The sequence below is a fragment of the Nicotiana tabacum genome, chromosome 21, assembly GCF_000715075.1.
Source record: "Nicotiana tabacum cultivar K326 chromosome 21, ASM71507v2, whole genome shotgun sequence".
NCBI classification, from domain to species: domain Eukaryota; kingdom Viridiplantae; phylum Streptophyta; class Magnoliopsida; order Solanales; family Solanaceae; genus Nicotiana; species Nicotiana tabacum.
In genome coordinates this window covers 45,689,544-45,761,632 of record NC_134100.1, presented here as the reverse complement: position 1 = coordinate 45,761,632, position 72,089 = coordinate 45,689,544, and positions in this window count along the sequence as shown.

The following is a 72,089-nucleotide window of genomic DNA, read 5'->3' as shown; positions in this document are numbered from 1 at the left end:
TATCGAGATGGTTCTGATGAGTTCCAGTTCATATGTGGCATTTAAGGACTCCTGAATCTGTGAATGAATAGGGCTTGATATCAGTAGTGAATGGTGACCGGATCTGCGGTATTTTTATGTCAAGAATGATTCTACCTGGCAATATTAGAGAGATGCAAGAAACAACTTCAGATTCACAAAAGGTTCCTTCAGAGCGAGCATTTCAAATCGAGTTACTTTCGGGTTGGTAGTTTGAGTGACTCGGTTGAGTTAGAGAAGATCAGTTCGGATGACTTGATTATGTGTTAATGAGTTCCGAAGAATTCACCATGGCCATGGGGCAGAGTTGATGTTTTCTACAGGTGTAGAAGATATATTGCATGTGGTGATGTTCTCCTGGATTGAGTTAAATGAAAGGTTCTCAGTTAATGAGGTGTTTAATTTGCTTGTGGTTCAAAGTTGATTATACGATTTTTGTATTTTCACAAGTTAGCATGTTAGTGACGGTGCGCCATATGGGGTTGAAAGTTGCGAGTTCAAGGCTACGGTTTAGTTTTGAAGGGAAGGATATGAGTTCTTGATGACACAGACGATTTAGGATGTTTAAGAGAATGCTGGCACTATTTGATGTCGCCAGAGGAGAGTGCGCCTGTTGGCAGGTTCATTGTGTTTTGACTTATGGGTATTTTTTTGTAAGATGATGGAGTATGAGTGATGTATCAACCATTTGAGTAGCGGTGTTGAGATCAGATATAGAGATTCTGGTATTCATGAGGTTCAGAGACTGGATGCTCTCGCAGGCAGACTATTCCTTGATTGCGAATTGTGAAGAAATGCCGAGGATTTGATAATTGATGGTATGTGCCATGGAAAGTTTGCTATGAACTTTTGGAAGATTATTTACCTGTTTGGAAATGATCGAAATTTGGGTTGGGGATTATTTGTGAGCCTAATGAGAATGTGTATTATGTATCAGATCGAATTTGCTAGCTCTTGTGCAACTGTTACCACTTGTGTATCATTGGGCGTAATGGATGTTATTCACGCCTTGGTCTATGTTATGTGTTTCTCTCTTATGCTATGACGGGTTTTGAGGGATACATGATTATTCGATGGAAATATTGTATTTCCGTTTATGCCTTATGGCGTTATGGGCGAGATGGCCCTCGTGATGTTGATTTGCTTATAGCACCATAGTTGTGCTTGTCTTTCTTAGTATTGTTTATGACTAATCATCTTCCCACAGTTATATTTGTGCACTCTATTGTCACGCCCCGACCTCAGGGAGCACGATCAGTGCTCAACCGAGATGACCCAGCCGAGCAAGCCTGCTAGATTTTCTTCTACCCAACTCACCCATAAATAAAGAGAAGGTAAACTTCATTAATTAACACCAAGAGGGTTCATGAACAACACTAATTCCATCACCATTAGTTTTATAAAGTCTCAAAATACATACACTTTCTTAGTTGAAGTGGGATATGTAATACACATACGACATTACTATCTTGACCTTCCCAATACCAATACACAACCCACACCATGACTACGGAGACGCTAATAGAAAAAAAAAAAAAGAAGAGTACAATGATAGTGCCGGCAACACGGCTCTGACTATACCTCAAAACATAATACACATACAACAAAATATGCACGACCCCGAAATGAAGTGGGGCTCACCAAGCCAAATGGGAAGAGAGTGTATCGCTATCACTGGTCAATGCCCTCCACTGTGGAACCACATGCATCCATTAAAGATGCAACGCCCCCGAAAACAGGGACGTTAGTACATATCGAATAGTACTGGTATGAAACCCAAACACCTATGCAAGGACTTGGAAATACAACATGAATATGATGAATCATGGTAACAATAAAAGGATTAGTTAGCCGTTAAAGCCCTAGCAAATGTATTAAGAGATTTCAATAACATTTATAAATTATTAAATCGGGGAACCTCTACAACTACCCTTACACAAAGTGACCCTGCCGTCTCACCCCAATGTATGCGGGTGGAGGTGCATTCACAATACCAGAACTCTACACAAAGCGGCCCTCCCTCCTCACCCCAATGTATGCGGGTGGATGTGTATTCACAATGCCACAAACTTTACACAAAGCGGCCCTGCCGCCTCACCCCGATGTATACTGGTGGAGGTGTATTCACAATACCACAACTCCTCACAAAGCGGCCCCGCCACCTCACCCCAATGTATACAAGTTGAGGTGTATTCACAATGCCACATTTCGGATTCCCAAAACAATAATAGTTTGTACAAAAGAGTTCCTTTTCAAATCAACCATTTGGCACCTTTGGCCTTAGCAAGTGTAGGTTCATAAGGTTTCATCATATGAGAAATAAGTGTTTAGTGACATTGATTTCATACAAGATATCCTTCCCAAAAGGGGTATAACATAATAAGTCAAAAATAGAGAATCATTAACACACCAGGGTTCTAACACGTTATGCCAATCAGAAATCAAATTAACTAGTTTGAATACCTCACATCAATAGTGTTCTATATTCAAACATCACACGATGGAGTTTTGTAAGAACATAGGAATTCCAATACCAAAAAAACGAGTTTAGCCTTCATACATTGCTTTGAGCTTTCCTTAATTCACTACACAATTTCAAAAATCCTAGCAACTTCGATCTATTTAGAGACATAGCAAAATTGAACACAAATTAGGAGGGAGTTCATGGTTCCAGTTCATTTGAGTATTTTATCAAACACTAGGTGGGTATTATGAGTTCAAAGTCCTCCTATGGTGGATTCCTCCATTTCACTACCCAAAGTCTACCCAATTGAGCTCACCAATCTTCCCACAACCCTAGATAATACATGCATGCATAATAAACAACTCCCACACCCAAGAATTGCTTGTCTTATTACCTATTTTCAGAAAGATCACAAAATTGAAGGTTAGGGCTAGAATCTTACATTTTTAGTTGAAGACCTTGTGAGTTACCCATGTAAAATTTTCAAGGCTTGAGCAAAGATTGATGAACAATCACTTAGATATTCCTTTTCTCACTCTATACCACCTTCATCTCTCTAAAATATAAGTTTGAACCTCCTTAAAATGATCCCTAAGATTGTTTTATAAGAATGGGGTCGGGTTTATAAAACCAGAAAAATAAAGCCCCGATGCAGATTTGCGGTTGCATATGCGACCGCATAATGCTTCTGTGTTCCGCATAATGGCCCTCCAGAACTGGGCATTTTTGCCTCACTCTGCGACCGGTCTGTAGTCGCATAATGCGCTGCAAAACTTCCCTCCGAAAATTTTCATGTTGGGTCTGCGATGGTTTGTGTGGCCCGCGAAATGATTATGCCGCCGCATAATGGACCGCATAATGGTCCAAAAATTTACCCAGATTTTTGCCTCAGTCTGCGGTAGATCTGCGGTTCGCAGATTAGTTCTGCGACCGCATAATGGACCGCAGAAATGCCATGCACTTCCAAAAATTTTCTTTAACTCCCCAAAGCACTGTTCAACCCAAAAAAGTCCGAACCGCGACAAGCAAGCTCGCCGCGAAGAATCTCTACAATCATCAACGCATAAGTCTACCTCTGCATCACGAAACCCCGGATTTTAGGTAAACTTTTACGGGGCCTTACATCTATCGTGCTTGATGTTGACGCACATGTGATCAGTGAGCCTGAGCATTATGGCTCGATGGATACCCCTACGTGGATTGGTATGATTGGATCGGGTTGTGTGCCGCAATGGTACGGTGATGAGATGTAACTTCTTATGCTTTATTCGTGTGTTTTGCTTTTACTTTATTCAAAATAATTCATAGAAAGATGTTAATATTACCACACCTGCTTAACTTGCTTAGTAGCCTTCTTATTTAATCCTCTTACTATTATCTGTCATGTATATTACTGGTTTGGTGTACATAACCGTGTTGTGTGGGGCTCCATATGGCTTTTGGTGTGACATGTCGATTGGGCTGCTTGTATTGGAGGAGATGAGTTTTCTAGACCTGAGATTTGCACTATCGTATTGTGATGAGGAATCTTTGGGAGAATGATACCATATTTCTGCTCAAAATTTGGGCAATGGTCCTTGTCGGACGAGTAAGCTTCTTGACTTGTTGATCTGATGGGTGGTTATGAAATTCTGCGTGTTTCTTTCATCATCAGCAGTGTACGAAGGTTTTGAACAAGGTTTTATTTGATATGAGGTTTACTTCCGGTACCAGATTTGTCTTTTGGGCAGCTACTGCGATCGAAAATTATTGCTACGAGTATGCGAGTTATGTGGTATATCATGTAATTACATCTTGGGTTATGATTATGGCTTGATACATGTCATGCCCCGAACTCGAGGAGCGCGACCGGTGCTCAACCGAGTGAACCCAGTCGAGCAAGCCTATGTTATATCAACCTCTCATCATAACTCATGCTTGATTTATCAAAACATAATTAAATCATGACTTTCATATTTGAATGCATTTGGCTCAATGGCCCGAATTTTTTTTTTCTTTTTTTTTCTTTTCTTTTCTTTTTCTCTCGTGATGGGTACATAACTTTATAAATATTTGTGAACATAATTACATGACGAAACTCAAAAACTTAAGTACATGACCCACAGTGTACATGGAGCTTCTATGACAATAGATACCTAAGTACATAAAACCAACTAGACTCAAATGCCCACTGGAATTGTAGCGGGCTCACCATAATCTGTTGCGCAGAAGATTCTTATCAAAGATCCATATCATCCTGTAGAAGTATACTTGCATCCATTAAAAGATGCAGCGCCCCCGGCAAAAGGGACGTTAGTACTGTCGAATAGCACTAGTATGTATAGCTAAAAAAATCCTCTTTCAAAATAGAATGCCAATATGATCTATACGTGGAACACATACTATAAATTAATTGAAACAACATGCACGAACAAGGCCAATGAAAATGGCACGTAATGTCTGCGTTAACAATGCGTCTCACTAGACCGTCCATATCCCTCTCTTATCTTACACCTATACATTTCATAGACCTTTCATAGGATTTCATAGACAATACACCTATGCGTCTCATGGACCGTTCATAGGATTCACATATATCATACAATACACCTATGCATTTCATAGACCGTTCACAGTGTTTACTTACATAATACACCTGTGCGTTTCATAGACCGTTCACAATATCATCTATACAGTACACATGTGCGTTTCATAGACCGTTCACAGTGTTTACTTACACAATACAAATACACTTGTGCGTTTCATATACCATTCACAGTGTTTACTTACACAATACACCTGTGCGTTTCATAGACCATTCACAGGATTACATATACAATACAAATATACCTGTGCATTTCATAAACCGTTCACAGTGTTTACTTATACAATATACCTATGCGTTTCATAGACCATTCATAGGATTTCATATACAATGCAATTACACTTGTACGTTTCATAGACCGTTCACAGTGATTTCATAACATGATATACCTATGCCTTTCATAGACCATCCACAAGATTTCATAACACAATATACCTATGCGTTTCATAGACCGTCCATAAGATTTCATAACATAATATACCTATGCGTTTCATAGACCGTCCATGGGATTTCATAACAAGATATACCTATGCGTTTCATAGACCGTCTATAGGATTTCATAACACAATATACCTATGCGTTTCATAGACCGTCCATAGGGTTCATATATTTTACACCTATGCGTTTCATAGCCCGTCTATAGGATCAAATATACAATACACCTATGCGTTTCATAGCCCGTCCATAGGGTTCATAACACATTATTATGCACATAACCATATATAAAGTCAAAGCGACATGATTAACACTACTTTTAAGATCGTAAGTTCCCAGATCATTGAGACACTTCATGTTCATGCTCATTATGGAGAAACATCGCTCATTACATTAGCACATGTATGGTGAATCAATAAGCCAATTTCAGTGGCACATGGCCCAAATTCGTTTTCATAAGATTTATCATCATTTAGCATATGACATCTCTCTTCCACCTCATATATACCCTCTTATCAACTTATGGTCATTAGCTATGCTCATGATTCTTGGGGACTTAATATCGAAGTCATTTACATTAATTATTTTACTAGCATACATACTATGATGGAAACCATAGAGACATACAACACCTCATAATTCTCATTTTGGCAAACGACAACATTTCATGTTCATACCATCACTTACTTGTACTTGCCATAGGTGATCATAGGACATCAAGAACATTTAAAATATTTAGGAACACTATAGCCTCTCCTCATGAGGGTGTAAGAGCTTATAACACATTGGAAACATAAGTAAAAATACATTCGTCTCATAACCTTTCCCACCATATATCACTTCACAATTACTTTCAACTACTTACAACATCATTATTTCATTGGCTCCCTTGGCCATACATATTCTTATTCATTCATGGCACTGTGGCTGTATATCATATTCTACACTTTCATTTCCTCCCTTTTATATATCATCATCATAATTATCAACAAGTAGAATATTTCAGAATTCACAACTTTAAGTTCATTAGTAATGAAGGCTTTAAACACAATAGATTTCTTTCCAATAAATGGAGTAAAATGATTGGCAATCGAAGTACAAGTTGAAATCGTACACAATTTCCACTCTCGAATGTGTAAGAACACAAAACACATTGAAAAATACTTACAAAGCATAGCATTAGCTAAAACGGCCACATTTGGACATCACTTGAGTTCATAAGCTTTTAGCCAATTATATTATCGAAGTTAATTTTGGAATAGTTGAGTCAAAGCTCGTTTCATAATCTTTCTAACATTAATTCATTTCATTGGCACCATTAACCACAATTATAAAATCACTCTTGGCATGTTGGCCGTGTTTAATATTTCATGCTCACCTTTTTACTTTCAAACATCAACATCATCATCACCAATAACAACAATTCAAATCAAGGTGTGTAGTACACATGTGAGCAATTAAAATTCTAAGGCACATAGAGATATTTCACAAAATTTGGCATAATAGCCTTCGTTTGAACTCGATACATTATTAAAGCACAGCCCATACTTGAACACATCCTCAATTGGAAACATAACATGAATAAAGCATTTAGGATACTTATTGAATATATATCTTTCAACACAAACTTACTCGAAACATATATCTTTCAACACAAACTTACTCGGGACATATATCTTTCAACACAAGCCAATCGGGTCTTACATAATTTACATGAACATCATGGGATTCAATTCTAATAGGGAAAGTTTAGCCAACATACCTTGCTTTGAGCTTTCCTTAAATTACTACAACGTTCCGGAAATTCTAGCAATCCCAATCTATTTTGAGACATAACAAAAATTGAACCATTATTAGGAAGATAATCATGATCTCAGCTCATTTGATCATTTTATCAAACACTAGCTGTGCAAATCTAACTACAAGGTTCTTCTACAAGATTTCCTTCACTCCACAACCCAATATTTACTATTTGAGCTCAACAATCTTCCCACAAACCTTATTAGTACAAGCATATATAAATAATGCTCTTATACCCAAGAATCATACTCCAAATTAACCATCTTTTACCAAAATTTGAAATTGAAGATTAGGGGTTTGAATCTTACCTCTTAGATGAAGAACTTGTGAGATTTCCTTGTTAATCTTCCAAGGTTTGAGCAAGACTTGATAAATAATTTGCCTAGACTTTCCTCTCTCTCTAAAACACTCTCCCTTCTCTCTAAAAATATCAGATTTTTGGCCAAAATGACTTAACCCCCCTCTATTCCTGGCCTTGGGTTATTTAATAAGTTCCCACGTGCGCGGCTGCCGATTTGGCTGCGGATTTGAGGCAGAAACTCTCAAATATGCGCGACCGCGGATTTGGTCGCGCATATGACACATGTCCAGTAAGATGACCATAACTTTCTATTTGCATATCCAAATGATGAACGATTTGATGAGTTGGAAACTAGATTCAAAGAGCTTTAATTTGATAGGTTATAAACCATATAATCATTATATTGAGGGAGTTATATTCATTTGAAGTTGGGTCTTGTGCCAATTGAATTATCCTTTCCACTTAATGTGTCCAACTTTTTCCACACAAGTTCTTGCCATTCCCAAAACTCCTTAGTATGTTCCAACACACCTTAAACATACATTATCAATTCAACATGATGTGGCTCTATTCCACAGGTCTCCTTTAATACTCAAATACGTTATTCCCAAATACTGTTGGCGCACTTTAAAAATTTAAATCATTAGGAAATGTTTACGGGGCATTACAATATAGCTTGTTAAGACTTATACAGTGTGTAGATGCAAGATTCGGGTCTCATAATGAATTCCAAATATTGGAAATTAGGTTCTAAGTTTTACGGACTAAGGTTGAAGTAAGGATCGTTAATTATTTTGTGTTGACAGGCTTATATGGATTGGGGTGACATGGGATCACCCCCAGGTATATGTATGGTAAGGTTACACCATGATTTTATGGCCTTAGAATGACTCTTGGCACGTTCGAGGACGAACATATATTTAAGTGGAGGAGGATGTAACGACCCGATCGATCATTTCGAACAATTGCATTCAGTTTGGCAAATTAAGGTCATGAGTAGCTTCATATGGTTTATTATGACTCGTGTGTATTGTCGGTTTTGGTTTTCACGTGCCTCGGGATTGATTTGGAATGATGATTCTCAACTTGGAAGCTTTAAGTTGAAAGAGTTGACCAAGTTTGACTTTTATGTATTTTAGCCCGGATCAGAGTTTTGACAATTCCATTAGGTCCGGATGGTGATTTAGAAATTGGACGTATGCCCGAATTTGCATTTGGATATTTCTAGAAGGTTACGGCACTATTTGGCAAAAGTTGGAAAGTTGAAGGTTTGAAATATTCATAAGTTTGACCGAGAGTTGACTTTGATGATATCTTGTTTAAAATGTTATTCTAGGAGTTGGAATAGGTTCGTTATGTCATTTGGAACTTATGTGCAAAATTTGAGGTCATTCCGAGTTGATTTGATATGGTTCGACACGAGTTTTAGAAGTTCAAAAGTTCATTAAGTTGGATTTAAGGTGCGATTCGTGATTTGATGTTGTAATGTATGATTTGAGGCCTCGATTAGGTCTGTTTTATGTTTTGGGACTTGTTGGTACGTTCGGATGGGATCCCAAGGGGCTTAGGTGAGTTTCAGACGTGGTTCAGATAATTTCAGATGGTTTTTGCATTGCTGGTTGCTGGTGTGTCTACAGAGCATCATGATTGAGAATCAGAGAACGCGATCGTGTAGAGGGATTCTGGAGCTGGGTATCTTCTTCTCCGTGTTTGCGAATATTTGACCGCGTCCGCGTAGGTTGCTGGAGCTTGAGCATCACGTTCGCAGTGTAGAGCTAGCTAGGCTAAGCATGTCTTCATGATTTCTTCATCGTGTTCGCGCTGGAGCGTCCGCGTTGGTCTATGCAGATGTTCATAGCGATCGCGAGCCTAGGGCCACATTCGCGTAGAGATTCTTCGAGGCTGAGCATTTTTTTGTTTCGCGATCACGAAGCTGGTCCTGCGATCGCGAAGAGTATACCTGGGCAGTGTTTATAAGGTACTCTATTTCGAAGGTTTTGGTCATTTTATAATATTTTGAGCTATGGAGCTTGGATTTGGGCGATTTTGGAGGCGATTTTCACCACATGGATTGGGGTAAGTATTTTCTACTCGGTTTTGATTATATTTCATGAATCTATCTTCAATTTTGCCATTTGAACTATGAATATTAAAGAGAAATTGGGGAGGTTTTGTCTTAACTTTCCTAAAGTGAAATTTTGAGTTTTGAACATTGATTCGGCGTCGGACTTGAGTGAAATTAGTATGGTTGGACTCATAATTGAATGGGTTATCGGATTTTATGAGTTTTGTCAGGTTCCTAGGTGCGGGCTCGAGTTTGATTTTTTGGTTGACTTTGAGTAAATGTGTAAAGATTCGACCTTTATCGTTTGGGTTTGATTCCTATTGCATTATTTGATCATTTTGAGTTGCTTTTGGCTAGTTTCGAGCTGTTTGGAGGTCGATTTGAGCGGGATGGCGCTTCTAGTGTATCGATTTAACTTGTTTGAGGTAAGTGTCTATCCTATCTTTGTTGGGGGAATTTTTCCTATTAATTGATATTGTTTGCTACATGCGGGGGTGATGCATATATGAGGTGACGAGCGTATATGCATGTTCCATGGTTAGTTATGCTTGGGGTAGATTATATGATTATTTGTGCCTTGTAAGATTATGTGACCTTCTTGCTTCATGTTATACTTGATTTCTAGATTGAAATGAATATGAAGTTAAATGCTAGAAACTATGATTTAGCTTATTATAACTTGATTAAAATTTGACGGACTTTTTGTGAAACTATTAATGTGCTAAATTCGGTCATCACTATACTTAATCATAAATACATCGCTACGACCATTATTCTTGAGATATTGGATTCTATACTTGAGTTGAAGATCATTTTTGAGATTTGTTGAGATACTTGAACCATAAGGTTCTTGAGGTTTGTTGAATTTTTATTGGCTTGAAAACTGTGATTGATGTTCATTTGGAATATTCGCTTAATCACTTTCCTTGATGTTATTCATGATTCCTACATTGCTTGTTATTGATATACATGTGCTTGGTGAGGAAGAGTGTAAATAACAAAGGGTGATGCCATGCCATTGCATATACATTACCATGTGAGGAAGAGTGTAAAACACGAAGGGTGATGCCGTGCCATTTTATTTACATTATCATGAGAGGATGAGAGTAAAAGCACGAAGGGTAATGTTGTGCCATTGCTTTTATATTATCATGTGTTCATGGCACGAAGGGTGTTTCCGTGTAGGCGAGGACGAGAGATATGTATTATATTGTGATATCTTTTCCTTTTGTCTACAGTCATGCCTTTATCTTGAGTTGTTACTGTTGCACCTATATTTTCTATGTGGCCTGCCGTTGTTGTTATGTCTTTGTACTCTACCTCAATTGTTGATGTATTATCCATGCCTTATATCTTTTTAACATGTAAATATCATGCTTTCCTTCTTGTTTGTCACATATATATCTATACCGTTTCTCAATTGTTGCACTTCCGGATAAGCCTTCTACCATGTTAGTTATCCATGCCTTCTATTTATTTAGCTTATAAAGATCATGCTTTCCCTCTTGTTTGTTATATCTACATCTAAGCCTTCTACCATGTTAGTTAGCGAAATTTATGTTCTTCTATCGTAGTTGTAACGACCCGATCGATCATTTTGAGCTCTAGTGCATCGTTCGGCGGTTTGAGATCGTGAGTAGCTTCACTTCATATTTTATGACTTATATGTGTGGTTGGAATTGAATTTTTGGAAGTTCAGAGTTGTTTCGGAATAGAAATTCTAAATTCGGAAGCTTTAAGTTGGAAGAGTTGATTAAGGTTTGACTTTTGAGTAAACGACCTCGGAATTTGGATTTGAAGGTTCCAATAAGTTCGTATGATGATTTCGGACTTGGGCATATGTTTGGGTTGAGTATCGGGTGGTCCGGAGCATTTGACGCTTAATATGGAAAGTTGGCCTTTTGAAGGTTTTAGAATTTCCTAAGTTTGGTTTGAAGTGGACTTTGGTGTTATCAATGTCTGTTTGGGATTCCGAGCCTTGGAATAGGTTCACATTGTGATTTATGACTTGCACGTAAAGTTTGGCATCATTTCGGGATGTTTAAGTATAAGTCGGACGTGTTCGGCGAAGTTTAAAGTTTGAAAGTTCAAAGAAAGGGTTTCGATCGCCGATGCATAATTTTGATATTGTTTGGCATGATTTGAGGCTTCGACTAAGTTCGTATCATGTTTTAGGATGCATTGGTATGGTTGGATGGGGGTCCCAGGGGCCTCTGGTGCGAATCAAATTGGAATTGGGTTGCGTTTTAGACTTAAGGAATTGCTGAAGCTTAAGGCTTCTGGTGTGATCGCACCTGCGAGGTTTATGGCCGCAGGTGCGAGACCACAAAAGCGGCCAACGGGTCGTAGAAGTGGTTTTGGGTGAGCTGGGTAGTGGTCACAGGTGCGAGGAGGATTTATGCATCTACGAGCCCGCAGATACGACGAGGCTCCGCAAATGAGGTGTTGGAGAGGCGTAGCTGGCTTCGCAGAAGCGGATGGGATCACGCAGGCACGGAAGCACAGAAGCGAGGGGAGGGCCGCAGAAGCGCCCTCGCAGGTGCGAGCCTTTGGCCGCAGGTGCGGCTGGTCGGGGCCTAAGTGACTTCCGAGGAGCAGACATTATTTCCGCAAAAGCAGAGCTGCAGGTGCGGCTGGGCTGTCCGCAGGTGCGAAGATGCCTGGGCAGAATATATGTTGCTCAATTGGGATTTTTGCTCAATTCACTCATTCCTCTCTTGCTTGGGTGATTTGGAGGAGCCATTTTCATCATCAATCTTGAGGTAAGAGATTTCTATACATTGTGAGTTAAATACATGATTTATATACGGATTTAAGCATGAAAATAAGTAGAAATTGTGGGATTGTGGTAGAAAATCTAGAAATCGTATTTTTGGATTTTGACCACGAAATTGGACATGAAATTTGGAATAAATAATATATTTGAGTTCGTGGTATCATGGGTAATGTTTATCTTCGACAATTCTCGGGATCCGAGCATGTGGGCCCAAGGGTTGACTTTTCGAGCGAAGTTAGAAATTGTTATAAATTGGTTAATTATGAGTATTAGAGTGTATTTTTATTGGTTTGAACATTATTTGACTAGTTTCAGGTCGAGGGTTTTGATTGAAGAGTTAGAGTTGCATGGGATCCGGTTATGGAACTTCGGAGCGAGGTAAGTCTCCTGTCTAATCTTGTGAGGGGGAAACTACCCCCTAGGTGATATAATTGTTATGTGCTACTAGTTATGGGTGGTACGTACGCACGAGGTGACGAGTGTCTGTACGTAGCTAAAGCATGTTTATGTTCGGGTAGACTTAGGACTTTATCATGTAATATTTTAATTATTTGAACTCATTCAGCTGGCTTAATTAATTGAATTTATAAATGAAATTGATCTAGAAGTACATATATATATATATATATATATATATATATTAGGCCGAGCCTTATCACCTTGAGTTATTGGCAAGTTATTTGAGAAACGGTAAAGGTTATATTCACTTTACGCTCGCGAACTATATTGTAAGAACGTGTATCCTAATTCGACAAGTTCCTTCCTTTCTTGTGGAGCGGGCCGAATGCCTCGGCAGTATAATAGATGCATCTATGGTTCGTGCCGCTCGACCCTCGACAGTGTACACATTATTCCGGATCGGGCCGTACGACCTCGGCATAATCGTGCATTACATCGCTAGCAGTCCGAATATTCACGAGATTATCCTTCCACCGATGCCTGGCATTTCATATGGTATTCTTTATTCATTTGATATTGGTACTTGATATTTTTCGAGTTGTTGAGATAGAATACGAGATTGAGAAATTTATATCTTTAAAAGAAATTTTGAAAGATTATGTTGGTTACCGTTTTATCCCACTATTACTGTTGTGCTTCATATTTGTCTAGGATTTAGTATACTATTTTATTGGACCTGTAGTAAGTGTCAATATCGACCCCACGCCACTACTTCTCCGGAGTTAGGCTAGATACTTACTGGCTACGCATTGATTTACGTACTCATTCTACACTTTTGTACTAAATGTGCAGGATCTGACAGGTTCATTTGGTGGACATCTGGGCGCATAGGCGCATCTGCTGAGGAGACTTTATAATGAGCTGCATTCCAGGCTACGTATCGTAGCCCACAGAGTCTTCGTCGTACTATTTACTTTATCCTGTCTTATTTACATTCCAGACATATGTTATATTATTGTTGTACTCCTTAGTAAATGCTCATGCACTTGTGGCACCGAGTTTTGGGGATATTCTAGTTGATGCTTACGGGTTTGCACATTATTATCACCTTTTATTTTACGCAATACTAATTATGTATGTACCCGTAAATTTTACAGGTGTAAATTTTCTTACTTAATAAAAGTTTATGATTTCGAAAGTAATAAAATGAACAATTTACATGATAGTTCACCGTTGGCTTGCCTAACGGAGACGTTGGGCGCCATCATGGCCTATAGTGGATTTTGGGTCGTGACAGTAGTTGCTATCATTACTTCTATTCTTCCTATCTAGTCTATTACCGTTGTCTGTATGCACCGCCTTGTTTGTTATTACTATCTATGTATCTCCCACTTTGTCGTTACTCTTATTGGCATTTCTTTCACCTGGTTGGTACTGTTATACGTATGCTCGGTATGGATGAGATAATTGCACGAATGGTGTTGCCGTGCCATTTGATTTGATATCTTGAGTTCATTTCTCACACTATGAAATCTCTAGATTTACTACCGTGGTTTGATGGTCATCGTTTTAAGGAAAGAATTGGTTGTGATATTGATAAATATTAACCTTAATTTTTTCTAGTAATCATATACTGCTTTGCATATTCGTTATTGTACTCTTCTCTATTATGTTTTGGTATTGTTCCTATTGCTATTCTACTACACAGGTTATATGAGTGAGTATCTTTTAACTAAAAAGCCTCGTCACTACTTCACCGAGGTTAGTCAAGATACTTACTGGGTACATGGGGTATGTTGTACTCATACTGCACTTTTGCACCTTGCGTGCAAATATTGGATTTGATGCTGTTGTGCATGGCGTGAGCTTGCATTGAAGATGTACCCGTCGTCCGAACATGACTACCATTTGTTCTTGGTAGTTTTATATTTGAGTTCTATTTATGTATATTTCAAACAAATATTGTATTCATCCTATCGTTTTTGTAAATCAAAATCGTAGTTGTTCGTGACTTGTACTACCAGTCCTTGGAAAGTTGCATAAATTTTAGTTATTTCACTTATTGGCTTCATATTAATTCTAGTAGAATTTTGTTCACTGTATTTGGCTTACCTAGCGGGTCGGGTTAGGTTCCATCACGACTAGGCGGATTTTGGGTCGTGACATCATGCTATGCTTATTCACATTTTTGTGCAGATCTAGGTTCCTCAGAGCGAGCTCGGCGTTAGAGAGCTGATTATCAGAGTTGCTATGGAGACTTCCAGGTATACCTGCATGCCCGTTCGCAGGCCTCGGAGTCATCCCTTTGGAGCTTTACTTTACTACTGTTTACTTTCATTCCAAACAGTGATGTAATTGATATTCCTAGTTACTCGCAGTAGAGCTGATGACTCTGTACTGCCGGTTTTGGGATTGTATTGTTGTTGGTCATTTTGACTATGCTATATCACTTATCCGTATTCGTTTTATAGTTGATTGGAATTAATATGTTAATCTCAGCATGTGATAGGCTTACCTAGTCTTAGAGACTAGGTGCCATCACGATCCTAAAGTTGAGATTTTGGGGTCGTGACAAACTCCCCCTGATAAGACAATCAATTCACATCTTTGAGCCTTCACATTGAAGTATTGTGCACCATCTTCAAAATAACGGTAGTAAAGATTGATAAACAAATCACCCATATTAACCTGAATGAATATGCTGCACCTTGAAATCATCATTCTTGATAAATATGTAATGTCTTCATATAATATCGTGGAATGGCCTTTTCAATATCTCCATAGTGGTAAAAATTCTCAATATCATATTATCATGTTTATAGTTATAGCAAGATACATACAGGGGCAGATTTAGGTTATGCCAAGCGGTGTTACGTGACACCGCTTTGCGGAAAATTTTACAGAATATGCGTAGGAGCAATATGAAAAAACAAAACTTCACCTAGATTTTCTTTAAAGTGACACCACATAACGTTAAGTACTTAGTGGCTCACTGGCCAAGCACTGCATTTTTGTTGTGAATGTCAAGGGATCAAACCTAGACATGTATATGTTTATGTATAAGTTTCTAAATAAAACCTTACTTTTTAATACTCTCAAGAAATCAATTGGTACTAAATATTTTGACGCTTCCAATCTTATTGAGTATATAGATAAAGGTAAAATTATATTATTGAAAAACTGTTGGTCATCTCTCTCATCATCTACGCAAACTTTTGTGGGTCATCGACCGTTATAAGTTGTCTTGTTATTTTTTCGTTTATATTTTTTGTTGATTTTTTTCATATATTCGTTGTTTTCTTTATGAGTTGAATTATATAATTTTATGAAAAGACCTTTTAATGTGATGTCATTTTGGTAATTTGATCTTCTATTTAGCTTATTAATAGTGACACCGCTTACGAAAAATTCTGCGTACGCCACTAAATACATATGTGCACAAATTGCACTTAGGATGTGATACTTCAGGACCAAGAATTGTATATATTTTAAGAGATTTAAATCTTTCAGGGATTTTAATATAAGTTAAGTCATATAAGCCATATAAATAGACGTTAGATGCATATCAAGTTTTTATGTCATGCTAGATATATAAGATACATAAAAGTGATTGCACACACTATTGACTTTATACTTTCATGTATTTGAACTGCAGGTCTAAAACTACATACCTTTCTTATGAGACCAATTCTACGTGAATTATTTCTCCAGACATAAGATCCTCATATATATTTAACGTCATCATAGATGTAGTCAACGAATATTTTATATCGGTGTAATGACCCGGCCGGTTGTTTTGAGTATTACAGCCCCGTTTCCCTATCTACTACTCTATTTGTGCTTTATGGTTCTATTAAGACTTACCAGGTTAGTTGGTTTGGGTTCGAAAGGATTTCGGAGTGAAATGAGACACTTAGTTTTATAATGGAAAGCTTAAGTTGGAAAAGTCGATCGGATATTGATTTATGTGTAAATGACCTCAGATTTAAATTCTGATATTTCTGGTAGCTCCGTATGGTGATTTTGGACTTAGGAGCATGTCCGAAAAATTATTTGGAAGTCCGTAGTGAAATTAGGCTTGAAATGGCGAAAGTCGAATTTTTGGGATGTTTGACTGGGGGGTTGACTTTTTGATATCGAGGTCGGAATCGAATTCTAGAAATTGGAATAGCTTTGTTATGCCATTTATGACTTGTGTGCAAAATTTGAAATTATTCCGGATTGATTTGATGTGTTTCGGCATAATATATAAAATTTGAAAGTTCAAAGTTCATTGATTTTGAATTGAGGTGTGATTCATCGTTTTAATGTTGCTAGTTGTGATGTGAGCCTCGAGTAGGTCCGTATTATGTTGTGGGACTTGTTCATGTTCCGACGGGATCCTGAGGGGCTCGAGCCTGTTTCAGATTAATTTCGGATAATTTTTTCTTCATGTTATTATTGCTGGTTGCTGCTGGTTCTGGTGTGACCGCACCTGTGGTTGAATTTGCACAGGTGCGATGGTTGCAGAAGTGACAGAGAAGTAGCAGGAGCGAAGGCCGTAGAAGCGGAAGCCAAGACGCATATGTGCGTGCGCAGAAGCGGCCAATGTGCACAGAAGCACGACACTCCAGTTTCCATCATTTCTGATCAGGGGGCACAATCTACAGCTAATTTTTGGAAGAAATTTCAGCAAGGTTTGGGTACTCTGGTGAATCTTAGTACAACCTTTTACCCACAGACTGACAGGCATGCAGAACGGACTATTCAAACGCTTGAGGATATGTTGCGTGCTTGTGTTCTTGACTTCAAGGGTAGCTTGGATGATCAATTGCCACTCATAGAATTTGCCTATAACAACAGTTATCATTCTAATATTCAGATGGCACCGTTCGAGGCTTTATATGGTAGGAGATGTCGATCTCCCGTTGGATGGTTCGAGATTAGGGAAGTAGAGTTGATAGGACCAGACCTCGTGCATCAGGTTATGGAGAAGGTTAAGATCATTAAGGAGCAGTTGAAAACTGTTTAGAGTCAATGATGACGAACCAACTATAGATCCCGCTGGCTAAACTATGCTTGTACCACATCTCATTGGACAATCTCTCATCACGTGGCCTGGATAACCACAAGTATAACAAACACCTAACCCCATACGGCACTGCCGAACATGCTGCTAAGCCACACTCAACACATCATGGCAAGGGCGGCCTCCGGATTACCTCTTTGAATGTTGCTGTGCTAATGGGGCACGTGTCTTCAGCTCGTTTGGGCGGTGCAATTTTTAGATTTGAGCAAAGTGGGTGACACTCGAGAAGGTTCTAATGGATTCAAAAATGTATAAGTGGCAATTGGAAAATTTTTCGGATTCGTATATCGCTAGAATCAGTTATTTACATTGAATGATGTCGAGACTTTCAGAATTTCTGTATGACTATGGATTCTACATTCTAGTATAAGAAAGGGAAGATGAACGTTTTTAAATTTCACATAAGGTCTTTCAGAGTGGACGTCTCGGTTGTGGTATTTATGGGGTGCTTAAGAAGAATACAATGGCTTATGGGCCTTAGGTCGGTGTGGTTTTATGTTAGGGCATCTTTTGGTGAGTTGTGGTTAAAGATCGTGGTGTTTTAGCAAGGAGAAGTATCAATCTGAAGACAAATTCGGAAGGGACTCGGAGAAATAGGACAACTTGGTAGTAGGTTGGATCAGTATGGTAATGGATATGATCGGTTCTTTGGGTGCTTATGATGTGGGGGTTTTCTACAAGTGCTTTGTGGCAATACTCTTGGGTTGGGCGACCTGCGTGGCTTGGTTGAGTTAGAGAGATTTAGTTCTGAAGGCTTGATTATGTGTAAATGGGTTCCAAGGCATTCTCGAGGATTTCTACCACGGTTTGAGATGGATATTTCCTACCGGCCCGAGGAGCATGTTGAGTATTGTGATTTTCTACCGGATGTGATCAAATGGAAGGCTTCTGGCTGATCGGATATGTATTCTACTTGTGACTTAGAATGATTATGAGGTTCTCGTATTTTTCATATAATAGCATGATAGATGCGGTGTGTTGTGTGGGATTAAGGTTTGCGTGTGCAAGGTCATGATTTAGTTTTGAAAGGGAGATCATAAATTCTTAGAGGGAATGGACGGTTTTCGATGTTTAGATGAATGCTATAACTATTTGGTATTGCGTGGGTAGAATGTACATTCCAGAAGGCGCACTATGTTTTGAATTATGGATATGTCATAGGTATTGAGACACTCTCCTGGTTGATCGACTGATGATTTTAAAAGGTTGCTATGTGGCACGAAAGAATGGGAGAAGTATTCCTCGTGGGATGATCATGTATGAGAGATGTGTTAGACCTTCGGGCGGTGGAGATGGGATCAGAAATGGTGATTTGTGTGTTCTATGGATTTGGCGACTGGGAGTTTTCAGGAGCAGATTGTTTAATGGATTGCAAATTGTGAAGTCGTGGCCGAAGCTAGCTAGATGATGGTATGTATTATGATTCAGTCGTTGTGGATTTTCGGAGGGTTATGTATCTATTTGTGGGTGACCATAGTTGATTTGGGGGTCCATTGGTAGGCCCAATTAGGATGTGTATTCTATACCGAGTCGGATTGGTTGGCTCCATACTGCTTCAGATGATGTTGAACTTATACATGGTCTGAAATGATCTGTGAGTTACTCTTCTATGGTACGAGGAGTTGTAATTCATTGGTTATATGCACACATGGTGCGGTTCTATTGGGGGCCTCATGGCAGAATTCGAGCGAGATGAGTATTTGGGTATTGCATGATCGATTGCGTATCAGTTATGTTCTTTCAGGTTTTGTATGGCATTGTGTCATTTGCCTCTCCGTGGTTATTGATTTTGAGCAGGGTCGTTCGAGGTATAAAATATGGACCAGTGTTTGGATCGGGTCACGCATTGCAGCGGAGTTATGTTAAGGTTTGAACCTAGTATTAGAATCGGGTGATGGTTCTACGGTGTGTGATTGATTTTCAGCATTTCGTTGTGGAGGTACTTGTTAATCTTGCGGAGCAGTTCTCTCATTTGAGTCATTTTCCATGACTGAGTATATTTGAATTGTTGCGTATTGGCGCACGGATGGCACAATTTGTGGTTCTGAGTTATATTGGCGTGGCATGTCTGTGGGATAGTTGTGTTTAATAATTTGAGGTCATTGGACCTAGAGTGAGTACTATCAGGTTTGATTACAGTATATTTGGGAGCTGACATTGAAAGTCGGCTAAGAAAGTGATTATGGTTCTGGTTGGGGCGAGAGAGCTCCATGACTTGTTGATCTGATAAGGGGTTACGAGATTCTGCATGTTTCTTTTATTATCAACAGTGTACGAAGGTTTTGGAATGAGTTTTGGCTTGATATGGGGTTTAATACTAGTACCCGTTTAGTTTGGAGTAGTTACTGTGATCCGGAATGGTGCTACGAGCATGCGAGTTGTGTAATATGTTAGGTAATTATATTCGTGGTTATAATTGTAGCTCGATGCAGCTTGTTCAGACTTATACAGTGTGTAACTGTGAGATTTGGGTCTTGTAAGAAATTCTGAATGTTGGGAATTGAATTCCAAGGTTTTGGGCTAAGGTTAAATTAATAATTTTCAGTTGTATTGTGTTGTCAAGCCTATATAGAATATGGTGACGTGGGATCACCCCCGGGTACGTGCGTGGTAAGATGGAATAGTGATTTGATGGCTTGGAAACAACTCTTGGCACGTTCGAGGATGAACGTATGTTTAAGTGGGGGAGAATATAACGACCAGACCGGTCGTTTTGAGTATTACAGCCCCATTCCCCCATCTATTGCTCTATTTGCGCTTTGTAGCTGTATTAAGACTTACCGGAATAGTTGGTTCGGGTCCGGAAGGATTTCGGAGTGAAATGAGATACTTAGTCTCATAATGGAAAGCTTAAGTTGGAAAAGTCGACCAGATGTTGATTTATGTGTAAACGACCTCAGATTTGAATTCTGATGTTTCCAGTAGCTCTGTATGGTGATTTTGGAGAGTGTGTCCGGAAAATAATTTGGAAGTCCGTAGTGGAATTAGGCTTGAAATGACGAAAGTCAAATTTTTGGGAAGTTTGACCGGGGGTTTGACTTTTTGATATCGGGGTCGGAATCCGATTCTGGAAATTGGAATAGCTTCGTTATGCCATTTATGACTTGTGTGCAAAATTTGATGTCATTCCGGATTGATTTGATGTGTTTCGGCACAAGATATAGAATTTGAAAGTTCAAAGTTCATTGATTTTGAATTGAGGTATGATTCGTCGTTTTAATGTTGTTAGGTGTTATGTGAGGCCTCGAGTAGGTCTGTATGATGTTGTGGGACTTGTTGGTATGTTCGGACGGGATCCCGAGGGGCTCGAGCGTGTTTCAGATTGATTTTGCATCATTTTTTCTTCATGTTGTTATTGCTGGTTGTTGCTAATTCTAGTGTGACCGCACCTGCGGTTGAATTTGCGCAGGTGCGATGGTTGCAGAAGCGACAGAGAAGTCGCAGGAGCGCATGCCGCATAAGCAGAAGCCAGGGCGCATATGCACGTGCGCAGAAGCAGCCAATGCGTGCAGAAGCGCGACCGCAAATGCGGTTTGCATGCCACAGAAGCGACCACACTCGCAGGTGCGAGCTTCATCCGCAGAAGCGGATGTCGCAGATGCGACTATTCGACCGCGGATGCGGATGTCGCTGGGCTGAAGCTTTAAATCATGGGTTTTGGTCTCCTTCTTCATTTTCGGATTTTGGAGCTCGGTTTAGGCGATTTTGGAGAGGAATTTGTCCACACAACTTGGGGTAAGTGTTCTTGACTCCCTTGTGATTATATTACATGAATAAATCTTCATTTTCGGTGTTAGATTATTCATTTTTCAAGAGAAATCGGAAGAATTTTCTACAATTTCATAAAATGAATTTCCAAGATTTGAACATCGATTCGGAGTCAGATTTGGGTGAAATTAGTATGGTTGAACTTGTAATTGGATGGGTTGTCGGATTTTGTGAGTTTCGTCGGATTCCGATACGTGGGCCCCACGGGCAATTTTTGGAGTGTAATTTCGGATTTTGTGGGAAAATATTTGTATTTTGATATGGAATTAATTCCTATAAATTGTGTGGACTGAATCAAATTAATTGTGACTAGATTCAAGCCGTTCAGAAGTTGTTACACACATAATGGATTTTCTGGAGCATTGTTTAACTTGCTCGACATTGGATTCGTCTTGTTCGAGGTAAGTAACTCTTCTAATCTTGGAGCTGAGGGTATGTGTCACGCTCCAAAGCTGAGGAGCACGACCGGCGCTCAACCGAGTGAACCCGACTGAGCAAGCTTGTTAGATTTCATTCTACCCAAATTCATCCGTGAATAAAGAGGAGATGTACTCCGTTAATCAAATACTGAAGAGATTTCATTAACCGCTTCCATTTCATTCCCATTAACAGCATCATTCAATATTTCCAAAATAGTATGACTTTATAGATTTAATGAAAAACATGTTGCCAAATACCAACAGTTCTAATCTAATTCCCAACATCAAATACCACCCACAACCTGTCTACGGAGCCTCTAAGTACAACTGAAGAGTAATATGGAAATACCGGCAACAAGGCCCCGGCTATACCTCAATCACAAAGTACATGAGAAACAAAAGAGACATGACCCCGAAATGAAGTGGGGTTCACAAAATCAGCTGAAAAGAGTGTACTGCTATCACTGATCAATGCCACCTACTGTAGAACCACCTGCATCAATTAAAGATGCAGTTCCCCCGGCAAAAGGGACATTAGTACTGTCGAATAGCACTAGTATGTATAGCTAGAAATCCTCTTTCAAAATAGAATGCCCATATGATCTATACATGGAACACATAATATAATGTAATTGAAACAACCTATACAAACAATGACAACAAAAGTGGCACCTATTGTCTGCATTAATAATATGTCTCATTAGACCGTCCTTAGTGTTCATATATCATATTATACACTTATGCGTTTCATAGACCGTCCATAGTGTTTATTCATACCATACACCTATAATTCTCACACACCATGTACCTATTAGGCCTTTCATAAACCATCCACAAGATTTCATAACATAATATTCATAGACCATCCATAGGATTTCATAACACAATATACCTATGTGTTTCATAGACCGTCCATAGGATTTCATAACATAATATACCTATGCGTTTCATAGACCGTCCACAGGATTTAATAACACAATATACCTATGTGTTTCATAGACCGTCCACAGGATTTCATAACACAATATACATATGCATTTCATAGACCGTCCACAGGATTTCATAACACAATATACCTATGCGTTTCATAGACCGTTCACAGGATTTCATAACACAATATACCTATGCGTTTCATAGACCGTCCACAGGATTTCATAACACAATATACCTATGCGTTTCATAGACCGTCCATAGGATTTCATACTACAATATACCTATGTGTTTCATAGACCGTCCATAGGATTTCATAACACAATATACCTATATGTTTCATAGACCGTTCACAGGATTTCATAGCACAATATACCTATGCGTTTCATAGACCGTTCACAGGATTTCATAACACAATATACTTATGCGTTTCATAGATCGTTCACAGGATTTCATAACACAATATACCTATGCGTTTCATAGACCGTCCACAGGATTTCATAACACAATATACCTATGCGTTTCATTACACATTGGAAACAGAAGTACAAATACGTACATCTCATAACCTTTCATACCACATATTACCTAATCCGTACTTTCAACCACTTACAACATTATTATTTTATTGGCTCTCTTGGCCATACATATGGCCGTATTTCATATTCCACACTTTCATTTCTTCCCTTTCATAGATCATCATCATAATTATCAACAAGTAAAATATTCCGGAAATCACAACTTCAAGTTCATTAGTAATGAAGGGTTTATACACAATCGATTTCTTTCCAATAAATGGAGTAAAATGATTGGCAATCGAAGCACAAATTAAAATCATACACATTTTTTACTCACGAATATGTAAGAACGCAAAATACATTGAAGATTACTTACAAAGTATAGAATTAGCTAAAACAGCCACATATGGGCATCACTTGAGTTCATAAACTTTTAGCCGATTATATTGTCGAAGTCAATTTTGGAATAGTTGAGTCAAAGCTCATTTCATAATCTTTCTCACATTATTTCATTTCATTGGCACCATTGGTCAGAAGTATAACTTTCGCTATTGGCACGTTGGCCACACTTTATATCCCCAATTCACTGATTTCACTTCCAACCATCTTTATAGGTTATCAACAATAAGACATTCCCAATCAAGACTTTAGGCACACATATGAGCAATTAAGAGTCTTAAGAATATTGAGATTTTCTCACACAATTTGGCATACTAGCTTTCAGTTGAAATACGATTCAAAGCCACAACATTTTAATACGTAACCCATACTTTGAAACTCACGGGAAAATTATGGAATTCAATTCCAAGAGAGAAGGTTTATCCAACATACCTCAATTGAGCTTTCCTTAAATTACTACAACGTTCCAGAAATTCTAGCAATCCCAATCTATTTTGAGACATAACAAAATTTAACAACAATTAGGAAGATATTCATGGTCTCAGCTCCTTTGAGCATTTTATCAAACACTAGGTGTGCAAATTTAACCACAAGGTTCTTCTACAAGATTTCCTTCACTAAACAACCCAATCCATACTTATTTAAGCTCAACAATCTTCCCACAAATCTTTTTGGTACATGCATGTATATATAATACTCTCATACCCAAGAATCATACTCCTAATCAGCCATCTTCTACCCAAATTCGAAATTAAAAACTAGGGTATGGAACCTTACCTCTTAGATGAAGAACTTGTGGGTTTTCCTTGTTAATCTTCTAATATTTGAGAAAGACTTGATGAATAGTTAGCCTAGGGTTTTCTCTCTCTCTAAAACACTCTCCCTTCTCTCTAAAACATCAGAATATTTGCTAAAAAATGACCCTTTGCGTGTATTTAACGAAGTAGGGTCGGGTTTTAAAATCCAAAAAATGGAGCTCCGAAACGGTTTTGCGGTCGCATATGTGACCGCATATCGGTCGAATAATTGCTGACAAAAATGATCAAAAATCTGTCTGTGTATGCGGTGGTCACTATGCGGTCCGCATAACTGTTATGTGGTGGCATAATGCACCGTATAATAGTTATGCGGTCGCATAGTCGACCGCATAGCTGGTTCCAGAATGGCCCTCTCCTACTCACTTCTGTGGCCATTATGCGGTTCACAAAGTGATTTTGCGGTCGCATAATGGACCGCATAAATGCATTTTTCCGCAAAAAAATTTCCTTTACTTTCCAGTGCATTGTTCAACCCAAAAAGTCCGAGCCGCGGCGAGCTTCTACAATCCTCAAACACGTAAGCCTAGTCCGGTACCATGAAACATTATTTTCTTTGCAAATTTTACCGGGAAGTACTTTGAAATTTTTCGAGGTGTTACAATATGAACCCTGAATATATGTGTTATGTGTTTGGTGTTAAGGTGACGCATATGCTAGGTGACGGGCGTGTGGGCGTGCACCGTGTGAGCTGTGACTCCGTCATTTCTGTGGTACTGTGTAGTTACCTGAACTTGTCTGAAATCATGAAATCTCTACGTACTAGAGTTATCAAAATGTTATTCATGATATAAACTATGTTTAGGCTACATTCTTATCCTGTTGGGACCCACAGAGGTCATTTCTACTGTTGAGTTATTATGCTTTGCAATGCATTACTGTCACGACCCAAAACAATGGGCCGCGATGGGCACCCGGTACCTTACTAAACCGAGTACTAACATAACATATCTTTTCGTATCATGCTATCATAGGTAAATAAAACGGAAAGGCTGTCGTGGGATAACTAGAATAAAACATGTAATACCAACTTATACATAAGACATACGGGCCTATAAGACCAAAATGACCACTCGTACATTGAACATAGGCTGACAAGGCCATACAATATTTTACGTACATGACATATGTCTACAACCCTCTATGAGTAGATAAATACCATAAAGGTTGGGATAGGGCCCCACCATACTAAACAATACACGTCCAAATCATACTGACCAAATAAGCAACTCTGGAGCAAATGGAGCGCACCAACATCTTCCGCTGAGCTAATAGCCTACTTGGAGGACTCTCGACCAGTTTATCGGGACCTGCGGGCATAAAACACAACGTCCCCAGGAAAAAGGGATGTCAGTACAAATAATGTACCGAGTATGTAAGGAATGAAAATCAGTAAATAATAGACATGCGAGAAACATGGAGTAAAAGACTCAACATGTATGTCTAAATAGCTCTGTGAATCATTTAATATTATAATGTCATGTATATGTGTAAAAATGTCATACCATGCGCGGTTGATATTATTGTGGAAAGGATTTTGGGAAAAATTACGATTTTCAAACTTACTCATATTTTTGGCAACTTCGGTAAACGATTTGGGTTTTTTACTGATATACTTGAAAGGCAGAACAATTTTTAAAAATCATGATTTAAGTTGAGTATTTTTATCTCTGAGTTATTTCTGTATTACTTGCTTTATGTTGTTATTAACTGTTGTTGGTTGTTGGAGTTGGACTCTGACCTTGGTACAAGCTCGTCACTACTTTCAACCTAAAGTTAGGTTTGTTACTTATTGAGTACATGGGGTCGGTTGTACTCATATTACACTTCTGCACCTTGCATGCAGATGTTGGCTACTGATGTTGCTGTGTTCGTTGGGAGCTAGATCTGAAGATGTACCTACGTTCTGGTTGTAGCTGCTTCTTGTTCATGGTAGCCTTAGATTTATAAAACTCTATTTGTATAATTTTCAAACAGATGATGTATTTACTTCATACCAGCTTTGTAAACTCTATTCTTAGAAGCTCATGATTTGTACTACCAGACCTTGGAGAATGTATCAGATTGAGATATTTCTTTACTTAATTGCTTTATTAATTGTTATTGGAATTGGTTAGTGGTTAGTTGGCTTACCTAGCGGGTTGGGTTAGGTTCCATCATGACTAGTCAGATTTTTGGGTCGTGACAATCGGTTCCAACCTCCTTTTTTATAAGACATAACATAGAGATCTATCTCTTCATTCATATTTTCAGGTACTTGAATATCTCCTGAGATTTTATGAAGTGTTATGTCATGTGATCTTCTAGATCACTTACCTCCTTATTATGATCATTTTCTTATCTTCTTTATAAAGAATTTTATTTGAAACCGATTTATCTATCTGCTTTAGGTGTACCATAGACTTTATCCTTCTAGTACTTAATTTTAATAGGAGCATTTGCAGTGAGAATATAGTTACTTTCTTTGGGTTAGAGAATGTGTCTGTAACGACCCAGTTGGTCATTTTGAGTGTTTTAGCCATGATCCTCTATTTAGTGCCCCCCCATGCTATATTGTGATTATGTGACTTGCCGGGGTGTTTGTTTTTGGCTTCGGGTGAGTTCCGAAGTGAAATGGGACACATAGTCCATAAGTTGGAGCTTTAAGTTGAAAGAGTTGGCCATAGTTTGACTTTTGTGTATACAACTCCGGAATGGAGTTTTGACAGTTCCAATAGCTTAGTGTGGTGATTTTGGACTTAGGAGCATGTCCGGATGTTGATTTGGAGATCCATGGGTTGTTTCGACGAGAATTGGCAAAAGTTGAAAAGTTTGACCGGGAGTTGACTTTATTGATATCGGGGTTGGGTTTTGATTCCGGAAGTTGGCATAAGTGCGTCATGTTATTTATGACTTGTGTGCAAAATTTGAGATCAATCAAAATTGTTTTGGTATGAATCGGCATTAGTTTTGAAATTCGGAAGTTCATGAGTTCATTAGGTTTGAATCGATGTGCGATTCATGGTTCTAGTGTTGTTTGATGTGATTTGGTACTTAGAGCGTGTTCGTATGATATTTTATGACTTGTTGGTATGTTTGGTTGAGGTCCGGGGGCCTCGGGTGTGATTCAGATCAAGTTCGGTTCCATTTTTTGGCCTTGTGAGATTGCTGGTTTCCTTGAGTCTGGTTTCTTCTTATGTGATCGCAAAAGAGGGGCCGCGATCGCGAAACTTTAAGGCTGGCAGGCGCGAACTTGTTCTATGCGATTGCGAGATGGGTTACACGATCGCGAAGCTTGGAAGGGTAGTGAATCGCGAACGCGTGAGTGGTGCCGCATTAGCGATGAAGGAAGAAGAGGCCTTGGGAGGTTGACACGTTGCTCTACGCGATCGCGAATGTGTGAACGCGATCGCGAAGTTTTGGAATTTTATTCACCGCATTCTCAACCAGTTCTCTGCATTCGCGTAGAAGGTTTTTGGACTGATGAAGATTTTGTTCTTCGCGATCGCGATGTGTAAATCACTGGCCAGCAGAACTTAAATTTCAAAACGAGGGTTCTATCTCATATTTCATAATTTGGACCTAGAGGGCTCGGTGTGAGGCGATTTTTCAAGGGTTCTTCGAGGAAATTGTTGGGGTAAGTGATTCTAACCCGGATTGGACTATATTTCATGAAACTATCACTATTTTCATCATCTAATTAGGGATTTGTGTTAGAAATTTTGGGGGGAAATGGTAGAAACTTCCAAGACTAAATTTTTGAGTTTTGAAAGGTGATTTGAGATTGAGTTTGAGTGGGAGAATTACCCCTTAGGATTTGTGTTGGTTGTGATAATTGTGATATGTGAAAGCCGTGTATGCAAGGTGACGAGCATGTACACGAGCTAAATATGGAAATTACCGATTTTAGCTATGTAGATTCCTTTCATGCCGTAATTGAGTTACCTTAACATGTTGTAGTCATCATTTCTAGTCTATTTTCACATGTCTACTTGTCTTATTCTCTTACATGCTAATTGCCCTACATGTTTAATTGAAGTTCTTGTTTCCTTTATTCCATATTCATTATTTGGTCGTTGAACTCTTTACTTGAAGTTGTTAAATCGTGGAATATCCTGTTGTTAAAATTAGTATTGAGATATAAAGACCATGATTCACATTGAGCCAAAGTATTAAGTTGTGAAATACCATTTTGTTGAGTTTTTCATTCCGGTTGTTATTGTTGAGATCTTGTGTACATTGTCGTTGAGCCATGGCCTCTTTAATGTGAAAATACTGTTATTGTTTGGTTTCTCTGGCAAGTTGTGATATTGGGCACTTGAGGTGTGATTTGTGATACGTTGTGATACTAATACGCATGCGGTGATATAAGTTTTTAGGGTTGAAACACATGCAGTGAGATAAGGTGGGCTTGATATGATGTGGCTAGTAGGAGAACTACTAGAAGCCATGCGGTGTGATAAGGTGGGCTAAAATGCAGGATGCTATTTCGGGAAAATAATTTTCAAAACTAATTATAAAGGATCCCGCGGTGATATAAGGAAAAATTGTGATTTATTCTTGTGATTTGAGACTACGAGGCGGTTCTTCGGTAGTGACTCTTGTTGGCATTTCTCCATTTTTTGCACTTGTCTTTGATTGTTGTTTCCTTAGCATATTATTAATTGTTTTCTCCATGTTGAACTAATTGCTTTAGTTCCATGTAGCTAACCTTGATATGCTATTTTGTTGTTTCAATTTCATTACTGTCATTTTTATACTGCCTTACATTTGTTAAGTCTTTTATTTATTTCAGCAGGGCCTTGACCTGACCTCATCACTACTCTACCGAGGTTAGGCTTGGCACGAAATGGGTACCATTGTGGTGTACTCATGCTACGCTTATGTACATCTTTTTGTGCAGATCCAGGTACTTCCTACCAGTCCGGGCATCAGTGAGTTGAGTCCGTGCGTGGAGACTTCAAGGTACACCTGCCAACGTCCGTAGGTCTCGGAGTCACCCTCTATCTGCTTTTATATTTTCCTTCTTCTACTAGTTATAGTTATATAGGGTTGACTATGATACCGTTGCAGAGCTTATGACTCGATATCACCAGGTTTTGGGGGAAACTCTATATGTTGAGCATCGAAGTTTATTCTATATATATGTTGAGCATTTGAGAGTTTAATTGCTATTTCAGTTAATTCTGCATGTTTGTTAGGCTTATCTAGTCTTAGAGACTAGGTGCCATCACGACATCCTATGGAGGAAAACTAGGGTTGTGACAAGTTGGTATCAGGGCTCTAGGTTCATAGGTGTTATGAGTCACTTATCCAGATCGGTATGGAGACGTTTGTGCTTATCTTCCAGAGGCTACGCAACCGTTAGAAAAAGTTTCACTTCTTTGATTACTTATTGTGCGAATTTGCTGACTTTAAATTCTAAATCTCTGTCTTTCTATTCTTTCACAGATGGTAAGGAAATGCATAGTTGGATCTGATGATCAGACACCCGCACTCCCTGCTATTGCCGCGAGATGTCAGGGCCGAGGCAGAGGCTGAGGCAGAGGACGGGCACGTGGTATAGCCAGGGCACCAGCCCGAGCTTGTCACGACCCAAACCGAAGGGCCACATCGGGCACCCGGTGCCTTACTCAACCGAGTACCAACATAATGTATCTTTCATATTACATCATCATGGGTTAGTGGGCCAGAAGGGGCATCATGAGATAACCAGAGTAAACATGAGGGAATACCCAACGTAGAACGACACAACCTGATATAGAAACTCATACCTGTGACATACTGGCCTATATGGCCAACGTGATCCTTTATGTACTTAAAACATAGGCCAACAAGGCCATACAAGTATTTTTATATATGACATCTATCTACAAGCCTCTAAAAGTACATACTTATCAAAAAGGTCGGGACAGGGCCCCGCCATACCAAACAATACACGTCCAAATCATACTGACCAAACAGGAACTCCGCAGCAAATGGAGCGCACCAGCATCTTCCGCTGAGCTGATAGCCTACTTAGAGGACTCTAGACCTGTCTATCGGGACCTGCAGGCATGAAATGCAGCATCCCCAGGAAATAGGGACGTCAGTACAAATAAAGTACCGAGTATGTAAGAAATGAACATCAGTAAATAAAAGTCATGAAAGAAACATGGAGTAAAGGACTCGACATGTAATTCTGAATAGCTCTGTGAATTATTTAATATTCACAATGCCATGCATATGCATATAAATGTCATTCCATGTATAGGTATATGCGTTCATAACATCATCAAGCCTCTGAGGGCATCCCATCATATCATCTCGGCCACTGTGGGCAAACTATCAACGTATACCAGCTGATCAGGTGGTGGTGCATATATAACGCCATAACCTTTTCCCATATCCTATGTACATATAATATACGCATATATAATGTCATCTGGTCATGGGTCAATGTACATGTATAAATGAATGCAATGCATGAGAAGTACGTCAATAAAACCTCTCAGAACGTCATAAGACCATTATGCCTTTGATTAATGTCATGAAATAAACTTTATCAACTTATGTATTTTCTGAGACCCGTGAATAGATGATAGAATAATAAGACACATGGGGAATCAAGAATATAGACACCCCTAGTATTTATATGAATAGAGTCATTTATGAAAGTTGCATATTTTTCTTGTTTCATTTGTATCATTTGGATCATGCCAAAAGGAAAGAAGGGATAGCCTTAACATACCTGAGCCGATTCTCTTGACAATCCATCTAACACATGTTTTTTGCAAAAACACGTAACAGCGGATCAAAGTAGGGAAAAATCCGTATGATGTTCTTGAGAAAGATTATACCGGGCTCCCTTAGAATTGCAAATCCCATTGCTATTGCGTAGTATAACTTCGTATGAATTACTTTGCTTAAGATCGTTACTTGTGAATTTGATATAAGGTGAATTCTTCCTTTGCAAATCCAAGAACTCGCATTGCTTTCTTTGTGAATTAATCCTAATCTTATATTACTTTTATTGAATTTGAGAAGTCTTTTATGGACTTTGCTAAAGAACTCACGTTGCTAAGATACAATCTCGTATGAATCATTGAAGCTTCCCTTCATTTCATTGTAGCGATGCAAGAATCTCTCTTAAGTGATTTTAGAGAGGCTTTTAATCTTGGTTGGTGTGGGCCCCATTTATGATGATGACTTGGCCACAAATCTCCTTAATTGTGCCACCTTGCTAATGGTGTAAGAGTCAGTTATTTGAGCTAAATCTTGCTGCCACGTTGGGGGGAATTTCCCATCCAATAATTATCCATAATTCCTTAATTACATTGTTAATCTTCCACCAAAAATTCACAATTAACCAAATAACCATATAATTAAGAATTATCTCAAATTACTTAAAATACTACTCACTTTTAACACACTTTATACACCTTACTAACATGGTCATGTGTTACCTTGTATGGCACAAGTCCATAAATACGAGGTATTATAGCTCGGACCGTATTTTACATCAAAATGTCAAACTTCGATGAAACTCATTTTCTTCGATTCGCTTACCCTCTCACCTTCGGCAATTTACTTGATACTTGTTTGAAATAGCATAATACTTATAATCTCAAAAATAATCTCATTCCCGAGCTTACGTCGATTAACTTATGACGAAACTTTAACGTACGAAAATGCGGGATGTAACATCTCATTTCCGAGCTTATATCAATTTACTTATGGCGTACTTTCACGTACGAAAACATGGGGCGTAACATCATTGCTATAGAAGGGCCACCATTAGCTCCATTTTGAGAGCAGGTACCTGAGACACTGGTTACTACCCCTGCACTTCAGGAGACTCTCGCCCAGCTTTTGAGCATGTTCGGCACTTTGGCTCCGGCGGGGTTGATTCCAGTTCCTCCTGCCACATCTCAGGCTGGGGGAGGAGCATAGACTCCTGCCACCCGTACCCCAAAGTAGCGGGTCCAGGTTGACTAGGTCCTAGAGGTCATACCAGTACAGTCGGTTGCCCTAGTTCATCCCGAAGTTAGGGCAACAGCTTCTGAGAGGGAGCAGCTCAGGCTCAAGAGATACAAGAAGTACCACCCTCCTACTTTTAGCTATTTGTCTTTAGAGGATGCCCAGGATTTTCTTGAGGACTATCACCGTATCCTCTGTACTATGGGTATTTTGGAGTCGAGTGGGGTTGCATTTACTATGTTCCAGCTTAAGGGAGCGAATTATCAGTGGTGGCGAGCGTATGAGTTAGGTAGTTTGGCTGAGGAAGCTTCACTCACCTGGGATTAGTTCTCAGAGATGTTTATGAGGGAGTTTGTTCCCTAGAGTCTTAGGGATGCATGGCGTGCAAAGTTTGAGTAGTTACGCCAGGGTTCTATGACCGTATCGGAGTATACACTGAGGGTTCAGTGATTTGTCCTGGCATGCGCCAGCCTTGGTTGCTACTATCTGAGAGCGAGTTCGTCGATTTATTGAGGGGCTTAACCCTGGTATCAGATTCAGCATGGCCCGAGAGTTGGAGATGGATATCACATACCAGCAGTTAGTGGAGATCGCTAGGAGGTTGGAGGGTATGTAGGACTGGGAGAGAGAGGAGAGGGAGGCCTCAAGAAGGGGTGCCTGGCGTATTTGGCTTATATCCATGATTCCGGTGTGGAGGTTCCTTCCATGGATTTGGTTCCAGTTGTGCATGAGTTCCCGGAGGTGTTTCCTATAAATTTGCCAAGGATGCCACCCGACAGAGACATCGAATTTTGCATTGGCTTGGTTCTGGGAACTCAACCTATTTCTATTCCACCATACTATATGGCTCCAGTTAAATAGAAATAATTGAAGGAACAATTGCATGATTTCTTGACAAGGGATTCATTAGACCTAGTGTCTTGCCTTGGGGTGCACCGATGTTTTTTGTGAAGATGAAAGAAGGCTCTGTGAGGATGTGTATTGACCACAGGCAGCTGCTGAACAAGGTTACTATCAAGAACAAGTATCTGTTGCCGAAGATTGATGACTTATTTGACCAGCTTCAAGGTGCTAAGGTGCTTTCCAAGATTGATTGAGATATGGATACCATCAGGTTAAGATTAGGGCATTGAATGTCCCTAAGAGGGCTTTTTGGACTCAGTATGGTCACTACGAGTTCTTAATGATTTCATTTGGCTTGACTAATGCCCCAGCAGCCTTTATGGATTTGATGAACCGGGTGTTTAAGCCTTATCTAGATCATTTGTGATTGTTTTCATTGATGATATTTTGGTTTACTCCCGCATTCGAGAGGAGCATGAGTAGCATCTACGGATCGTACTTTAGACTCTGAGGGATCGTCAATTATATGCCAAGTTTTCAAAGTGTGAGTTCTTGTTAGACTCGGTTGCCTTTTTGGGTCATGTTGTATCTTTCGAGGGAATCAAGGTGGGTCCTAAGAAGATTGAGGCAGTTCAGAACTGGCCTAGACCTACTTCAGCTATAGAGATTTGGAGCTTCTTGGGTTTGACGGGTTATTATCGCCGGTTCGTGGAGGAGTTTTCATCTATCTCAGCACTATTGACCAAGTTGACCTATAAGGGTGCTCTTTTAAGATGGTCCAACGAGTGTGAGGTGAGCTTTCGGAAGCTCAAGACTGCATTGACTATAGCCCCAATGTTGGTGTTGCCTTTTTGGGCTTGGTACAGTATTGATGCAGGACAATAGATTGATTGACTATGCGTCTCGACGGTTAAAGGTTCATGAGAATAATTACCATGTGCATGATTTAGAGTTGGCAGCCATTGTTCATGCGTTGAAGATTTGGAGGAACTATCTATACGGTGTTCCATGTGAGGTCTATACTAACCATCAGATTCTACAACACCTGTTCAAGCAGAAGGACCTTAATTTGCGGCATCAGAGATGGTTGGAGTTGTTTAAGGACTATGATATCACCATATTATATCATCCAAGAAAGGCCAATATAGTGGTTGATGCATTGAGTAGGAAGGCTGAGAGCATGGGAAGTTTGGCATATTTACCGGGGCATGCAGTTCACACAATTTCCATCATTTTTGACCGAGGCACACAGTTCACATTGCATTTTTGGAGAGCCATGCAGTGTGAGTTGGCCACGCAGGTCGAGCTGAGTACCGCATTTCATCCTCAAACGGATGGACATTCTGAGCACACTATTAAGATATTGGATGACATGTTGCGGGCATGCTTTATAGATTTCGGGGGTCAGTGAGACCAATTTTTACCTCTAGCGGAGTTTGCCTACAACAACAGCTATCAGTGGAGCATACAGATGGCTCCGTACGAGGCCTTATATGGGGCGGCGTCGTTCGTTGATTGGTTGGTTTGAGCCTTGAGAGGGTAAGGTGATTTAGGAGTGACTTCGTACAACTCAATCCAGACAGAAGAGTTATACAGACCGGAAGGTCCGAGATGTGGCTTACATGGTGGGTGAGAAGGTTCTTCTCCGAGTATCGCCTATGAAGGGTGTGATGTAGTTTGGGAAGAGGGGTAAATTGAGCCCGTGGTTTATTGGCTTGTTTGAGATCTTGGAGAGGGTTCGGGAGGTTGCTTATAGGCTAGCATTTCCTCCTAGCCTTGCAAGGGTACATCTGGTATTTCACGTTTCCATGCTTCGAAAGTACCATGAGGAGAGATTACATGTTTTGGACTTTAGCACGGTTTAGCTCGATGAGAATTTGACCCACGAGGAAGAGTTGGTAGCTATTCTAGACCCGCAGTTCCGTAAGTATAGATCGAAGAGTTTTCTTTCCGTGAAAGTGCAATGGAGTGGTAAGCCGATTGAGGAGGCTACGCGGTAAGTATAGTCAGAGTAGATACACCTTTTGACTAGTCCAGATACTTTTCTATATCCGTTCGAGGACGAACGTTTCTTTTAGAGGTGAAGAATGTGACGACCTGATAGGTCATTTTGAGTACTAGCCTTAATTTTTGTTTTCCAAGACCTCTCATAGCTTCATTTGATGTTTTTTATTTGTGTGCGTGGTCTGTGTCGCTTTTAAGAAAGCTTTTACGTAATGTTTTTAAAAAAAATGTGAATTTTGACTTAAAAAGGCTAGAGTTGACCACTGTCAACATTTTTGGTAAACGACCTTGGATTGATGTTTTCGCAATTCCCGTAGGTACGTATGATATTTCTAGACTTGTACGCACATTTGGTTGGGGTCCTAGGTGACCCGAGCGCATTTCGGCGCATTATGTGCAAAATTGTGAAAATTGAGTTTTCAAGTTGAAATCTTGAGTTTTGACGATAGATTCTTGATATTTGATGTTACTTTGATGATTTGAGTTAGCGAGTGAGTTTGTATAGTGCTTATTACACTTGTGTGCATGTTTGGTTTGGAGCGCGGGGGGCTCGGGTGTGTTTCGTATGAGTTTTGGTTGAAATTGGAATTGCTGCTGTGGTTGAAATTGGAATTGCTAGTGTTGAACTGCAGGTCTCGCATTTGCAAGGACCTGTTAAAAATTCTGAATGATTTAAAATTTTAAAAATACGCCAACGGTATTTGGGAATAAAAAGTATTCGAGTATTAAAGAAGACTCATGGGATAGAACGACATCATTTTGAAATGAAAATATATGTTTAAGGTGTGTTGGAATATACTAAGGAGTTTTGTGAATGGCAAGATTTTGTGGGGAACAAGTTGGATACATTAAGTGGAAAGAATGTCTCAATTAGCACAAGACCTGACTTCAAACGAATAGAACTCCCACAATATAAAGACTTAAGTGGTGATATACCTCTCAAATTAAAGTCCTCTCGAGTCTAATTTCCAACTCATCAAACCGTTTGTCATTTGGATATGTATACAGAAAGTTATGGCCATTTTACCAGACCTATGCCATATGCATGCCCAGAATCCGCGGTCGTTCATATAAGGGGGTTTCTGCCTCGTGTGTGCGGCCGATGCATGGTCAGTTGCCCAGGTGCGCGTCTGCGCACGTAGGAGCCCTATAAATACCCCCAAGGCCGGGTAGAGAGAGGGACAAAGTCAGTTCTTTGAGCTAGGGCTTGCATAGCAAGGGGAATCCATCCAACATTTCCCTCCCATGAACCAATATAATGATTTTGGAGAAAGTTTGAGTTGGTTACTACTCCTAAACACTTATATTAACTAGGATTAAGCTTGAAGATCCATAGATTTCCATTCAAATCCCCAAATTGGTAAAGAACCCTACAAGTTGGGATTTTTAAGAGTCTCACTACAAGAGGTATGTCCACTATCTCTAACTAATTCATGGTGATTGTTTATGTATGAAATATTTGTTAGGACTTATGGGATGGTGATTGGAAGCCACAAATGCCTAACCTAGGTTGTGTTGGTATTGTAGAGATTGTAAAATGAATTAATTGATAAGATTTATGGGTTGGGAGTGAATTGTTGGGCATGCATGTGCTAATGGAAGTTCTGGATCGCCTAGAGACGATTGTGAGGTGAACCATTGGTGTGGAAGGTGGTTGTTAGGTGAAGAAATTCCATTGGAGGAGGTTGTAGAAAGATATGCACACTAGATGTTTGATAAAAAGTCTAAATGACTTAAAGTATACGAAATCTTTCTAATATTTGTGCAATTGTGTTGCATTGTTGTAGATTGAAGTTGTTTAGTATGGTGGAACATCATATTATTACAAGGGGCGAATTCCAGGTATGTTGGCTAAACTACTCTCTTAGAATTGAATTCCATGATGTTCCCGTAAGTTTCAAGTATGGTTGGCTCAAGTTCCTTATTCCCATATTCCGAGTTGTTCCTAATAAATTCGATTGTCCCGAGTAAGCAAAGTACCGAGAATTATGTATTCAAAATGTGTTCTGAATGTTCCTATCACATTATGTCATCGTTCGGGAATGTGTTCAATAATGATATATGTATTAGAATGTTATGGCTTTGAGTCGTATGTCAAATGTAAGTCCATTATGCTTAACTTGGAAAGAATACTCAATGCATCTAAAATCCTATTGCTCATATATACTTAAGTCCTTGATTTCGAATGTTCATATTGTTGATAATCTATAAATATGCTTGAAAGTGAAAGAAGTGAGTTGGAGGTGCAAAATGTGGCCAACGTGCCAAGAATGAAATTTATACTTGTGGCCAATTGTGCCAACGAAATGAATTGATGTGGGAAGGGTTATGAATCGAGCCTTGATTTAACCAATCCAAATTGAATTCGACAATATAATTTCCTAAAAGCTTATGTACCCAAGTCATGCCCAAATGTGGCTGTTTTAACTAATGTTATGCTTTGTAAGTATTTCCAATGTGTTTTGAGCTCTTATTTCTTCATGAGTTGAAATTGTGTATTGCCCTTTTTTGCGAAAAAGTATGTCAAGAATAAGTGGTGTATCACTCGTTTATGATCTTAACTCGTGCTTCAGTTGCTAGTCATTTTTGCTCCATTATTTGGAAAGGAATTTATTGTGTTCAAAGCTTTCATTACCAATGAACCTAAAGTTGTCATTACACCTCCACCTGCATACACTGGGTGAGGCGGTAGGGCCGTTTTGTGTAGAATTGTGGTATTGTGATTACACATCCACCCGCATACACTGGGGTGAGGCGGTAGGGCCACTTTGTGTAGAAATGTGGTATTGTGATTACACCTCCACCCGCATACACTGGGGTGAGGCGGTAGGGCCGCTTTCTATAGAATTGTGGTATTGTTATTACACCTCCACCCGCATACACTGGGGTGAGGCGGTACACCTCCACCTGCATACACTAGGGTGAGGTGGCTGGGTCGCTTGTGTAGAGCTGTGGTATTATGGTTACACCTCCGCCCGCATACATTGTGGTGAGACGGTAGGGCCGCTTTGTGTAAAGGTGGTTGCAGAGGATACCCGACTTGAAATTTATAAATGTTATTGGAAGCCCTTAATAGATTTGCTTGAGTTTAATGGCTATCTAGGCCCTTTTATTGTTACCATGATTCATCATATTCATGTTGTATTTCCAAGTCCTTGAATAGGTGTTTTAGCTTTACATACTACTACTATTCCATGTGTACTAACGTCCCCTTTTCCGGGGGAGCTGCATCTTCAATGGATGCAGGTGGTTCGTCAGCGAGCGATTTTGATCCTCATTAGCAGTTACTCTATATTCAGTAGATTTTGGTGAGCCCTACTATGTTCCGAGCTTCATGTCATTTGACATTGTACTTTATGTTTTGAGGTATAGCCGGGGCCTTGTCGCCGTCACTTCCATACTACTCTTCTGTTGTACTTAGAGGCTTCGTAGATAGGTTGTGGGTGGTGTTTGATGTTGGGAATTGAACTAGTAACTATTGGTATTTGGGCAAACCTGTTTTTCATCATATCTATAAACGTGTTATATTTTGGAAATCGTAAATGAATATCCTTTAGTAATGGGAAAAGATTGTGGAACACTTGACTTTTCTAGTAGGCTTACTTATTCGGGGTATCTCGGTTGAGCGGCGGTCGCGCTTCTTTAGGTCAGGGCGTGACAAACCTGGTATCAGAGCCTAAGGTTTTAAAATGTACTAGGATGTCTCGGAGCCGTGTTTATAATGAGAAGGCTACTTGGAAATTTAGGAATTTCACCCTTGTTTGATACTCCAGATCATGCGATAGAGCTCAAGATAGGAAGTTAATTTCCTCGTCAAGTCTCATTTTCTAGATGAGTAATCCACGAGTTTGAAACAGCGATTAGGGAATGACCTCGCCATTGAATTTGGGGGAGATTGCACAAGCGTTCGTTGGGAGAATGTGTCGTGCCGTGGAGGGATTGGAAGAACTTGTTGCTAGGGGAAGTGTCCTTGTTCCTATCAATGTCACCGCACCACCAGATCATGTAGTGAGAGCACCTAAGAAACGAAAGAGGGTTGTTAGTACCAATGAGCCAGATTATTTGGTTTGTAAGAAGCGCCACTTGGGGAGATGTTGGATGATTTGAAATATGTTTTGGTTGTGGAAAGAGGGGGCACAAGAAGAACAAATTCCCTAGGTTGGGTACACCCATTCCGGTGTGCCCGATGTGCAGGAAGGAACATTTTGTGTCGTGTTGTGAGTATGCTCAGGAGCGTGTTAGGGGTGGTAGGCTTGGGTAGGCCCACACAGCAAACCGGTATAGAGATTGTTACTTCCACCGTGAAGGATTGGAGGAAGGATAAGGGGGATGCTTATGATGTATGCAAAAAGGGTAAATATCAGGTCAGTGGGGCGAGTCAGTTTAGTGGACCTCATCCCCGTTGAGTGAAGTATAGGAGTTGTCATTCGAGGGTATGTCACTATGGTACCAATGTATGTTATGGATGTGGAGTCAAGGGGCATCAGTTAAGGTACTGCCCTGTCGACCTAAAGTCACCAAGTAAGTCACTCCTTAGAACATCATTATGAATACCGCATAATTTTCCTTATCGTATATGTACATCTGCATTGAAGAGCCTACATAAATATGGTATTAACATGTCAGTGGATCACAAAACATTGCATGTACCTACTCTTTGAACGAGATGTATTATTCGTAAAGTCACTTTATCACAAATTCTCTTATTTCCAACCTCTGGTGGGATTGAGCTCTATAATTATTTTCTTGAATTGAGTTATAACCCTAGGCTAATACTTCCCACTTGCTTCCCTAAATTCTCTACAAGGGACTATACCTAATGAATTTCTTATAGAACCTTTAATTCAAATGGATAACATCTGCTCACTTGTGCTTGTGCATGCACCGTGATAAAGTTTACCTATGTGGTATCAAATAAAATTTAAAATAGCCTAGTGTTGAGATCCTTCTCGAGCCAATCTTTCTCTCTCCAGTGTATGTGGTTCGTATGATTTGAACAGTCACTATACTCCTTTGTGAATATTATCATAAACCCTTCTCATTGTCTAGCAACATAAGAGCATATCTCAGCGCCAATCATATGTGTACATGTCAATTGAAATGGTCACTTGTCTATATAAAGTTTCTCGGAAATTTGAGGTTTTCACCAATCTCTCATAAGAAGATCTTTTGTTCAGGTCCACCTAGATCATGCCTCAGTGAGTAACCCACTTTGTTCCTAGTATTGTAATTGCCCATGACGTAGCCTGGTATTGCAGTTTGAGAGTTATTATGGTAGAAAATGCCCAACTCATAACAAATGTTCACTTTCTCTTTCCACCTCTGCAACGAGTTCTGACTATGCTACTTAGTTAGTAAATTCATTGTGCTAGTTTGCTGACACTTGTTGGATAACCGTGAGAGATCGCGTCCTTCCATGCGTTGCTGTAACACTTCCTTTCTCATAAGGATCCTTAATAGGCTCTCCATCAAAACCGAATGCATAACTTAATCCCAATATTATGATGTCCCAACTACATGGTTTCACTCGTGAAAGGTTGAAATTAGATGTTTCAATTTTTGGCACATATCATGAACATATCGATTTGAAAGACAAGTTTGTCGTATCTCTAGTCCTCTCATATGGGATCAACTATCGGGAAGGGTTAAACTGTCAGAATGATAATAATCTCACAAGTGTTCAGCCTCTTTTTCAACCTCGTGGGCTTGTGGCATAGATTCCTTAGGTCAAATACTATTAAGAGTGTAACACAACTTCATGTATTTTGAAACCCCATTGTTTCTCTTTGTATTAAATCTATGGGGGTTGAAGGTTCAAACATGTCAAAGAAGAAGCATCATTAAATGATCAAACATATTGGGTAGGAAACTTTAATGTCATATTCAGGCTAGCACATCTTAGAATAATTGTTGAAGGCCACCAAAGGTTTAGTTTGGGTGTTCGACGTAGAGATTTAGACTTGAAGGAAGTAAACGGGATATTCTCAAGATGTTCTTCATGAAGTTATTAGGTGAATTGTGAAGGAAGGTAAAGTGGGTGTAGTCACATTAGGCCTTATGGAATCTTGAAGGAAGTAGATCAAACTAAGAGTATGATGTTTCCCCATCATTGTCCTCCATGTACCCGGTGTTTCATGTGTCTATGTCAAAGAAGGTAGTTGGAAATCATTTGTCAGTCGCTCTGGTGGAAACTATGGAAGGTGAAGTTAATGGGATTGGCTTATGAGGGGTATCTAATTGCTATCCTTGTTAGATAAGTCCGGAAGTTAGGATTGCCTCTGTTAAAGTGCTACGGCGAAGTCTGTGAGTTGAGGAGGTTACCTCGAAGGCCGAGGATATTGTGGAAAGAAAATATTCCCACTTGTTTGTATAGCCAAATGGTTGTGATTCGAAGGGTACTTTCTATGTGTTATGATTTAAATATGTACAGTTCATGTCAAAATACCACTTTTGTTAATGCAATTCTTTTAATATTGAGATTGGTGTTATTGATATATATTATGATGCTTTGTTGAGTTGTGGATGTGTTGTTAAAAGTGGTTTTTGGGGCTCTCTGACAGGTGGATAGGCCCAAATACAGGGGAAACTCTGTCAAAATTTCTAGAAATTTGGAGAGTTAGCTAAATTTTGGAGCTTTTGGTGTGTAGATAATGATTTAAGTCACATTAGGTGTCTATGGAAGACTCTAACCCTCATTCAAGGGCGAATGATCCTAAGCGGGGGAGAATGTAAGGCCCCATTAAAATTTTCTAATAATTTAAGATTTTAAAGTGCGTCAATGGTATTTGGGAATAATGTATTCAAGTATTAAAGGAGACCCATGGGACAGAACCACATTATTTTGTAATGAAAATATATGTTTAAGGTGTATTGGAACATACTAAGGAGTTTTGTGAATGGCAAGAATTTGTGTGGAACAAGTTTGATACATTAAGTGGAAAGGATGTCTCAATTAACACAAGACCCTACTTAAAACGAATAGAACTCCCACAATATAAAGACTTAGGTGGTGATATACCTCTCAAATTAAAGTCCTCTCGAGTCTAGTTTCCAACTCATCAAACCGTTTGTCATTTGGATATGTATACAAAAAGTTATGGCCATTTTACCAGACCTATGCCATATGCATGCCCAGAATCCGCGGTCGTGCATATAAGGAGGTTTCTGCCTCGTGTGTGCGGCCGATGCAAGGTCAGTTGCCCAGGTGCGCATCTGCGCACGTCGGAACCCTATAAATACCCCCAAGGTCAGGTAGAGAGAGGGACAAAGTCAGTTCTTTGAGCTAGGGCTTGCATATCAAGGGGAATCCATCCAACATTTCCCTCCCATGAACCAATGTAATGTTTTTGGAGAAAGTTTGAGTTGATTACTACTCCTAAACACTTATATTAACTAGAATCAAGCTTGAAGATCCATAGATTTCCATTCAAATCCCCAAATTGGTCAAGAACCCTACAAGTTGGGATTTTTAAGAGTCTCACTACAAGAGGTATGCCCACTATCTCTAACTAATTCATGGTGATTATTTATGTATGAAATATGTGTTCGGACTTATGGGATGGTGATTGGAAGCCACAAATGCCTAACCTAGGTTGTGTTAGTATTGTAGAGATTGTAAAATGAATTAATTGATAAGATTTATGGGTTGGGAGTGAATTGTTGGGCATGCATGTGCTAATGGAAGTTCTGGATCGCCTAGAGTCGATTGTGAGGTGAACCATTGGTGTGGAAGGTGGTTGTTAGGTGAAGAAATTCCATTGGAGGAGGTTGTAGAAATATATGCACATTGGATATTTGATAAAAAGTCTAAATGACTTAAAGTATAGAAATCTTGCTAATATTGGTACAATTGTGTTGCATTGTTATAGATTGAAGTTGTTTAGTGTGGTGGAACGTCGTAGTATTATTAAGGGATGAATTCCAAGTATGTTGGCTAAACTACTCTCTTAGAATTGAATTCCATGATGTTCCCGTAAGTTTCAAGTATGGTTGGCTCAAGTTCCTTATTCCCATGTTCCGAGTTGTTCCCAATAAATTCGATTGTCCCGAGTAAGCAAAGTGCCAAGAATTATGTATTCAAAATGTATTCAGAATATTCCTATCACATTAAGTTATCCTTCGGGAATGTGTTCAATAGTGATATGTGTATTCGAATGTTATGGCTTTGAGTCATGTGTCAAATCAAAGTCCATTATGCTTAACTTGGAAAGAATTCTCAATGCATCTAAAATCCTATTGCTCGTATATACTTAAGGCCTTGATTTCGAATGTTCATATTGTTGATAATCTATAAATATGCTTGAAAGTGAAAGAAGTGAGTTGGAGGTGCAAAGTGTGGCCAACGTGCCAAGAATGAAAGTTATACTTGTGGCCAATGGTGCCGATGAAATGAATTGATGTGGGAAAGGTTATGAATCGAGCCTTGATTTAACCGTTCCAAATTGACTTCGACAATAGAATTTCCTAAAAGCTTATGTACCCAAGTTATGCCCAAATGTGGTTGTTTTAACTAATGCTATACTTTGTAAGTATTTCCAATGTGTTTTGAACTCTTATGACTTCATGAGTTGAAATTGTGTATTGCCCTTTTTGGGAAAAAGTATGTCAAGAATTAGTGGCGTATCACTCGTTTATGATTTTAACTCGTGCTTCAATTGCTAGTCATTTTTGCTCCATTCTTTGGAAAGGAACTTATTGTGTTCAAAGCTTTCATTACGAATGAACCTAAAGTTGTGATTACACTTCCACCTGCATACACTAGGGTAAGGCGGTAGGGCCGCTTTGTGTAGAATTGTGGTATTGTGATTACTCCTCCACCCGCATACACTGGGGTGAGGCGGTAGGGCCGCTTTGTGTAGAATTATGGTATTGTGATTACACCTCCACCCGCATACACTGGGGTGAGGCGGTACTCCTCCACCCGCATACATTGGGGTGATGCGGTAGGGCCGCTTTGTGTAGAGTCGTGGTATTGTGATTACACCTCCACCCGTATACATTGGGGTGAGGCGGCAGGGCCGCTTTGTGTAGAGTTGTGGTATTGTGGTTACACTTCCGCCCGCATAAATTAGGGTGAGGCGGTACTCCTCCACCCGCATACATTGGGGTGACGCGGTAGGGCCGCTTTGTGTAGAGTCGTGGTATTGTGATTACACCTCCACCCGTATACATTGGGGTGAGGCGGCAGGGCCGCTTTGTGTAGAGTTGTGGTATTGTGGTTACACTTCCGCCCGCATAAATTGGGGTGAGGCGGTAGGGCCACTTTATGTAAAGGTGGTTGCAGAGGATACCTGACTTGAAATTTATATAAATGTTAGTGGAAGCCCTTAATAGATTTGCTTGACTTTAACGGCTATCTAGTCCCTTTTATTGTTACCATGATTCATCATATTCATGTTGTATTTCCAAGTCCTTGAATAGATGTTTTAGCTTTACATACTAGTACTATTCCATATGTACTAACGTCCCTTTTACCGGGGGTGCTGCATCTTCAATGGATGCAGGTGGTTCGTCAGCGGGCGATTTTGATCCTCGTTAGCAGTTCTCTATATTTAGCAGATTTTGGTGAGCCTTACTATGTTCCGGGCTTCATGTCATTTGACGTTGTACTTTATCTTTTGAGGTATAGCTGGGGCCTTATCGCCTGCACTTCCATACTAATCTTCTGTTGTACTTAGAGTCTCCATAGAAGGTTGTGGGTGGTGTTTGATGTTGGGAATTGAACTAGTAAGTGTTGGTATTTGGGAAAACCTATTTTTCATCATATCTATAAACTTGTTATATTTTGGAAATCGTAAATGAATATCCTTTAGTGTTGGGAAAAGTTTGTGGAACACTTGATTCTTCTCATGTCTATCACTTGTACTGATTCTTATATTGTTAATGGGCAAGGTAGGGTAGAAGGAATCTAGCAGGCTTGATTAATCGGGGTATCTCGGTTGAGCGCCGATCGCGCTTACTGAGGTCGGGGCATGACACATAACTTATGTTTGGACCGTAAAATTATCGCACAAATGAAAGAGGAATTCTAGTGAAGACGAATTTGAGATCCATTATGCGGCACAGAATCATTATGCGGACTGCATAACTGATATGCGATGGAAATCTAAAAGAATTGAAGATTAAACCTGCGGCGTTGCTACTGACGTCCGGACTATGGATCACATCTGCGGTCCATTCTACAATCGCGAACTAACCTGAAGGGCTATTTTTGTCACATTTTGTCCCCGATTTTGGACCATTATAAATAGAATAACTAGGGTTTTGTGGAATATCTTGTCTAAAAAAGGTCTTACATTGATAGCATTGAATACATCACTTATTTTGGAGATTTTTGGATAGATTTTAATATTTTGTCTTCATTGAATGCTTTTATGACTTTCTTTAATGCTTTGTTCTTGTATTTTAGTATAAGTAGCTGACTTTAAATACTTAGATTGTGGAACCTAAATGGGTGTAAAACTCATTCATGAATAAAGAGAATATATATATATATATATATATATATATATATATATATATATATATATATAATGGGTGGTTGATTTCTATTCATTTCTCATGCTTCATTTATAGTTGATGGTTGCAAACATTAACTAGTGCCAATTTACTTTATCTTTCACTTGAAAAAGTGGGTTAGAGTTTGGTAGAATTGAATAGCAAGAACTCAAGGCTTTAAACCTTGTTTAATAGAATCGCTTAGGAATAAGTGGGTTCTACTTTGCATAAATTAGTTGCTCCTAATTGTAACTCTTTTATATTTGGAAAAATCATAAACAGGAAATACGACCTAACTATTAGGAAATATTGGGTAGTAATTTAGGAACCATTTGCATATCAAAGGACCTCCCATTAGAAATATATCATATTAACACCGATAGCATTACATTCCATTGAAGGGGACACAACCTTGATTTCTTAATCCAATTAATCAATTCTCTTAACAAAATAGCTTCTCTAAACAATTCACAATTACCAAACTCTTTCCAAACGAACGGAGTAGAATTACGGCTTTAATCAAGTGATGGTGAAAAAGATAAGTGCAGGAGATTTGAAGAAGGTTTGAATGATTATATCCGAAAGTCTGTGGCGGTCCTGCAACATGAAATTTTTTCCAAACTAGTTACGGCTGCTCTTACTTGGAAAATAAGCGACAAGGAACAAGCTAGTAGAAATGAAAACAAGTTCAGAAAAGCTAATTCAGATTATGACGGTCCCTCAAAAAGGGAGAAGTTTGACAATTCCAAGACTGGTGGTGTTCACAAGTCATCTCAGCATAAGCAAAATAGATCAACTCTTTCTACTGCTAGCACTCCAAATTATGGCCAAGGCAAGACTCGTATACCTACTTATGCACAGTGTAGGAATAATCACTATGGTATTTGCAGGAGAGCTTCTGGTGCTTGTTTTAATTGTGGGAGCTTCGATGTCACGACCCAAACCGATGGGCCACTACGGGTGCCTGAGTCCTACCTGTCGAACATCCTTAAGCATGTGCCTAAGATATAAACATGAATAACATACGTGAGGGAAACCTGTCCAAAAGACATATGTACATATACATGCGGAATACAGTGGGGCGAGCCGGCAAGGCTGTTATAGATAATAATATACCCAATACTGGAAGCCGACAAGGCCACATACATTCCAACTATATATAACTGTCTATAGACCTCTATTAGAATATACAACTATACAAGGATGGGACTGGGCCCCGTCATACCCATATATGTATACAGACATATAGTACCGAGGTCAAAAGCAGCTCCGGATCAATTGGAGCACACCAACTCTCGCTGATCAAGGATCCTAATGAGGGGGACCGTCAGCTTGTCTACCTGCACCTGCGGGCATGAAACGCAGGCTCCAGGAAATAGGGCATCAGTACGAATAATGTACTGAGTATGTAAGGCATAAAAATCAGTACATAAAAGATATAGATCAAACATTGAATAAATAATTCCGCCTGTAAGTCTAAATAACTTTGTAAATCTCGAAACATTTATAATGTTATGCACACGTGTGTAAATGTCGTGTCATGCATATGTATAGGTTTACATAACATCATTAAGCCTCTGAGGGCATCCCATCATATCATCTCGGCCACTGTAGGCAAAATCATCAACATATACCAGCTGATCAGGTGGTGGTGCGTATATAACGCCGTAACCTTTTCCCATATCCCATATACATATATATATATATATATATATATATATATATACGCGTATATAACGCCATCTGGTCATGGGTCAATGTATATGTATAAATGCATGAAATGCATAAGAAATACGTTAATAAGATTTCTTAGAATGTCATAAAAATAATATGCCTGTCGGATAAACTTTATCAAATACGTATTTTTTAAGATCCATGAACAGAAGATATAATAATAATTCACATTGGGAGTCAAGAATATAGACACCCCTAGTATTTGTATGAATAGAGTCATTTATGGAAGTTGTGCATTTGTTCGTTTCATTCGTGTCGTATAGATCATGCCAAAAAGAAAGAAGGGATTAGCCTTAACATACCTTTAATGTCAACTTCCCACTTGTATATGTGAACAATCTCCTCAATCTTGAGAAAACCGATATGGAAATACACATCTACCTTCACGGTTTGTTCTAATGCAAGGAGATATATCTGCCTTTGTAGCTCAAATCTCTCCAGGACCGTTTCTAATCTCAAACAAATGTATTTTCTTGCTAAAAGTATATATATGTATGTCATAAAATGTATCCATCAAACAATGGTCGTTTCTAATCTTGCTTCCACAAAGTGAATGAGTGGATAGTGGGGTCCACCTCACTTGCCACAATTTTGAAGTATTGTGACATGTGGCATAGATGTCACATATTAGTCACACATTATTTTGGAAGGGGGGGAGGAGTCCCCTTCTGTTTTAGACATTCTACTATTTACTTCTCGTTTCAAACAATATTGTATATTGGCACTATTAGTGCTTTCTTGTAGAGATTATGACTCAGTTCCACCAGTTTTAAGAACTGTGTTGTTGAGATTTTATTTCAGAAGATTTTATGAGTTTATCAGTCTTGCTTTAGTATTTCTGTTAATTATTTTTGTCAAGTTATTATTAAATGTTAAGCTTACCTAGTCTTAGAGACTAGGTTCCATCACGACATCCTAAGGAGGAAAATTGGGGTCGTGAAAAGTTGGTATCAGAGCTCTAGTTTCATAGGTGTTACAAGTCATAAGCAAGTTTAGTAGAGTCTTGAGAATTAGTACGGAGACATCTGTACTTATCTTCGAGAGACTCCGAAACTATTAGGAAACTTCACTTCTTTGATTCCATATCCTGCGAAATTTTTTAGTTTAAAATTCTGAATCTTTGTCTTTCTATTCTCTCACAGATGATGAGGACACACACTGCTGGATCCGACGATCAAATACCCATACCCCTTGCTAGAGCTGCAAGAGGCCGGGGTCGGGGCAAAGGCCGTGGAGTTCCATGTGGTGCAGCTAGAGCACCTGCCCGAGCTGCGACAGAGGAGCCACCAGTAGCTCCAGTTGAGGGGCAGGCATCCGAGGCGCCTGTTGCCACCCTGCACTTCAGGAGACCCTCGCACAGTTCTTGAGCATGTTTGGTACTCTAGCTCAGGTGGGGTTGATTCCACTTGTACCAGCCACATCTCATGCTGGGGGAGGAGCTCAGACTCCCACGGCCCGTATTCCAAAGAAACGGGTCCATGTTGATCAAGTCCCAGAGGTTATACCAGTACTGAGGTTTAGGGCATCATCATCTGAGGAGAAGAATCTCAGACTTGAGAGGTTCAAGAAGTATCACCCCCTACTTTCAATGGTTTGGCTTCAGAGGATGCACATAGTTTTTTGGAGGAGTGCTTTCGTATTCTCCACACCATGGGTATTGTGGAGACGAGCGGGTTTTCTTTCACCACTTTCCAGCTGTCAGGAGCAACATAATAGTGGTGGCGGGTGTACGAGGAGGGTAGTCCAACCGATGCAGCTTCACTTACATGGACTCAGTATTCAGCGTGTTCTTGAGAGAGTTTGTTCCTCAGACCCTTAGGGATTTATGGCACGCAGAGTTTGAGCAGCTGCGTCAGGGTACTATAACAGTGTCAGAGTATGTTGTTCAATTCAGTGATTTGTCTATACATGCACCTGCCTTTGTTTCTACACTCAGAGAGCGAGTCCGTCAATTTATCAAGGGGCTCAACTATAGTATTAGATTCAACATGGCTCAAGAGTTGGAGATAGATACCCCATATATGTAGGTGGTAGAGATTGCACAGAAGTTAGAGGGTATGTGGGGCCGTGAGAGGGAGGACAGGGAGGCCAAAAGGCCTCGAGGTACTGGAGGATTTAGTGGTGGCCACGCTGCAGCTACAACCCATCATGGTAGAGGCTATGTGAGCATCCGGTCCACTTACCACTTCCTGCTTCTAGTGGTGCCCCAGCTATTCCGAGATCTCAGGTTGCACACATTGCTCAACCACTTTCTAGTGCACCTTCTACACGGGGTACATTCAGTGGTAAGTCTAGCCGACCAGGCTTGAGCGAGTCCCAACAGCCACACCCACCGAGATCTTGCTTTGAGTGTGGTGATACCCGTCATATGGTTAGAGACTTCCCTATACTCAGGAGGGATGCACCTCCATAGACTACTTAGGCTTCACGAATACACTTAGGCCCACAGACTTCTCAAGCCATGGTTTCTGTCCTAGTTGCCGCTCCACCCGCACAGCCAGCTAGGGGTGGGGGATGGTCGGGTAGAGGTCGCCCTAGAGGGGGAGGCCAGGCCAGATATTATACTTTTTCAGGTATCACAGAGGCAGTCGCTTTAGACGCAGTCATTACAGGTATGGTTCTGATTTTCCATAGAGATGCATCCGTCTTATTTGATACGGGATTGACTTATTCATATGTGTCATCTTACTTTGCTCTTTATTTGGATATATCTCGTGATTCATTGAGTTCTCTTGTTTATGTGTCCACGCCTATGGGAGATTCTATTGTTGTGGACCATGTGTATCGGTCATGTTTAGTTGTTATTAGTGGTTTTGAGACTAGAGTTGGTGTATTATTGCTTAGTATGGTATACTTTGATGTTATCTTGGGCATGAACCGGTTGTCACCCTATCATGCTATTCTGGATTATCACGCCAAGAATGTGACGTTGGCTATGCTAGGTTTGCCACAGTTAGAGTGGAGGGGTGCATTAGATTATGGTCCTAGCAGGGTTGTGTCATTTCTAAATGCTCAGCGGATGGTTGAGAAGGGGTGTGATGCTTATCTAGTCTTTGTGAGAGATGTCAGTGTTGATGCTCCTACCGCTGAGTTAGTTCTGTTAGTGTGATACTTCCCAAATGTATTTCTAGCAGATCTTCTAGGCATGCCGCTCGATAGGAATATCAATTTTGGTATTGACTGGTTGTCGGGCACCCAGCCCATTTCTATTCCACCATATCGTATGGCCCTAATAGAGTTGAAGGAGTTATAGGAGCAGTTGCAAGAGTTACTTGATAAGGGTTTCATTCGGCCTAGTGTGTTGCCTTGGGGTGCTCCGGTCTTATTTGTGAAGAAGAAGGATAGTTCTATGTGCATGTGTATTGATTATCGGTAGTTGAACAAGGTTACATTTAAGAACAGGTATCCATTGCCGCGCATCGATGACTTATTTGACTACAAGGTGCTAGAGTGTTCTCAAAGATTGAGTTGCAGTCAGGTTATCATCAGCTAAAGATTTGGGATTCGAATATTCCGAAGACTGCCTTTAGGCCTCGGTCGGACATTGCGAGTTCATTGTGATGTCATTTGGGTTGACCAACGCCCTAGCAGCATTTATGCACCTAATGAATAGTGTATTCTAGCCACATCTTGATTCATTCATCATTGTGTTTATTGACAACATCTTGGTGACTCCCACAGTTAGGAAGATCATGAGCAGCACCTGAGGATCGTGCTTCAGACCTTGAGAGAGAAGAAGTTGTATGCAAATTCTCAAAGTGTGAATTCTGGCTTGATTTAGTGGCGTTATTGGGTCATGTGGTATCAAGTGAGGGTATCGAGGTAGATCCGAAGAAGATTGAAGCAGTTTAGAGTTGGCCCAAACCGTCTTCAGCTACTGAGATTCGGAGTTTCCTTGGTTTGGCTAGGTATTATCACCATTTAATAGAGGGTTTCTCATCTATTGCCACACCTATGACCAGATTGACCCAGAAGGGTGCTCCTTTCAGATGGTCCGAGGAGTGTGAGGCGAGCTTTCAAAAGCTCAAGACTACTTTTTCTACAGCCCTAGTGTTGGTGTTGCCTACGGGTTCAGGGTCTTACACTGTGTATTGTGATGCGTCATGTGTTGGCCTTGGCACAGTGTTGATGCAAGACAGTAAGGTGATTGCCTACACGTATCGGTAGTTGAAGACCAATGAGAAGAACTATCCTGTCCATGACTTGGAATTGGCAGCTATTGTTCATGCATTGAAGATCTGACGGCATTATTTGTATGATGTCCCATGTGAGGTCTATAGTGACCAACGAATTCTAAACATCTGTTCAAACAGAAATATCTTAACTTGTGCCAGCGAAGATGGTTAGAGTTGCTTAAAGACTATGGTATCACTATTCTATATCATCCCAGGAAGGCCAATGTGGTGGCCGATGCCTTGAGTCAAAAAGTGGATAGCTTGGGCAGTTTAGCATATCTACCGGCAGCAGAGAGGCCACTAGCCATAGATGTTCAGGCCATGGCCAACCAGTTTGTTAGATTGGATGTTTCGGAGCCCAGTCGAGTACTTGCTTGCGTGGTTACTCAGTCTTTTTTATATGATCGCATTAGAGAGCGCCAGTATTACGACCCCCATTTTCTTGTCCTTAATGACACGGTTCAGCACGGCAATGCCAACGAGGTTTCTATCAGAGATGACGGAGTATTGTAGATACAGGGCCAATTATGTGTGCCTAATGTGGATGAGGTACGTGAGATGATCCTTCAGGAGGCCCACAGTTCAAGGTACTCCATTCATTCAGGTGCCGCTAAGATGTATCAGGATTTGAGATAGCACTATTGGTGGAGAATAATGAAGAAAGAGATAGTAGAATATGAAGCTCGGTGCCTAAATTGCCATCAGGTGAAGTATGAGCATCAGTGGCTGGGCGGTTTGTTTCAGAGACTTGAGATTCCCGAGTGAAAATGGGAGTGTGTCACCATGGACTTCGTGGTTGGGCTCCCATAGACTCAGAAGAAATTTGACGCGGTATGGGTGATTGTGGATAGGTTGACCAAGTCAGCTCATTTTATTCCGGTAGTGACTACCTATTCTTCAGAGCAGTTGGCTCAAATCTATATTCGCAAGATTGTTTGACTTCATGGAATGCCGGTATCCATCATCTCTGACTGGGGCACGCAGTTCACATAGCATTTTTGGAGAGCTGTGCAACATGAGTTAGGCACACGGGTTGAGTTTAGTACAACACTTCACCCTCAGAAGGACGGACAGTCCGAGTGCACCATTCAGATTTTGGAGAATATGCTTCGTGCTTGTGTTATGGATTTTCGGGGGTTTTTGGGATCAGTTACAACAACAACTACCAATCGAGTATTCAGATGGCTCCTTATGAGGCCCTATATAGGATACAGTTCCATTCCCCAGTTGGTTTGTTTGAGCAGCAAGAGGCTAAGTTATTAGGCACAAATATGGTTCGAGATGCCTTGGAGAAGGTTAAGTTGATCTAGGATTGGCTTCGTACAACCCAATCTAGACAGAAGAGTTATGCAGATCAGAGGGTTTGTAATGTTGCATTCATGGTTAGAGAGCGAGTCTTGCTCTGGGTTACACCCATGAAGGGTGTGATGAGGTTCGGTAAGAAGGGCAAGTTGAGCCCTAGGTATATCGGACCTTCTGAGATCCTTGAGAGGATTGATGAGGTGGCCTACAAGCTTGCATTGCCACCTAGTTTATCTGTGGTTCATCTGGTGTTCCATGTTTTTATGCTCCGAAAGTATTATGGTGATCTGTCTCATGTTTTAGACTTCAGCACAGTCCAATTGAACGAGGATTTGACTTATATTGAGGAGCCGGTGACTATCTTGGACAGACAAGTTCGAAAGTTGAGATCAAAGAACATCACTTCATTGAATGTCCAATGGAGGGGTTATCCGGTCGAGGAGGTGACCTGGGAGACCGAGCACGACATGCAGAGTCGTTATCCTCATCTATTTATCACTTTAGGTATGTCCTTATGCATGTTCTAGGATGAATGTTTGTTTTAAGAGGGGGAGAATGTAACGACCCGACCGATCGTTTTGTGTCATTGCGCATCGTTTCCCTTATTTATGCTTCACCATGTGTGTTTATGGTTTTATAACTTGCGGGGTTGGTTAGTTTCATTCCGGGAAGCTTCCGGGTTGATTTGGACCCTTTGATTATTGACTTAGAAGCTTAAATTAAAAATATTGACCAAACTTTGACTTTTGTGAAAACGATCCTGAAACGGTGTTTTGATGGCTCCCATAGCTTTGTATCATGATTTCTGACTTGGGCGTATGCCAAGAATTGAATTCGGAAGTCCATAGGTTGATTGGTGTTGTTTTGCCGAAATTTGGCAATTTGAAGTTGAAACGTTTGACCGTATGTGGACTTTTAGCTATCGAGCTCGGAATTTGACTTTGGGACTTGGCATAGGTCTGTTATTCTATTTAGAACTTGTCTGCAAAATTTGGTATCATTTGGAGTTGATTTGATAGGATTCAGATGTTTACTTGTAATTCTAGAGATTCTTGAACTTTACTTTTAAATTCATGCATTTTAGTGTTCGATTCATAGTTTGAGATATTATTTTTGTGTTTTGATCATGTGAGAGAGTTTGTATGATGTTTTTAGACTTGTGTAGATGTTTGGTTTGGAGCCATGAGGGCTCGAATGAATTTCGGACATGTTTCAGAAGGATTTGAACTGAAAATGAAATATCTGGTGTCTGGTGCCTTTGGTGTCGCATTTGAGAACACCAAGTTCGCAATTGCGAGCTTAGCAGGGGGCACTTGGCTCGCAATTGCGAAGTAGGTCAGGTAGAGGGGTAGTTTGAATTTGCGACAAAATAGTGGCATTTGCGATGGAGTCAGGCTTCGCAAATGCGAAGCCAGAGTGGCTATTGCAACCTCCTCATAGGACTGATAGTGGCCGTATTTGCAAGGAATTCTTCGCAATTGTGAGGGTTTGCAATTGCAAACTCATGTCACAATTGCGACATCTGCAGTTGATCAAAAGGGCTAGAAGTCGGGATTTCATCTCATATTCTCTCATTTTAGAACCCTAGACTTGGTAGGAGGCGATTTGGAGAGGGGATTTGCATCTACAAACTTTGGGTTAGTGATTCTATAATCTATTTCTTACTATATTCCATCAATATATCTTAGATTTAAACATCAAAATCATGTGAATCAAAGTGACAATTTGTGAAACCTTGTCAAGTTTTTGAAAAATAAGAATTTGAGTTTTGAGAGTCGATTTGGACTCGGATTTTGAAACTAATCATATATATGGACTTCTGGGGTTATAGGTAGCCGGAATCCTCCTTTGGACCCGGGTTTTGACCGAGGAGTGCGACCGACGCTCAACCGAGTGAACCCGACCGAGCAAGCCTGTTAGATTTTATTCTACCCAAACTCATCCTCGAATAAAGATAATACATATTTTCATTAATTAGACAAAAAACGTGATCATGTCTATAATACCAATTCATTACCAATAGTTACTTCATTTTTTTAAAGTCTCCGTTCCACACATTTTTCATAATCTGAAATGGAAATAGTAATTCAAATACAGCATAACGAGTTTGTCTTTTCCAGTACCAATACACAACCCACACTATGTCTATGAAGCCTCTATAGATAAGGAAGAGTACAATGATAATGTCGGCAACAAGGCCCCGGCTATACCTCAAAAAGAATACACAATGTACAAAAGATTTATGACCCCGGGATGAAGTGGGGCTCACCAAGCCAGCTGGGAAGAAGGTGTACTGCTATCACTGATCAATATCTCCTACTGTGGAACCACCTGCATCCATTTAAAGATGCAGCGCCCCCAGCAAAAAGGACGTTAGTACCGTCAAATAGCACTAGTATGTATAACTAAACACCGTCTCAATAGAATGACAAATAATACAAACAAGATTATCATAATATCAATGAAAGCCTTAATCAACATCATACCTCAATTTAGGATCAAGACAGTGTTCAAATTAATTTCTATATCTCACATTGGGAGATTTTTAATATCTATATACCATTGTCCACAATACCATTATTCACAATACTAGTACCACCGTATTCTCAGTATGGAGTCCGATCACGACCCAATCGGCTAGGCTATCTCATTAGAGGCATCAACCACAATTACTCTCAATATCAATACCACCGTCTTTAACATGGAGTCCGATCATGACCCGGTCGGCTAGGCTATCCATTAGGGATATCGACCACAATCACAATTTAAATTACGATTTCCAGCACAATTACCACCATGTATGCGGCATGGTGTCCGATCATGACCCGGCTGGCTAGGATGTCTTATTCGAGACATCAACCTTTTTATACCAATCATCGCATTTCATATTACTTTCACATCTTATCATTTCATTGGCACTAATGGCCATTACTATAAGATCATTCTTGGCACGTTGGCCATATTTAGTATTTCATGCTCACCTTTTCACTTTCTAACATTAACATCATCAACAACAAAATCAACAATTCAAATCAAGGCATATAGTATATATGTGAGCAATTAAGAGTCTAAGGCACATAGAGATTCTTCACAAAATTTGGCATAATAGCCTTCGTCTGAATTTAACTTAAAGTCGAACATTTATAATGCACCGCTATATTTTTAACACATCCTCAATTGATAACATAATATAAATAAAGCATTTGGAATACTTGTTGAACATATATCTTTCAACCCAATCTTACTCGGAACAGAAAATTTTATAATGATCCACTCGGGACTTACATAATTCACATGAATATCGTGGGATCCAATTCTAAGAGAAGAGTTTAGCCAACATACCTCACTTGAGCTTTCGTACACTCTAATTGTTCCGGAATTCTTAACAACTTCAATCTATTGTAAAAATATAACAAATTGAATCAAAATTAGGAAGATGATCATAGTTCTAGCTCATTAGAGCATTTTATCAAACACTAGGTATGCATAAGGTTTCAAGGTCCTTTTATGGAGAATTCCATCATCCCACAACTCAATATTTACCATGCTTAGTTCAACATTCTTCCTACACCCCTTGATATCATATGCATGTAAAATAAACAACTCTCATGCCCAACAATTATCTTGCTAATTACCCATTTCTAGACAAAATTCAAAATTGAGGCTTAGGGTGTAGAATCTTACCTATAGGATGAAGACCTAGTGAGTTTTCCTTCTTAGTCTTCCAAAACTTGAGCAAGGATGAAGAACACCTTCTCACTCTAGGGCACTCTCTCTCACTCTAAAATGTCATATTATAGCTCAAAAATGGCCCAAAGAGTGTATTTAACGAAATAGGGTCGGGTTTTAAAAACCCAAAAATGGAGCTCTGGAACAAGGTCTGCGATCGCATAACCGATATGCGGACCGCATATCGGTCGTATAATTGGTTACAAAATAGCCAAAAGAATTGTCTGTCTATGCGGTCACTATGTTGTCCGCATAACTGTTATGCGGTTGCATAATGACCGCATAACAGCTTTGCGGTCGCATAGTCGACCGCAGAATTACCTTCAATCTAACCCTCTCCTGCCTTACTTCAGCGGCCATTATGCGGCCCACGGAGTGATTATGCGGTGCATTGCTCGACCTAAAACTAATTCGGCACCACAAAACATTATTTTCTTTTGCAAATGTTTACAGGGCCTTACACCGTGAGATTTGAGAGATTGATGACTGAGTTGGGGCGTGAGAGCCGGATTGTGAGTGACATTTATGGGATCGGGTTGCACACTGCAACAGGCTTTAATGACTCATTATGGGATCAGACTGCACGCTACAGCATGCCATGTTGGCTTATATTAGCGATTGGGCAGGATCTGCCCCTTTGGAGTCTGACATACCAGCAACGAGTGCATGTATCGTACAGTGCCGAGCGATTGAGTATGCCGAGCAATTGAGTGTGCTGAGTGATTGAGTGTGATGAATGAGAGTGTGATACAGTGAGATTGAGTACTCTAAGAGTGTGAGTATATGGGTTTATCACTGTGATGCATTACATTTGACATGCATACTTGGCATGTAGGCATAGAGATGCATCTCCTCATGCTCTAAGGTATTGTGACATTCATGACTTGACATGCATATTGATATATAGGCATATAACTGTACTTTCCTCATGCTATATGATAATAAAATATCTTATCGGTTGTTGAAAGGTTTTGAAAAAAATCACAGTTTCCTGATATACTCATATCTTGGTGATTTCGGTGAAAGATTTGGGTTTTACTGTTATACTTGAAAAGCATGCCTGTTTTCTGTAACTATGAACGAGCTGAACATAATATCTTTGAGTTATTACTTGCAATGTTTTTATTATATTGTTACAAGTAGTTCTTGGCCTTTGGTGTTGGACTCTAACCTTCTCCCAAGCTCTTCACTGCTTTTAACCTAAGGTTAGGTTTGTTACTTATTGAGTACATGGGTCGGTTGTACTCATACTACACTTCTGCACCTTGCTTGCAGATTTTGGAGTTGATGTTGATGTGTATGGCGGGAGCTGTCATTGAAGATGTACCTGTGTTCCGGCTATAGCTGCCTCTTATTCTTGGTAGTTTTAGATTAATAAATTTATTCATATATATTTTGAATAGATGATGTATTTATTTCATACTTGCTTTGTAAACTCTAAATCTTTGAAGATCATGATTTGTACTACCAGTCCTTTGAGAGTTGTATAAAATTCAGTTATTTCATGTTTGACTCTTATCATTATCATTATATTGTGGTTTATTGTTATTTGACTTACCTAGCGGGTTAGGTTAGGTGCCATCACGACTAGTGAATTTCGGGTCGTGACATTGTTGTTTGTTCTTCCTTGTTCTATCAGTTATTTTGCGTGTATGATCATTGTGGTTCTCTTTAATTGATTCCTTTATGTTATCTTCTATTATTTATTTTTTCGGTATTAGATCATTCTATCATCTTGTTCCATATTTGTTGCCTTCTTACTTTCTATTTTTTATGCATTTCATTTCATACTATCTATTTCATGTCCTAGTAGGTATCTTGACCTGGCCTCGTTACTACTCTACTAAGGTTAGGCTTGATACTTATTGGGTACCGTTGTGGTGTACTCATACTACGCTTTTACAAATCCTTTTGTACAGATCCAGGTACGTCTGCTCGTGCCGAACGCTAGAGGTTGATTGAGTAGCTGTTCTTGTAGACTTCAGGGTATACTTGCTCGACGTCCGCAGACCTCGGAGTCCCCTTATGTTTTAGACATTATACTATTTACTTCTTGTTTCAAACAATATTGTATATTGGCACTATTAGTACTTTCCTGTAGAGCTTCTGACTCAGTTCCACTAGTTTTTGGGAAATGTGTTGTTGAGATTCTATTTCGAAAGATTTTATGAGTTTATCAGTCTTGCTTTAGTATTTCTACTGTTTACTTCTCGTTTCAAACAATATTGTATATTGGCACTATTAGTATTTTCTTGTATAGCTTCTAACTTAGTTCCACCGGTTTTGGGAAGTGTTTATTGAGATTCTATTCCAGAAGATTTTATGAGTTTATCAGTCTTGCTTTAGTATTTTTATTAATTATTTTTGTCAAGTTACTATTAAATGTTAGGCTTACCTAGTCTTAGAGACTAGGTGCCATCATGACATCCTACAGAGGGAAATTGGGGTCGTGACAGTGAGGCTGCATAGGGTTCCTGTTTCTATTGTATCTGATCGATACCAGAGGTTTACATCCAGATTCTAGACTAGCTTGCAAGAAGCGTTGGGAACTAGGTTGTCCTTCTTTCCATCCTCAGACAGACGGTCAGTCCGTGAGGGTAATACAAATCTTGGAAGATATGCCTCAAGCTTGTATTATTGAGTTTGAAGGTAGTTAACATTTAGCCTTGATAGAATTTTCTTACAATAATATATATAAATGAAGTATAGGAATGCCCCTTATGAAGCTTTATATGGGAGAAAATGTAGAACTCCTCTTTGTTGAAATGAGGTTGGTGAAAGAAAATTGATTGGTCCTGAGATTGTGCAACAAACCGAAGATAAGGTAAAAATCTTCAAAGATCTGTTAAAAATTACTTCAGATAGACAAAAATCTTATGTTGATCTTAAGAGGAACAAAATTGAGTATCAAGCGGGCGATAAGGTATTTTTAAAGGTTTCTCCTTGGAAGAATATTATGAGATTTGGCCAAAAAGGAAAACTTAGCCCTCGATTTATGGACCTTATGAAGTGCTTGAGAGAGAGTTGACCCGGTTGCTTATAAACTAGCTCTTTCACATGAGTTAAACAAGATCCATAATATCTTCCATGTTTCTATGCTTAGGAGATAACGCTTAGATCCATCTCATGTCCTTCCTGTTGAATCTATTGAGGTCAATACTGATTTGACATATGAAGAAGAACCTATTCAAATCTTAGCGCGTGAGATAAAGGGCCTAGAAATAAGAGAATTCCCTTAGTGAAAGTTCTTTGGAGAAATTATTCTGGCAAAGAAGCTACTTGGTAGCGATAAGAGGATATGCGAGTTCGATATCCACATTTATTTCGGGACTAGTATAACGTAAATTTCGGGATGAAATTTATTTAACGGAATTTGAAATTTCCTACTTTAGATTGTGTTAATATGTACAAAGAAGTTTCATGGTATTTCTATGTTTAACCCTTAACATCCTTTTTAATAAATTGTTATGAAGATTGTGTTAATATTGAAAAAGAAGTTCCATGGTGATGCTATGTGTAAATCTTCAAATTATAGATATTTAGTAGTTAGGGCAGCCACCTTTTTCATACTTATCCAAAGTTCATATATATTACTTTTGTTACTTGCTTTTCCATAACCTCCTCTCATATTTCATTCCTTCATGCCAAAGAAAATCCCAACCCTCTCTCCTTCTTATCACATGAAATACTACATGAAAAGCATCAGAATGTTTCACTAAACCAACTAGCCAAACTAGGTGAAGCTCAAGTTGCTCCTCTCTTTTGTGACAAGTTACTAAACCTGTTTTTACACTAGACAGTTATTACTTGTTTTATCATATCTTCTTGTATAGAACTCCGTTTTAAGTGAGCCAAGATTTTCTAGAAAGATATTTCATATCTCAATAACTCTTGTTCAGGAACTAAAATCTACTTTTTGCTTTTATTTACTCGAAAATGGGTGATAAAATACACGGCAGGTGCTGCCCAAATTTTCTGTTTTACAAACCCACCATGTACTACTATTAGTATTTTGAGTATAACTCTTTGTACGAAAATTATATGGGGGTAATTCAAGACTCTATGGAACCCTAAGACATATATATATATATATATATATATATATAAAACTTTCATGAAGACTATAAAAATTTTCTGTTTTAATATGAATATGATGCAAGATAGTGGTACTGTTCAGATTTTCTGTTTCAAAAATTTAGGGTTATTTTCACCGATATCATATGTAGTTTGACATGTTGCAATCACTGAACTTATATAGATATTTGATTATGTATTTAAGGTATATATATACCCTTGTAAAATCTAAGGAGAAGTGTTTGAGGAAGTGGACGAATTTGGTTGGTCTATGGCGTAGACGATTCGAATGTCCTCAAGTTGTGGTTGAACTGTTTTGTGGTAAAACACCAAGGTTTTTGTATAAACTTGAAGTTGTACTCTTTTAACTTGCTGGAATATTTTGAAATAATTTGAGCTTTTGTTTCCCTTGTCTTCAATTAACATCGTTGTATTCGTGTTAATCATGTATTGTAAGATATTCGCTAACTCGCCCACTTGTGTGGATTGTTTGATCATTTTATATTCTTGTTGGGACTTCGTATTTCTTGTGGCAGTGACTTTGTCACTCATCTCGGCATGCCTCTTGATTCGGATCTTTTTCCATCTTGACTTTTGATTTGTGGTTCGTCTTAAATTATGAAACTTGTCCGTATAAAGTACAAACTAGAAAGCCATTTTTAATATCGTTCTTGATTCTTTTGACTATTGGGTTTCGACCCTACTTGATTTGGGGCTTCAGTCTATTTTGATGTCTTATTATGCTTAGTGTGATGGAATGACGTACATATTGGGAAAAATGGATATTTGCCAAACTCTCTTGAATTGATGTTATACATTTTCTTGACACTTGAATCTTGAATATTGATATTTATACTTGAAAACGCTTCAAGGTTTGATATTTGATACTTTTGATATATCTATCTTCTTCATGTATCTTTATATCTTATTTGAGCTACTATGGCATCGAGTGGAATGGGGGAATTTAGTGGCTCTAAGCTTAAAGTTTATCTAAGCATTATGCTTAGCGATGGTTGCTTTCTATCGTAGGTAATGTGCGAGAAGATATTTGAAGAGGGCGTTTTGGAGTAGACTTTTCAGAAGCTTTTGTGGAGATCACATTTGCATATGCTTCTAGGTTTGTATAGTTTCCGGTTCCCATGATATATATATATATATATATATATATATATATATATATATATATATATATATAACACTTATGTATGTAATTTTGGAGGCTTGTTGGATCTCATGACCATAAGCTTGTAACTTGAATTTGGTGATCTAGTTTTGTTGTTTTAGGGTGTGTTAATAACCCAATTCTTGTAATAAGCTAAATTTATATTTTGTCTTGTAAATATATACAAAGGAGAAGACTAGATTTTGTTTTACACTCGCTAGTTTGAAATTCATATACAATATGAACATGCAGTGATGTTGAATGAAAAGTACAATTTCATTAGGAAGTTGCCTTAACGTGTTGATTATTCAAGAAGGGTTGTATCACATTATCTTGATATTCTGATATTATATTTCATTTAAGAAATTTTACGAAGTGTATCTCAAAAACAAAAAAATATTGCACTTGAATCCTTTATCGTATGGGCCTATTTCCGCTACTAAATTATTATGAATGTCTTTATAGATTAATATTGTATGAATGTTGTAAGTAGTAAATTAGCTTTGTTTCGTAAGTAATACCCTCCCAAAGGGGTTGCTACTCAGTATCGTTAGATCACCGAGGAAGGCTGGGTTATAAATGCCCAGGCCCGAAACTACACGTGCCGGTATAGGAGTTGATTGCAGGGTGAGTCCCTATTATATTATATTAAGATTATTCCCCTTTATTGGGATGAGTTGATAGATAGTGAGGACATTTCTAACCATACGATATTGTGGTAAGACGGCCTAGCCGATCGGGCAGAGATCAGACGCCATGCCGCGCACATGGTGGTATTGTGTTTCTATATCCACCCGCATACATTGGGGTGAGACGGCTTAGCTGATCGGGTGGGGATCGGACTCCATGATATGTGCATGGTGGTGTGTCAGTGCTAAGGATCTCCCAACTGAAAATAAAAATGATTACTTGAAGTCCTATTTTGTTTTAACTTGGTATTTAAATATGATTGATTTACTTGAAGTCCTATTCCATATGTACTAATGTCCCTTTTGCCGGGAGCTCTGCATCTTTAATGGATGCATGTGGTTCCTCAGCAGGTGGCAGTGATCGTTGATAGCATCATACCCTATTCTCAGTGGATTTTGGTGAACCCCACTTCCTATTGGGGCTTTGTGTCTTTTGATCCTTGTACATTGTATCTTGAGGTACATCCGGGGCCTTGTCACCGACACTTTTATACTACTCTTCTATTCCATTTAGAGGCTCCGTAGATATAGTACGGGTTGTGTTTTGATTTGGGAAATAGACTATAAATATTGTAGTTATGGGATGTTTCACTAATGTGAACTTGTAATCTTTTGAAAATTGTCAATGAAACTCCTTTAAGTAATGGAAAAGGATGTTGTGCACATTATTCTTCACATGTCTATCTCTTGTTACTCATTCTTAAATTGTTCATGGATAAGTTTGGGTAAAAGGCATCAAGTAGGCTTGCTTGATCAGAATATCTCGGTTGAGCATCGGTCGCGCTCCCTAAGGCCGGGGCGTTACAATGGCGCTGTTGAATTAGAGTTCAAGGATGGGACTCGAACCTTCAAAGTAAATGGCCAAAGGGTGAAGCACTACCTCGGAACCATTGGAGAAAGGCAGTTGGTGGAACAATTCAAACTCAAAGATATTCCTATACCAACCTCCACAACTGATTAGCCAAAAAGGGGTAACATCGTCGTGTCACGACGTTAAATCAAGATCTTCTTAGGAGGCAACACATGTGTTGGAAATATTTTTGGTCAGATTTTTTGTCTTTGTAGGTTTATTTGTCTTTGTTGAACATTTTGATGTGTGTGTTTTAGAGTGCAGGGTACTCAAAATGCAGAGAAATGGGATGCAGAGACAAAGGAAAAGTGAAGAAAAGTTAATTGAGCTTTAGATGTTTTTCTGCGGCCACATATGCGACCACATAATGGTTTCGCGGACAACATACTGGTCGCAGACATAATCAGACCTTCCTGAAAATGAGTCACTCAAAATGCGGTGAAAGGCCAACTTTTGCGGACCGCATAATGGTTCTACAACCTCAGATGCGACCGCACACTGGTCACGCACATCCCAGGTAACAGCTCATAGCATAATGTTTATGCGACCGTGAATGTTGTTTCGTGATGGTCAACATACCGCAGAATTCACAGGTATTAAAACTTTCTCCCCATTTTTCCCTTTCCTATGTATGATCCCACACTCTAATTCAACGAAAGAAAACAAAAATAAAACAATAGAAAACACAAAAGAAAAACAAAAGCTTGAACATAACACAATCCCCGTGGAGAACTCATGCCCACCAGTGTACAATCACCAAGGTCTCCACTCTCATCCCCCCCCCCCTTGCTCTTGCTGGTTTTGCATTTACTTACAAAAAAAGTCCCCCAATCCATGAACCCCGTGTTTCCTACCCGTTCTTTGTCATTTACTGAGAACCCCTCGCTGGGGTTTCTTCCCAGTGTTTCTGTGTGATGGGTGATCGTTAGGGGGGAAGGGGGAATGTTAGTCAAAATTGTGGGTATAGGGCTAGGGTTACTGAGTTGTGTTTTGGTTGTAGTGATTCTTGATAATGCACATTAAGTATTCGTTGCAATTGAAATTAATAAATTGATGGTTGTGGTGTGTTGACTCTGTGAATTTATGTAGTGTATATGTAGTGTTTAGGTAGTATAGAGTAAAATTAATGTCCAAAAGTTGCATGTGTGTTGCCTCTCAATGAAGAAGATGACTTCTGCGGCACCACATAATTGATTCGCGGTCAACAAATTCATCGCATAGTTGAGGCAAATTATATGCTTGTGGGGTGGTGACTCTGTTGTGGATTCTGCGGTCACAGAATTGATTTGCGGACCATAAATTCATCGCAGACGTCAACAGATTCAAGGTAATTTGGAGGTTGAATTTGTTTTCATCCTGCGATCACAGATTATTTCAACAACCACTTCTGCAGTTGCATAATTTGTTGATCATAGCATGGTACATTTTGCGGTGCGTTTAGCGGTCCGCAGATTTGTTCTATGATCGCTTATGAATGTTCTGTCTTATGCTCACTTCACTATTATTGGCAGGAATGGAACCAAAGAAAACCCAAACACCTATAGCACCCACCACAAGAGGAAAGAGACGGGCTAGAACTACAAGTCCAACATCATAGCAGCTCCAACACAAACATCCTGGCACATATGTCACTTCCTCTGAGTCCGTCTCCCAGTCTGAAGAGGAGGGGGTACAACTTGACCTAGTACCACCAGTTGATCTCTGCGCAAAAGTGTGAAGAAAGAATGCTCAAGATACACTCAAGTTTAGTATCACCAGATCCTGGAGTAAATACAAAGAGGCATTGGAAAAAAGGAATACCCTCGAAGAAAAGAAGCTAAGTGTGAAAGAACTTAAAGAGAACTACCCACATGTACTAGACAACATCAAGAAGAGGGGATGTGAGTTCTTCACTGAGCCTCCGAGGAAATACAACGAGACACTTTTTAGGGAGTTCTACCCTACATATAATGCTTCAATGACTAAAAAGCAAGCAAGGCGCCGTGCTTACTTGACCTCCATCACAGTCAGAGGAGTTGTGGTATCTTATGGCCCCAAATCGATAAATGAAATATATATCGGGACTTGGGAACCAGGCACGACAGAATATGATGCAAAGATGGCAAATAAGAAAGATGAGAGTGCTTGGGTAGCATTTGTCATAGCTCAGGGGACTCCAGCCTGGATTGAACCGGGCTAGAAGATTCACAAGAGGGATCTCACCCAAGAAAGCCGGTATTGGCTAAGTTTTATCTGTTCTCACATACAACCAACGAGAAATGAGACTGACATCAGTCTAGAAAAGGTGATCCTTATTGCTTCAATCATATCGGGTTTCAGGATTGATTTGGGGCAGCTCATGTTCCCTAAGATTGGCGTCCAGGCAAACCAGGGGCAAACTTTGCTTCCCTTTCCATGCCTCATCACTTTTTTGTGTGAAGACGTAGAGATACTTCGGTCAATATTTTGAGCAAATAATCCCGGATCCATATTTTGACGGTCTCGGTGGGTCCGTATCATAATTTGAGACCTGAGTGTATGCCCTGAATCGAATTCGGAGGTCCCTAGCTCGAGTTATTTATTTTTATTGAAAATTGAAAGTTTTATGATTTTTTAAGAATTGACTGATGTTTGGTCTTGTTGATACCGGGTCTGTATTTTGGTTTCGAAGCTCGGTACAAGTCCACTGTTATATTTATGACTTGTCTGTCAAATTTGGTGAGAAACGGAGTTGGTTTGGCATGATTCGGACGTTCAGTTGTGAAAATAGAAATTTTAAAGTTTTCTGGAAAATTTCATTTGATTTGGTATCCGATTCGTAGTTCTAGGTCTTATTTCGGTGTTTTATTCGCGCGAGCGAGTTCGTATGAAGTTTTTGGACTTGTGTGCATAATTGGTTTGGAGCACCGAGGGCTCGGGTGAGTTTCAGATAGGCTACGAGTGTTTTGAAACTTAGAAAATCTGGGTTTTTTTGTGCTTCAGTTGTAATCTGGTGTCTTCTTCTTCGCATTCGCGAAGGTACTCTCGCGGCCGATCTCATTGAATTGGGGATGGTTGATTTTGATGTAATTATGGGAATGGATTGGCTTTATTCATATTTTGCTAAGCTCGACTGCCGAACTAGATTTGTGAGGTTTGAATTTCCAAGTGAGCCAGTTATTGAGTGGAAGGGGGATAATGTGGTGCCAAAGGGTAGGTTTATTTCTTACCTTAAGGCCACAAAGATGATCAACAAGAGGTGTATTTACCACTTGGCCCGGGTTACAGACACCGATGTTGAGGCACCTACACTCGAGTCAGTGTCAGTTATGAATGAATTTCCGGAGGTCTTTCCTGATGAGCTCCCTGGGGTTTCGCCAGACAGGGAGATTGATTTTGGGATTGATGTGATGCCAGGCACACAACCTATATCTATTCTGCCCTACAGAATGGCACCGGCAGAATTGAAGGAACTAAAGGAACAATTGAAGGATTTGTTGGAGAAGGGTTTCATCTGACCGAGTGTGTCGCCATGGGGCGCACCAGTTATTTTTGTGAGGAAGAGAGATGGATCACTGAGGATGTGTATTGACTACTGGCAGCTCAATAAAGTCACAATCAAAAAGAAATACCCACTACCAAGGATAGATGATTTGTTTAATCAGTTATAGGGTGCTAAATACTTCTCCAAAATTTATTTATGATTCGGGTATCACTAATTGAAGATCAGGGAGCAAGATATTCCGAAAACAGCTTTTAGGACCCGGTATGGGCATTTTGAATTTCTGGTGATGTCTTTTGGTCTAACAAATGCCCCAACGGCTTTCATGGATCTTATGAATCGAGTTTTCAAGACTTTCCTCGACTCCTTTGTGATAGTGTTCATTGATGATATTCTTGTGTATTTACGAGGTCGGGAGGACAATGCCGATTATCTTAGGGGCAGTGTTGTAGACTCTTCATCAGCACCAATTGTATGCGAAGTTTTCAAAGTGTGAATTTTGGCTCGAATCTATCACATTCTTGGGTCATGTTATCGCGAGAGAAGGAATCATGGTTGATCCTCAAAAGATTTCAGTAGTAAAGAATTGGTCTAGACCTAAAATGCCCACAGAGATTCATAGTTTCTTGGGCTTAGCAGGGTATTATAAGAAGTTTATGGAGGGGTTATCTACTCTTGCCTCTCCGTTGACTAAATTGATTCAGAAAGCAGTCAAGTTTTAATGGTCTGATGCCTGTGACAGGAGCTTCCAGGAGTTGAAATCGAGATTGACTACAGCGCCGGTGTTGACCTTGCCAGAGGGTACAGATGAATTTGTGGTATATTGTGATGCTTCAAGAATTGGGCTTGGGTGTTTGTTAATGCAACACGGCAAAGTTATAGCATATGCTTCTAGGCAACTCAAGAATCATGAAAAGAATTATCCAACACATGACTTAGAACTTGCGGCGGTGGTTTTTGCATTGAAACTTTGGCGTCACTATTTGTATGGGGTCTATGTGGATGTATTCATGGACCACAAGAGTCTTCAATATATTTTCAAACAAAAGGAGTTGAATCTGAGGAAGAGAAGATAGCTTGAGTTACTCAAGGATTATGACATCGATATTCTACATCACCCGGGGAAAGTCAATGTCGTGGTGGATGCTCTTAGCCAGAAATCTATGGCTAGTTTAGCAAACTTGAAGGTATATCAAAGGCCATTGGCCAAGGAAGTCCATCGATTGGCTAGTTTTGGAGTTCGTCTTACTGACTCTAATGAAGGAGGGGTAATTGTGCAAAATAGGGCTGAATCATCGCTTGTTGTGGAAGTCAAAGAGAAGCAATACAACAATCCATTTTTGGTGCAATTGAAGGAGGGGATTCAAAATTATAAGACTACGGCTTTTGCTCTTAGCATGGATGATGGTACACAAAGGTACCAAGGGCGGCTATGTGTTCCGAGTGTAGATGGTCTCCGGGAAAGAATCATGACCGAAACTCACGCTTCTAGGTATTCCGTGCATCCAGGTTCTACGAAGATGGATCATGACCTCAAGGAAGTCAATTGGTGGAATGAAATGAAAAGGAATGTGGCGGACTTTGTGGCAAGGTGCCCGAACTATCAGCAAGTGAAGGCCGAACATCAACGGCCTGGTGGGTTGGCACAGAACATAGAAATTCTAATGTGGAAGTGGGAGATGATTAATATGGATTTTATGGTAGGATTACCAGGCACTCCGTGCAAGTTTGACTCAATTTGGGTGATCGTGGACCGACGCACGAAATCAGCACACTTCTTGCCAGTTAAATCTACCGACACAGCAGAACCGTATTCTCAGTTGTATATCAAGGAAATAGTCAGGCTACATGGCACTCTAGTTTCTATCATTTCCGATCGAGGGGCTCAGTTCACGGCCAACTTTTGGAGGAAATTTCAGCAAGGTTTGGGAACTAAGGTGAATCTTAGTGCAACATTCCATCCACAGACCGACGGGCAAGCAGAGCAGACTATTCAAACGCTCAAGGACATATTGCGTGCTTGTGTTCTTGATTTCAAGGGTAGCTGGGATGATCATTTACCACTCATAGAGTTTGCTTATAACAACAACTTTCATGCAAGTATCCAGATGGTACCATTTGAGGCATTATATGTTAGGAGATGTAGATCTCCCATTGGGTGGTTCGAGATTGGGGAAGCAGGGTTGATAGGGCCAGACCTTGTACATCAGTCTATGAAAAAAGTTAAGATCATAAAGGAGCGGTTGAAAACTACCCAGAGTCATCAGAAATCCTATTTGGATGTTCATCGCAGAGACTTAGAGTTTAAAGAAGATGATTAGGTATTCTTGAATGTTTCCTTCATGAAGGGTAATATTCAGTTTGGGAAAAAGGGGAAATTGAGTCCGAGGTATGTCGGGCCGTACAAAATCATTCAGAGGATCGGTGAGGTGGTGTACAAGCTTGAGCTACCACCTGAGATGTCATTAGTACACCCAGTGTTCCATATGTCTATGTTGAAGAAAGTAGTTAGAGATCCATCACTCATTGTTACGGTTGAGACCATTGAGGTTAATGAAGAATTGTCATATGAAGAGATTCCATTTGCCATTCTTGATAGGCAAATTCAAAAGTTGAGGAATAAAGAAATTGCCTCCGTGAAAGTGTTATGGCGAAACCAACAGGTTGAAGAGGCCACGTGGGAGGCCGAGGAAGAGATGAAGAAGAAGTATCCTCACTTGTTTGAATAGTTGTGTAATCCTTTCTTTTATGAACCTGTCGCCTAAGAATTTTGTATCACTTGTTCAGTTAATGTAAAGATGCTCCTTTTGATTATATGTTGTTTACATGAGACCACAGTTGGTGTGGTTATGAGTTATGCTAGGTCGTTGGGTTCTATACATGTTTGTAAGATGTGTTCTGGGGCTCTCTTACAAGTGGATAGGCCTAGTTACAAAACAAACTCTGCCAAAATTTTTTGAGAATTTTGGGAGTTAGTCAAATTTGGGGCTGCTGATGTGTGGTATGAAAACTGAGTTGCATAAGATGCTAATAATAGATTTTCACTCTCATTCGAGGACGAATGATCCTAACTGGGGGAGAATGTAAGGCCCCATAAAAGTTTTGCAAACTGAGTTGCATAAGCGGCGTGCAACCCGGCCCACATATATATAGTCCCCTGCGCTCACTGGGGGTGTGCAGACTACGGAGGGGCTCTGTTACACCCCATGTTTTCGTATGTGAAAGTACGCCATAAGTAAATTGATGAAGGCTCGGAAATGAGATTATTTTAAGATTATAAGCATTTTATGCTATTTCAAACAAGTGATAAATAAATTCGTGAAGGTGAGAGGGTAAGAGAATCGAAGAAAGTAAATTTCGTCAAAGTTTGATAGTTTGGGATAAAATACGGCCCGAGCTAAAATACCCGGTATTTATGGACTAGAGCCATACAAGGTACCATGTGGCTTTGATAGTAAGGTCTATAAAGTGTATTAAATGTAAGTAGTATTTTAAGTAATTTGAGATAATTCTTAATTATGTGGGTAATTAGTTAATTACCGGATAGCGGAATATTACCTAATTAAATAATTGATGACTGGATAAAGTTTAAATCCCCCAACAAGGGGATTACGTGGCACCCCCCATGCCAAGAGTGTGACTCATAACATAGAATGAAAGATGGCTAATTAAAAGGGTCATACACGTGACACATACAAAAAGGTATTAGAAGTTTGGCACTTTAGGCTTCATTTTGGCCTTAAAAATAACGCTACCCCATTACTTATCATAACACTTCTTTTTTAATGTCTTGAACGCAAGAAACTACAACCAAAACAATATTCCTACAATTCCTTACACACACTACAAACAGAAGTGAGAACGTTAGCAATTTTCATGAGTTTTCAACAAGACTTATTGCAACCAATTCCTACAAAAATCCATCGAGAATTATTAGAATCTCAACAGCGTAAAAATTTTATGGTTCTAAGTACGGTGCAACCTTTTCCAAGAATATCATACGGATTTTTTCTACTCCAGATATGTTAAGGCTAAGCCCTTCTTTCATTTTGGCATGATCCCGTAATTACACGAATTTGATAACGAAGCATAAAGAAAAATCCATATGCCGGAATTTACGTATATTTTTCTAGTTTTGTAAGTTACAGTATTCTCCTTATCGGGACTTCATATCCAATTGAGTATTTTCTTTTTTTCAGTCATGAGAGCAGAGAATCTATATATACAGTATTACAGTATTTTCATTACCATCGAGCTATAATCGATGGGCAGGCCCCTATTGGCAACCTCTGATCAGATGGTAAATTATATACCGAGCCTACTGTGGCCGAGCGCCTATGAGCGAGTCCAGTTGGCCGAGATACAGAGCCTAGTATGGCCGAGCGCCTATGAGCGAGCCTACTACTACAAAGCAGTTATATATATACCGAGCTTTATAAGGCCGAACAACTATTTTACTTACTATATTGAGAGAGTTGAGTCAGTATCAGCAGGTAAGCATATCTTCAGATTATCATTTGACTCCTAGTTACTTTCAGTTATTATATTATTAGTTCAGTTTCATCTTACAGTATATTGCCTTACATACTCGGTACATTATTTGTACTGACGTCCCTTTTGCCTGGGGATGCTGCGTTTCATGCCCGCGGGTCTCGATAGACAGGTCGAGAGTCCTCCAAGTAGTCGATCAGCTCAGCGGAAGATGTTGGTGCACTCCATTTGCTCCAGAGTTGCTTGTTTGGTTAGTATAATTTAGATGTGTATTGTTTGGTATGGTGGGGCTTTGATAACAACACGATAGGGGTCAAAGAATTACTAAAAAAAATCAAAAAACGTGCGGAAGCTAAAAGAAAATAAAGAAACAAAAAAACAA